General features: G+C 35.4%; 1 protein-coding gene and 1 long non-coding RNA gene across 5 annotated transcripts; one reads left to right on the top strand and one right to left on the bottom strand.

Moving 5' to 3' along the window:
* Positions 1-32,060: 32,060 nt before the first annotated feature.
* On the top strand, positions 32,061-35,022 carry LOC145051521 (uncharacterized). Of its 3 annotated transcripts, none has more exons than XR_013683674.1 (5): positions 32,061-32,309; positions 32,449-32,651; positions 32,746-32,786; positions 32,928-33,021; positions 33,906-35,022. It is a non-coding gene; the product is annotated as an uncharacterized LOC145051521 (long non-coding RNA). The 3 variants fall into 3 exon arrangements; XR_013683673.1 differs by having other exon boundaries at positions 32,061-32,651; positions 33,906-34,003; positions 34,178-35,022; XR_013683672.1 differs by having other exon boundaries at positions 32,061-32,651.
* An 8,753-nt stretch (positions 35,023-43,775) lies between these two features.
* On the bottom strand, positions 43,776-46,186 carry LOC145053888 (uncharacterized). 2 transcript variants are annotated; one of them, XM_079002012.1, is made up of 5 exons: positions 45,820-46,186; positions 45,534-45,674; positions 45,089-45,439; positions 44,770-44,883; positions 43,776-44,609 (listed from the first exon to the last, which is right to left on the bottom strand). In XM_079002012.1, the coding sequence occupies exons 1-5, from the start codon at positions 46,066-46,068 to the stop codon at positions 43,950-43,952; spliced, it is 1,515 nt and encodes a 504-aa protein (XP_078858138.1). In that variant the 5' UTR covers positions 46,069-46,186; the 3' UTR covers positions 43,776-43,949. The 2 variants fall into 2 exon arrangements, with proteins under 2 accessions (XP_078858138.1, XP_078858139.1); XM_079002013.1 differs by having other exon boundaries at positions 45,534-45,659.
* Between the last annotated feature and the right edge of the window lie 25,903 nt (positions 46,187-72,089).

Genomic DNA, 72,089 nt, shown 5'->3' with positions numbered 1-72,089 from the left:
TTTACCAATGACTATAGTAGATATGGGTATATCTGTTTGATCAAGCAAAAGTTAGAAACTTTTGAAAAGTTCAAAGAGTTCAAGAATGAAGTGGAGAATCAATTGGGCAGGAAAATCAAGATGCTTCGATCCGATTGAGGAGGAGAGTACCTAAGTCTTGAATTCCACGATTATCTCAAGGAGTGTGGAATAGTTTCACAATTGACGCCTCCTAGGACACCGCAGTTGAATGGTGTGGCAGAAAGGCGTAATCGAACCTTATTGGATATGGTTCGCTCTATGATGAGTCGTGCTTCACTATCAATCTATTTTTGGGGGTATGCCTTAGAGACTGCCGCCCATATCCTTAACCGAGTCCCTACTAAGAAGGTTGCCAAAACACCTCACGAGATGTGGACAGGGAAAGCTCCCTCGTTGGCACATATCAAGGTTTGGGGTTGCGAGGCTTTCGTAAGACGAGATACTCACGACAAGCTCGAACCTCATAGTGAGCGATGTATTTTCATCGGCTACCCGCAGAAATCCTTTAGATATCTCTTCTATAGACCGAAGGACAATGTTGTCTTTGTTTCAAGGAGAGGAGTTTTCCGAGAGCGAGAACTCATAGGCCAAGGAGACAGTGGGAGGCAAATCGAGCTTGAAGAGATTCAAGAGTCGATAGATGAAGGAACCTCTACCGCTGGCACTCAACCCGAGGAGGAAACTCCGGTTGAACCGATTGACGAATCCTTACCTCTTAGACGTTCCGATAGAGTTAGAGTTCAACCCCAGTTTTATGGTTTTCATATTACTACCGAAGGGGATACGTATATTAGTGATGGTACACTAATAAATCTTGATGAACCTAATAGCTATAAGGAAGCCATGGCAGGCCCGGAGTCTGCGAAATGGAAAGAGGCAATGGATAGAGAGATCCAATCCATGTATGATAACCAAGTTTGGAATTTGGTTGATAATGTGCTCGGACGTAAGACCGTTGGGTGAAAATGGATCTTCAAGAAGAAGACCGACGTGGATGGAAACGTACACACATATAAAGCGCGATTGGTCGCGAAGGGCTTTACTCAAACTCCAGGAGTTGACTATGATGAGACCTTCTCACCAGTTGCGAAGATAAAATCTATTAGAGCGATGCTAGCGATTGCCGCATTTCATGATTATGAGATTTGGCAGATGGATGTCAAGACTGCTTTCCTTAACGGAAATTTGGCTGAGGATGTTTACATGGCTCAGCCAGAGGGGTTTGTGGATCCGAAGCATCCGAATAGAGTGTGTAAGCTTGAGAAGTCCATTTATGGACTTAAGCAAGCGTCTCGCAGATGGAATCTTTGCTTCGATGAGAAGGTCAAAGAGTTTGGATTTGTACAAAGCGAAGATGAATCTTGTGTATATGTCAAAGCCAGTGGGAGTATAGTTAGCTTTCTCGTTCTATATGTCGATGACATATTACTCATAGGAAACGACATCCCGACTCTGCAGGAAGTTAAGTCCTGGCTCGGGAAGTGCTTCGCTATGAAAGACCTCGGAGAGGCTTCTTACATTTTGGGAATAAGGATAGTGAGAGAAAGAAGTAAGAGACTAATTGGACTTAGTCAGAACACTTACTTAGAGAAGGTACTAAAACGTTTTAGTATGGAAAACTCGAAGAAGGGATAATTACCGATACAAAGTAATGCCAAGTTGAGTAAGACTCAAAGTCCGAGTACCGAAGCTGAAATAGCAGAAATGAGCCGAGTACCATACGCTTCCGCAGTTGGCTCAATCATGTACTCTATGACTTGTACTCGCCCTGATGTAGCCTTTGCTTTGAGCATGGTTAGTAGATATCAAGGGAACCCTGGCAGAGCCCATTGGATTGCGGTGAAGAATATCCTTAAGTACCTTCAGAGGACGAAGGAATGGTTCTTAGTCCTCAGAGGGAGTGATGACTTGAAGGTGCGAGGGTATAGTGACGCCAGCTTTCAGACCGACAGGGACAAATACCGTTCGCAGTCGGGCTGGGTCTTTACCATGAATGGAGGAGCAGTGACATGGAAAAGTTCCAAACTGGAAACCGTAGCTGATTCAACGTGCGAATCAGAGTACATTGCAGCGAGCGAAGCGTCGAAGGAGGCAATATGGCTGAAGAACTTCATCGGTGATCTTGGAGTTGTACCTGCCATAAAGGAGCCCATGGAGATTTTCTGTGATAATGAAGGAGCGGTTGCCTTGACCAAGGAACCGAGGGATCATGGTAGATCAAGACATATCGACAGAAAATATCACTTTATTAGACATCATGTAGAAGAAGGAAAACTCATAGTGAAGAGGATATCATCGGAAGATAACCCAGCAGATGCGCTTACGAAGGGACTGAGTAGGGTTAAGCACTTGCAGCATGCTAGGAGTATTGGGCTGAAGGATGATATCAGCGTAGATTAGATAGTAGTAGAAACGTGTAATAGATAAATGTAATTAACATTTGATGATTAAATAAAGGAGTTTTATTTATGAGTAATGTTACTGTCTCATGTTAATTGTTTAACTATTGTTTCATTTTGCATGTTTTGACTTCCAGAATAACTGAGTTTATTAAGAATAATCGAATTATTCAAATTGTCCACAATCGTTCATATGTTGGAAGTAGATATGAATGAAGATTGTCGTGAATTGGATCGAATTATTCAAATTGTCCACAATCGTTCCAAGTGGGAGACTGTTGGAATAGTATCTAAGGCTGCAACTATATTAGGCAAGTATTTGACCCGATTGTGCATGGTCCTTTGCGGTTGCCTTCACCATAGCAACTTGATAGGATGATTTATTAAGAGAGAATAAATGTTATTAATATATTATGAGAATAATATAAAGAATAATAATATTGTTAATATAAGTCATAAATTAATTAGTATTAATTTGGTGACTTAACGAGATTAATTAAATAAGAGGGTATAAACTGTCAATTGTTTGATAGTTAAACTTTAGACTGTAAATCCTTATTGGATAGAGAATGGACGAATTCTAGAAGCTAGGGATAGCTTAAAATCGTCCAAGGTTATCTAAGGAATGGATTTGGATTGCTTTAAGGAAAGATTATCCATCTAGGGTTTAAGTTGTAACCCTTAAGGAGTCTACAAGTATAAATAGACCCTATGGCAAAGGGAAATCAGCACTTGATTGAGAATAAAGAATCCCTGGCCGAATTTCCTCCCCTCTCCTCTCTCTCAAATCATCCTCCTTGCTATTTGGTGTTTGTAAGCCATTAGAGGAGTGACAATTGTGACTCTAGAGCTCCAAGACAACAAGATCAAACAAGAGATTCAAAGGTATGATTCTAGATCTGTTTTTGTATTGTTCTTAAACCTAATTAGTCATTAAAAGTCTTGGATTCAAAGCATGTTTAATTAGAAAGCCTAGATCCAAGCATTAGGGTTTTGCATGCGCACATAGGAAAGTTCTTATGGCTAAAACCCATCAGTATATATATATATATATATATATATATATATATATATATATATATATATATATATATATCCATTTACCGTTGTCAAAATTGTTAAGTCATTTTATGAAATTACCAAACTTGACAACAAAAACCTAAAAATATATCAAAGACAAATCATATACAAAAAACATATATACCAAACACATAATACATTCATATATATACCAATCCAATTCTTTTAACTTGCAAATACGACTTTCATGTGACAACATGAATATAAAAATTTCATATAACACTTTCAATTCATATACAAATTTCATATAACAAGTTCATACATGAATTTCATATACAATTTATAATAAGACTTTTAATTCATATACAATTCATATATAGCTCGTATAACACTTTCAATTAATATACAATTTCACATAAAGCTGATAGAGAGTAACAAAATACACATGATACATTTGTGACAGAAAAATTATGCCGGAAAAACGCACCTATGGCCTGAAAATCAACTGGTGGAGTTATAGTGGTGGTGGTCGCCGGAGAACAGCTTTGTTGTGGTGATAGTGGCTGTTGTATGCTTAATCAGGCGAAGTTCAACAAATAAGTAGGGGAATCGATATCATAATAGAAAGAGAAAGAGAAAGGACGACATACTATTGCTAGATTTGCTAAAAATCAATGCGTTTGTCGCCGGAAATAGATGAAATAATTCGACGAGTTGGTGGTAGAGGCAAATTTGCAGGTGAAAAACGTCGTAATACGCCAGAGATACGATGTCTCTGTCGGACAATTCGAGAAAGAAAAACATGGATGCGACTTGTAGCTGATAGGGGACACAGCTGAATAAAAAAGGACTAACCTTTTGCGGAAACGCCTTTAGTAGTGACACCAGAGTAGTAGCAGCGACATGTTGGTGGTAAATGGATGAGCCATTGTCTCGTCATTTTTGGCCTTTGGATGAGGTCGATATTGCAGGCCTAAGATCGCTTGTCACGTGGGTCACACAGATCGAAAGCATTAGCGGCGATCTTGTCGTTGCAAAAGGTGTTGTCGCTATTACTTCCACGAGGATGAACCCAATCCACTGGATCATGTTGCAAATGTAGGGTAAAAATTGATACTAGCATGTGTTTGTTGGATCGCCGATGGGTATCTTTCGCGACCATATTTTTAACGATGACTAGAGCCTTTAGCGGAGACACCAAGCGTGTCTCGTTTGATGTCACCACTAAAGGTCTTATTGTCGCTAAAAGTGGCATCCCTATTACTCTCTTTTCTTGTAGTGCATGAAGATTTAGCGATGACTATGGCTAGGATTGTAGACCGCCAATGTGAAGAAGGATAAGAGGAAAGAAAGATTGATGTTTTGTAAAGAAAGATCCCAAATATATATATATATATATATATATATATATATATATATATATATATATATCATTATCATACATACTTATAAAAGAAGCATTTTTCCTTGATTCTTATGCATTTGAAACCCCCTAATTTGATTTCCTTGATTATTATGCATTTGAAACCTCCTAATTTAATTAATACCACTCAAAAGACTTTTTAATAATAATTATTAATTGGTTCTTTAATGTAAAACTAACATGAACAACATCAAATATAACAAGACCAAGTATAAATACAATGAATAATAGGGACATCTTTGTCATATTTTGCAAGGATTAAGGACCTTTAAAGAAGGAAAAAAGACTTTTATGTGTGTATTGCTTTTCATACAAATTTCAATATATATATATATATATATATATATATATATATATATATATATATATATATATATATATTGTTTTTACCAAGTGTTCAATGTGTGGTTGCTTCTGGTATGTCACATGTTATATTCGGAGTAAAAACTTTTGCATAAAGATGCACTTAATTCCATTCACTACAGGTACTAAATTAATATTTGACTCACACACACACAAACAAATCTTGATGAGCATTTTAAATTATTTGAATAGATTCGGTTTTCATCATCATTCCTTCAACAATGGAAATTATCTCTACCTTCATTATTTGACACTTCCATATGTATCCATGCGTGTGATGAACTTCTATTTTTCTTAAGATTTTTTTTTGTTAAAACCATTTTAATATCTAAGAATATAAAAAAAGATGGAAAACATTGAAATATTCATCCTTGGCATCACAAGGTGGATTTATTGAACCCTAAAAGATATTGGAAAATATGAAGTCATATTAGCAAATGTATTGCTACATATAAATTGTTTTACATGTCAATCGGTCTTAGTTTCCACTAAAGTCATGATTTCCTATTTGATCCTATAAAATATCACATGTGAACTAAAGGCAGGTCATGCATATTTTAATGTTGTACTGGTATTAACCGATACCAATGAGTTGACATGCTCCTTTTCAAGTCATGAGAATGTAATCCTTTTAGCTTTCATTTTTTTGTATATATACATGTAGTCTGAACCAAGCATTTGTGTGGCATGGGTGTGTTTCTATTAGTCTCTAATGGAAATTAGATGTTGGTATCCAGAACTATGCCTATGTGGTTTTAGTTTACTAATGTTGGAATATGAAAATTAATATGATGCATCGATATGCATTTAACAAATAATAAGTACATCACATTATTTACTTAATCGATATTAATGGATATGAATGTCACTCCGTGCATTTGCAGTAGCGTAATCGGGATTGAATCCGAGAAGTAGAGTTGTGTGGTGATAAACAAACATAGATTTCGTAGTATTTGTTGGATGTTTTGGCTTTGATAGAAAAGAACCCATCAAATACAAAAAAAACAACATTAATATATTTCTAAAAATGAAAACGTTGTATTTTGAATAACATGAAATAGTAGGGTAAAATATGAAAGGTATTACGATATAAATATCAATAACATATATTAATATTTATTTGTCAAAATTTTAAGTACGTAATTTTATGTTGTGCAACGCGCGGCTATTCGCCTAGTATACTTATAAAGCTAGCATTTTTCCTTGCACCACATTCATTTGAAAATCGTATTCTTTTTTTCCTTTCACCACATTCATTTGAAACTTCCATGACTTTTCAATTTCTTTCTAATAATGATTATAAGTTGGTTAATATGGTTAAATAAATATAAAAACTAAAGTGTAATCATATATAAACTAAATTTCAATACTAAAAGAATATATTTTCTTATACTTATAAACTTATGTTTTTAACTTTTAACATATTATACTTAATTTATTAGGTCTAATATGTTGTTGTATGTAAACCATTACCAATTTGAAGCTACAACTTTTGAACAATTTATATAAAATACTTAAATTACTCATTTAACTATAACCTTATAGGATCAACTTAAGTATAAATTTTAGTTTAACTTAAATAACCTAAAAAATATTTTGTAAATAGTTAAAAGTGATAAATTGTAGTGTGTTTCTAATAATGATTATAAGTTGGTTAATAAGGTTAAATGAGTATCAAACCTAAAGTGTAATCATAAATAAACTAAATTTCAATATTAAAATACTATTTTTACTTCTACTTATAAAATTATGTCTTTAACTTTTACATACTATACATAATTTATTAGATTTAATATGTTGTTGTATGTAAACCATTATCAGTTTAAAGCTATAATTTTGAACAGTTTGGACAAAATACTTAAATTGTTAATTTAAATATAACATAACAGGGTCAACTTTAATATAAATTATAGTTCCACTTAAAAAATCCAAAGAATCTTTTGTGAATAGTTAAATGTGATAAATTGTAGTGCTAAATGCAAAAACTAAATTGTAATATCAGTTTAACTCAAATATAATTTCTAAAGATATTTTTATAATCGTTAAAAGCTTTCAAATAAGTATATTAAAATAACTTACAATAAAAATAGCTGAAAATAACTATATATAAATGATTATATTGTTACCTTTAAAATAAAAAATGTTTAATGTTTTAAATATTTACAATGATAGAAATTAAAACGTTCTGCAAATAAATTTAAAAAAAATAATTAATAATAACAACAACTATAAATAGCATTAAACTATTTATTATATTTAATTTTATTCATGAGTCACCGGCGGGTAGAGGTCATTTAAAATATTGAGATTATGCAATTTTAATAGATGTATATATATATATATATATATATATATATATATATATATATATATATATATATATATATATATATATATATAAACATATAATTCAAAATAGTTAATACACTATATCAACTTAGTATACGTATTATTATATCAAATTGAACAACAGTATTGTTATATTTAAAAAAACATATATTTGTAAAGATTTCGGCTATATAGATGTTTCTGCGCAACTCGCGGGCATTCGCCTAGTGTGTATGTGTATATATATATATATATATATTATATATATATATATATATATATATATATATATATATATATATATATATATATATATATATATATATATATAAGGGTTCAATTCAGTAGAGAAAAAGGTTGAGAATGAGGAAATGAATCTGGGTTACTCATTTCTAAGCTAACGTCTAAGCGCTCCATCATACCGTGCCGACGGAACAGATCATATTCATATATGAATATGTATATTGATATGTATATTCATATAGAAATGTATATATGAATATGTGCATTCATATACGAATATGTATATTCCTATATGAATAAGTATGGAGGAAGCGATTATTCATATACTAGATGAATTCCCGCGCGCTGCGCAGCGTACGTTCAAAATATACTGTTAAAATGTTGAAAATTTTATGTTTAAAATGGTTATGTTATTGACATCATATTTTGAACAATATTATTCATTGACATCAACCCATCTTCCTCAAAATAACTCTATATAAATGATTATATTGTTACCTTTAAAATCATAAAAAAAAATTGTTTGATGTTTTAAATAATTACAATGATAGAAGTTAAAATGTTAATTAAATAAATTTAAAAAAGTTAATTAACAATAACAACAACTATAAATAACATTAAACCATATATTATATTTAATTTTATTTATGAGTAACCCGCGGGTAGAGGTCATTCAAAAGATTGAGATTATGCAGTTTTAATAGATGTATATATTATCATATAACGCTACTGCTAGTTCTTTCACATTGATGAGCCTTTGTCAAAAGGTCACTTTCGATGGGACGAACTTTAGCGAATGGATAAGATACATTCGCACAATTACTCGCTATGAGGATAAGGAGTATGTCCTCGATGAGAAGCTCGAGAAAATCAACCCTGAAATCGCTACTCTGGCTGAAATGACCACTTTTGAAACTCATGAGCGCGATGCAACGAAGGTACATTGCATCATGATAGCCACCATGAACTCCGAATTCCAAAAGTCCTATGAGGACATGTACCCGTACGAGATGCATCAAGACTTATTGGAGAGATACCACCAAAACGCGAGACAAGAGCGTTATGAGATATTCACTAACATGATTTCCGCTAAGATGGGTCATGGAGAGTCTCTTACCGTGCACCTGCAAAAGATGCAAAGGTATGTCGACCGCCTTCGCAAGTTAAATGTTGACTTCGGGGAAGACTTGGCGATCGACATGGTGCTTCACTCTTTGGCTCCGAGCTACAATCAATTTAGGATGACCTACCACATGAACAAAGAGGAGGTCACCCTAAGCAAACTCCAAAGTCTCTTGAGGGTCGCTGAGAGCAACTTCAAAGACAAGTCTGTTGCACCAACTCCCAATCTGCATGCTGCTCCTGTCTTGGCTATTGGACAAGGGAAGGGAAAGAAGAGGAAGGCTTCGTCTAAGAACTATCGCAAGGTTAAAGCCCGAGATGGTGCCTCTTCTAGTGGGACTAAAGTTGATCCTGCTAAGCCCTGCCCTAACCCGAAGGAGGCAGAGTGCCACCACTGCCACAAGATAGGACATTGGAAGAGAAGCTGCCCAGAGTACCTACAAGGCATCAAAGAAGGAAAGATCAAGCCATCTTTCGCAGGTATATACACAATTAAATCTAACGATTCTAATCATGCTATTTCTTGGGTTCTTGATACCGGTTGTGGTTATCACATTTGTTCTAATGTGCAGGGAATAAGAAGAAGTAGGGATGTGGAGCAAGGAAGGATCAATCTAATCATGGGGAACAGAAGATCGTCGCCTATACCAAGATTGGAGTGTATTCTTTAGTGCTTAGGAATAATTTATGTTTAGATTTGAACAATTATTGCTATTCGCCAGAAATGGCTAGAAACATCATTTCATTTCATGGTTTGTTTAGACAAGGTTTTAGATTTTCTTTTTATAATGAGAATAATTCTATTTTAGCTTATCTAAATGGTGTCTTTTATTTTGAAGCTATACCATGTAATGAAATATATGAAACTGTTATGATTGTTGATAACTTAGGAAATGATGTTTTGAACATAAATTCTTCCAATAGTATGGATAGAACATCCTTGTGGCATTGTCGTCTTGGACATGTCAACAAGAAACGCGTAGCCCAACTCCAAAAGGATGGAGTGTTGGAGTCATTCGACCTTAGGGAAGATGACACGTGCGAGTCTTGTTTACTTGGAAAGATGACTAAGTCACCCATCACAAGTACTTGCGAAAGGGGTGAGGGTCTGTTAGACCTAATACATACCGATGTATGTGGACCGTTTAGATCAACCACGAATGATGGGAACCGCTTCTACGTGACTTTTACCAATGACTATAGTAGATATGGGTATATCTGTTTGATCAAGCAAAAGTCAGAAACTTTTGAAAAGTTCAAAGAGTTCAAGAATGAAGTGGAGAATCAATTGGGCAGGAAAATCAAGATGCTTCAATCCGATCGAGGAGGAGAGTACCTAAGTCTTGAATTCCACGATTATCTCGAGGAGTGTGGAATAGTTTCACAATTGACGCCTCCTAGGACACCGCAGTTGAATGGTGTGGCAGAAAGGCGTAATCGAACCTTATTGGATATGGTTCGCTCTATGATGAGTCGTGCTTCACTATCAATCTCTTTTTGGGGGTATGCCTTAGAGACTGCCGCCCATATCCTTAACCGAGTCCCTACTAAGAAGGTTGCCAAAACACCTCACGAGATGTGGACAGGGAAAGCTCCCTCGTTGGCACATATCAAGGTTTGGGGTTGCGAGGCTTTCGTAAGACGAGATACTCACGACAAGCTCGAACCTCGTAGTGAGCGATGTATTTTCATCGGCTACCCGCAGAAATCCTTTGGATATCTCTTCTATAGACCGAAGGACAATGTTGTCTTTGTTTCAAGGAGAGGAGTTTTCCGAGAGCGAGAACTCATAGGCCAAGGAGACAGTGGGAGGCAAATCGAGCTTGAAGAGATTCATGAGTCGATAGATGAAGGAACCTCTACCGCTGGCACTCAACCCGAGGAGGAAACTCCGGTTGAACCGATTGACGAATCCTTACCTCTTAGACGTTCCGATAGAGTTAGAGTTCAACCCCAGTTTTATGGTTTTCATATTACTACCGAAGGGGATACGTATATTAGTGATGGTACACTAATAAATCATGATGAACCTAATAGCTATAAGGAAGCCATGGCAGGCCCGGAGTCTGCGAAATGGAAAGAGGCAATGGATAGAGAGATCCAATCCATGTATGATAACCAAGTTTGGAATTTGGTTGATAATGTGCTCGGACGTAAGACCGTTGGGTGCAAATGGATCTTCAAGAAGAAGACCGACATGGATGGAAACGTACACACATATAAAGCGCGATTGGTCGCGAAGGGCTTTACTCAAACTCCAGGAGTTGACTATGATGAGACCTTCTCACCAGTTGCGAAGATAAAATCTATTAGAGTGATGCTAGCGATTGCCGCATTTCATGATTATGAGATTTGGCAGATGGATGTCAAGACTGCTTTCCTTAACGGAAATTTGGCTGAGGATGTTTACATGGCTCAGCCAGAGGGGTTTGTGGATCCGAAGCATCCGAATAGAGTGTGTAAGCTTGAGAAGTCCATTTATGGACTTAAGCAAGCGTCTCGCAGATGGAATCTTTGCTTCGATGAGAAGGTCAAAGAGTTTGGATTTGTACAAAGCGAAGATGAATCTTGTGTATATGTCAAAGCCAGTGGGAGTATAGTTAGCTTTCTCGTTCTATATGTCGATGACATATTACTCATAGGAAACGACATCCCGACTCTGCAGGAAGTTAAGTCCTGGCTCGGGAAGTGCTTCGCTATGAAAGACCTCGGAGAGGCTTCTTACATTTTGGGAATAAGGATAGTGAGAGAAAGAAGTAAGAGACTAATTGGACTTAGTCAGAACACTTACTTAGAGAAGGTACTAAAACGTTTTAGTATGGAAAACTCGAAGAAGGGAGAATTACCGATACAAAGTAATGCCAAGTTGAGTAAGACTCAAAGTCCGAGTACCGAAGCTGAAATAGCAGAAATGAGCCGAGTACCATACGCTTCCGCAGTTGGCTCAATCATGTACTCTATGACTTGTACTCGCCCTGATGTAGCCTTTGCTTTGAGCATGGTTAGTAGATATCAAGGCAACCCTGGCAGAGCCCATTGGCTTGCGGTGAAGAATATCCTTAAGTACCTTCGGAGGACGAAGGAATGGTTCTTAGTCCTCGGAGGGAGTGATGACTTGAAGGTGCGAGGGTATAGTGACGCCAGCTTTCAGACCGACAGGGACAAATACCGTTCGCAGTCGGGCTGGGTCTTTACCATGAATGGAGGAGCAGTGACATGGAAAAGTTCCAAACTGGAAACCGTAGCTGATTCAACGTGCGAATCAGAGTACATTGCAGCGAGCGAAGCGTCGAAGGAGGCAATATGGCTGAAGAACTTCATCGGTGATCTTGGAGTTGTACCTGCCATAAAGGAGCCCATGGAGATTTTCTGTGATAATGAAGGAGCGGTTGCCTTGACCAAGGAACCGAGGGATCATGGTAGATCAAGACATATCGACAGAAAATATCACTTTATTAGACATCATGTAGAAGAAGGAAAACTCATAGTGAAGAGGATATCATCGGAAGATAACCCAGCAGATGCGCTTACGAAGGGACTGAGTAGGGTTAAGCACTTGCAGCATGCTAGGAGTATTGGGCTGAAGGATGATATCAGCGTAGATTAGATAGTAGTAGAAACGTGTAATAGATAAATGTAATTAACATTTGATGATTAAATAAAGGAGTTTTATTTATGAGTAATGTTACTGTCTCATGTTAATTGTTTAACTATTGTTTCATTTTGCATGTTTTGACTTCCAGAATAACTGAGTTTATTAAGAATAATCGAATTATTCAAATTGTCCACAATCGTTCATATGTTGGAAGTAGATATGAATGAAGATTGTCGTGAATTGGATCGAATTATTCAAATTGTCCACAATCGTTCCAAGTGGGAGACTGTTGGAATAGTATCTAAGGCTGCAACTATATTAGGCAAGTATTTGACCCGATTGTGCATGGTCCTTTGCGGTTGCCTTCACCATAGCAACTTGATAGGATGATTTATTAAGAGAGAATAAATGTTATTAATATATTATGAGAATAATATAAAGAATAATAATATTGTTAATATAAGTCATAAATTAATTAGTATTAATTTGGTGACTTAACGAGATTAATTAAATAAGAGGGTATAAACTGTCAATTGTTTGATAGTTAAACTTTAGACTGTAAATCCTTATTGGATAGAGAATGGACGAATTCTAGAAGCTAGGGATAGCTTAAAATCGTCCAAGGTTATCTAAGGAATGGATTTGGATTGCTTTAAGGAAAGATTATCCATCTAGGGTTTAAGTTGTAACCCTTAAGGAGTCTACAAGTATAAATAGACCCTATGGCAAAGGGAAATCAGCACTTGATTGAGAATAAAGAATCCCTGGCCGAATTTCCTCCCCTCTCCTCTCTCTCAAATCATCCTCCTTGCTATTTGGTGTTTGTAAGCCATTAGAGGAGTGACAATTGTGACTCTAGAGCTCCAAGACAACAAGATCAAACAAGAGATTCAAAGGTATGATTCTAGATCTGTTTTTGTATTGTTCTTAAACCTAATTAGTCATTAAAAGTCTTGGATTCAAAGCATGTTTAATTAGAAAGCCTAGATCCAAGCATTAGGGTTTTGCATGCGCACATAGGAAAGTTCTTATGGCTAAAACCCATCAGTATATATATATATATATATATATATATATATATATATATATATATATATCCATTTACCGTTGTCAAAATTGTTAAGTCATTTTATGAAATTACCAAACTTGACAACAAAAACCTAAAAATATATCAAAGACAAATCATATACAAAAAACATATATACCAAACACATAATACATTCATATATATACCAATCCAATTCTTTTAACTTGCAAATACGACTTTCATGTGACAACATGAATATAAAAATTTCATATAACACTTTCAATTCATATACAAATTTCATATAACAAGTTCATACATGAATTTCATATACAATTTATAATAAGACTTTTAATTCATATACAATTCATATATAGCTCGTATAACACTTTCAATTAATATACAATTTCACATAAAGCTGATAGAGAGTAACAAAATACACATGATACATTTGTGACAGAAAAATTATGCCGGAAAAACGCACCTATGGCCTGAAAATCAACTGGTGGAGTTATAGTGGTGGTGGTCGCCGGAGAACAGCTTTGTTGTGGTGATAGTGGCTGTTGTATGCTTAATCAGGCGAAGTTCAACAAATAAGTAGGGGAATCGATATCATAATAGAAAGAGAAAGAGAAAGGACGACATACTATTGCTAGATTTGCTAAAAATCAATGCGTTTGTCGCCGGAAATAGATGAAATAATTCGACGAGTTGGTGGTAGAGGCAAATTTGCAGGTGAAAAACGTCGTAATACGCCAGAGATACGATGTCTCTGTCGGACAATTCGAGAAAGAAAAACATGGATGCGACTTGTAGCTGATAGGGGACACAGCTGAATAAAAAAGGACTAACCTTTTGCGGAAACGCCTTTAGTAGTGACACCAGAGTAGTAGCAGCGACATGTTGGTGGTAAATGGATGAGCCATTGTCTCGTCATTTTTGGCCTTTGGATGAGGTCGATATTGCAGGCCTAAGATCGCTTGTCACGTGGGTCACACAGATCGAAAGCATTAGCGGCGATCTTGTCGTTGCAAAAGGTGTTGTCGCTATTACTTCCACGAGGATGAACCCAATCCACTGGATCATGTTGCAAATGTAGGGTAAAAATTGATACTAGCATGTGTTTGTTGGATCGCCGATGGGTATCTTTCGCGACCATATTTTTAACGATGACTAGAGCCTTTAGCGGAGACACCAAGCGTGTCTCGTTTGATGTCACCACTAAAGGTCTTATTGTCGCTAAAAGTGGCATCCCTATTACTCTCTTTTCTTGTAGTGCATGAAGATTTAGCGATGACTATGGCTAGGATTGTAGACCGCCAATGTGAAGAAGGATAAGAGGAAAGAAAGATTGATGTTTTGTAAAGAAAGATCCCAATATATATATATATATATATATATATATATATATATATATATATATATATATATATATATATATATATCATTATCATACATACTTATAAAAGAAGCATTTTTCCTTGATTCTTATGCATTTGAAACCCCCTAATTTGATTTCCTTGATTATTATGCATTTGAAACCTCCTAATTTAATTAATACCACTCAAAAGACTTTTTAATAATAATTATTAATTGGTTCTTTAATGTAAAACTAACATGAACAACATCAAATATAACAAGACCAAGTATAAATACAATGAATAATAGGGACATCTTTGTCATATTTTGCAAGGATTAAGGACCTTTAAAGAAGGAAAAAAGACTTTTATGTGTGTATTGCTTTTCATACAAATTTCAATATATATATATATATATATATATATATATATATATATATATATATATTTGTTTTTACCAAGTGTTCAATGTGTGGTTGCTTCTGGTATGTCACATGTTATATTCGGAGTAAAAACTTTTGCATAAAGATGCACTTAATTCCATTCACTACAGGTACTAAATTAATATTTGACTCACACACACACAAACAAATCTTGATGAGCATTTTAAATTATTTGAATAGATTCGGTTTTCATCATCATTCCTTCAACAATGGAAATTATCTCTACCTTCATTATTTGACACTTCCATATGTATCCATGCGTGTGATGAACTTCTATTTTTCTTAAGATTTTTTTTTGTTAAAACCATTTTAATATCTAAGAATATAAAAAAAGATGGAAAACATTGAAATATTCATCCTTGGCATCACAAGGTGGATTTATTGAACCCTAAAAGATATTGGAAAATATGAAGTCATATTAGCAAATGTATTGCTACATATAAATTGTTTTACATGTCAATCGGTCTTAGTTTCCACTAAAGTCATGATTTCCTATTTGATCCTATAAAATATCACATGTGAACTAAAGGCAGGTCATGCATATTTTAATGTTGTACTGGTATTAACCGATACCAATGAGTTGACATGCTCCTTTTCAAGTCATGAGAATGTAATCCTTTTAGCTTTCATTTTTTTGTATATATACATGTAGTCTGAACCAAGCATTTGTGTGGCATGGGTGTGTTTCTATTAGTCTCTAATGGAAATTAGATGTTGGTATCCAGAACTATGCCTATGTGGTTTTAGTTTACTAATGTTGGAATATGAAAATTAATATGATGCATCGATATGCATTTAACAAATAATAAGTACATCACATTATTTACTTAATCGATATTAATGGATATGAATGTCACTCCGTGCATTTGCAGTAGCGTAATCGGGATTGAATCCGAGAAGTAGAGTTGTGTGGTGATAAACAAACATAGATTTCGTAGTATTTGTTGGATGTTTTGGCTTTGATAGAAAAGAACCCATCAAATACAAAAAAAACAACATTAATATATTTCTAAAAATGAAAACGTTGTATTTTGAATAACATGAAATAGTAGGGTAAAATATGAAAGGTATTACGATATAAATATCAATAACATATATTAATATTTATTTGTCAAAATTTTAAGTACGTAATTTTATGTTGTGCAACGCGCGGCTATTCGCCTAGTATACTTATAAAGCTAGCATTTTTCCTTGCACCACATTCATTTGAAACTCGTATTCTTTTTTTCCTTTCACCACATTCATTTGAAACTTCCATGACTTTTCAATTTCTTTCTAATAATGATTATAAGTTGGTTAATATGGTTAAATAAATATAAAAACTAAAGTGTAATCATATATAAACTAAATTTCAATACTAAAAGAATATATTTTCTTATACTTATAAACTTATGTTTTTAACTTTTAACATATTATACTTAATTTATTAGGTCTAATATGTTGTTGTATGTAAACCATTACCAATTTGAAGCTACAACTTTTGAACAATTTATATAAAATACTTAAATTACTCATTTAACTATAACCTTATAGGATCAACTTAAGTATAAATTTTAGTTTAACTTAAATAACCTAAAAAATATTTTGTAAATAGTTAAAAGTGATAAATTGTAGTGTGTTTCTAATAATGATTATAAGTTGGTTAATAAGGTTAAATGAGTATCAAACCTAAAGTGTAATCATAAATAAACTAAATTTCAATATTAAAATACTATTTTTACTTCTACTTATAAAATTATGTCTTTAACTTTTACATACTATACATAATTTATTAGATTTAATATGTTGTTGTATGTAAACCATTATCAGTTTAAAGCTATAATTTTGAACAGTTTGGACAAAATACTTAAATTGTTAATTTAAATATAACATAACAGGGTCAACTTTAATATAAATTATAGTTCCACTTAAAAAATCCAAAGAATCTTTTGTGAATAGTTAAATGTGATAAATTGTAGTGCTAAATGCAAAAACTAAATTGTAATATCAGTTTAACTCAAATATAATTTCTAAAGATATTTTTATAATCGTTAAAAGCTTTCAAATAAGTATATTAAAATAACTTACAATAAAAATAGCTGAAAATAACTATATATAAATGATTATATTGTTACCTTTAAAATAAAAAATGTTTAATGTTTTAAATATTTACAATGATAGAAATTAAAACGTTCTGCAAATAAATTTAAAAAAAATAATTAATAATAACAACAACTATAAATAGCATTAAACTATTTATTATATTTAATTTTATTCATGAGTCACCGGCGGGTAGAGGTCATTTAAAATATTGAGATTATGCAATTTTAATAGATGTATATATATATATATATATATATATATATATATATATATATATATATATATATATATATATATATAACATATAATTCAAAATAGTTAATACACTATATCAACTTAGTATACGTATTATTATATCAAATTGAACAACAGTATTGTTATATTTAAAAAAACATATATTTGTAAAGATTTCGGCTATATAGATGTTTCTGCGCAACTCGCGGGCATTCGCCTAGTGTGTATGTGTATATATATATATATATTATATATATATATATATATATATATATATATATATATATATATATATATATATATATATATATAAGGGTTCAATTCAGTAGAGAAAAAGGTTGAGAATGAGGAAATGAATCTGGGTTACTCATTTCTAAGCTAACGTCTAAGCGCTCCATCATACCGTGCCGACGGAACAGATCATATTCATATATGAATATGTATATTGATATGTATATTCATATAGAAATGTATATATGAATATGTGCATTCATATACGAATATGTATATTCCTATATGAATAAGTATGGAGGAAGCGATTATTCATATACTAGATGAATTCCCGCGCGCTGCGCAGCGTACGTTCAAAATATACTGTTAAAATGTTGAAAATTTTATGTTTAAAATGGTTATGTTATTGACATCATATTTTGAACAATATTATTCATTGACATCAACCCATCTTCCTCAAAATAACTCTATATAAATGATTATATTGTTACCTTTAAAATCATAAAAAAAAATTGTTTGATGTTTTAAATAATTACAATGATAGAAGTTAAAATGTTAATTAAATAAATTTAAAAAAGTTAATTAACAATAACAACAACTATAAATAACATTAAACCATATATTATATTTAATTTTATTTATGAGTAACCCGCGGGTAGAGGTCATTCAAAAGATTGAGATTATGCAGTTTTAATAGATGTATATATTATCATATAACGCTACTGCTAGTTCTTTCACATTGATGAGCCTTTGTCAAAAGGTCACTTTCGATGGGACGAACTTTAGCGAATGGATAAGATACATTCGCACAATTACTCGCTATGAGGATAAGGAGTATGTCCTCGATGAGAAGCTCGAGAAAATCAACCCTGAAATCGCTACTCTGGCTGAAATGACCACTTTTGAAACTCATGAGCGCGATGCAACGAAGGTACATTGCATCATGATAGCCACCATGAACTCCGAATTCCAAAAGTCCTATGAGGACATGTACCCGTACGAGATGCATCAAGACTTATTGGAGAGATACCACCAAAACGCGAGACAAGAGCGTTATGAGATATTCACTAACATGATTTCCGCTAAGATGGGTCATGGAGAGTCTCTTACCGTGCACCTGCAAAAGATGCAAAGGTATGTCGACCGCCTTCGCAAGTTAAATGTTGACTTCGGGGAAGACTTGGCGATCGACATGGTGCTTCACTCTTTGGCTCCGAGCTACAATCAATTTAGGATGACCTACCACATGAACAAAGAGGAGGTCACCCTAAGCAAACTCCAAAGTCTCTTGAGGGTCGCTGAGAGCAACTTCAAAGACAAGTCTGTTGCACCAACTCCCAATCTGCATGCTGCTCCTGTCTTGGCTATTGGACAAGGGAAGGGAAAGAAGAGGAAGGCTTCGTCTAAGAACTATCGCAAGGTTAAAGCCCGAGATGGTGCCTCTTCTAGTGGGACTAAAGTTGATCCTGCTAAGCCCTGCCCTAACCCGAAGGAGGCAGAGTGCCACCACTGCCACAAGATAGGACATTGGAAGAGAAGCTGCCCAGAGTACCTACAAGGCATCAAAGAAGGAAAGATCAAGCCATCTTTCGCAGGTATATACACAATTAAATCTAACGATTCTAATCATGCTATTTCTTGGGTTCTTGATACCGGTTGTGGTTATCACATTTGTTCTAATGTGCAGGGAATAAGAAGAAGTAGGGATGTGGAGCAAGGAAGGATCAATCTAATCATGGGGAACAGAAGATCGTCGCCTATACCAAGATTGGAGTGTATTCTTTAGTGCTTAGGAATAATTTATGTTTAGATTTGAACAATTATTGCTATTCGCCAGAAATGGCTAGAAACATCATTTCATTTCATGGTTTGTTTAGACAAGGTTTTAGATTTTCTTTTTATAATGAGAATAATTCTATTTTAGCTTATCTAAATGGTGTCTTTTATTTTGAAGCTATACCATGTAATGAAATATATGAAACTGTTATGATTGTTGATAACTTAGGAAATGATGTTTTGAACATAAATTCTTCCAATAGTATGGATAGAACATCCTTGTGGCATTGTCGTCTTGGACATGTCAACAAGAAACGCGTAGCCCAACTCCAAAAGGATGGAGTGTTGGAGTCATTCGACCTTAGGGAAGATGACACGTGCGAGTCTTGTTTACTTGGAAAGATGACTAAGTCACCCATCACAAGTACTTGCGAAAGGGGTGAGGGTCTGTTAGACCTAATACATACCGATGTATGTGGACCGTTTAGATCAACCACGAATGATGGGAACCGCTTCTACGTGACTTTTACCAATGACTATAGTAGATATGGGTATATCTGTTTGATCAAGCAAAAGTCAGAAACTTTTGAAAAGTTCAAAGAGTTCAAGAATGAAGTGGAGAATCAATTGGGCAGGAAAATCAAGATGCTTCAATCCGATCGAGGAGGAGAGTACCTAAGTCTTGAATTCCACGATTATCTCGAGGAGTGTGGAATAGTTTCACAATTGACGCCTCCTAGGACACCGCAGTTGAATGGTGTGGCAGAAAGGCGTAATCGAACCTTATTGGATATGGTTCGCTCTATGATGAGTCGTGCTTCACTATCAATCTCTTTTTGGGGGTATGCCTTAGAGACTGCCGCCCATATCCTTAACCGAGTCCCTACTAAGAAGGTTGCCAAAACACCTCACGAGATGTGGACAGGGAAAGCTCCCTCGTTGGCACATATCAAGGTTTGGGGTTGCGAGGCTTTCGTAAGACGAGATACTCACGACAAGCTCGAACCTCGTAGTGAGCGATGTATTTTCATCGGCTACCCGCAGAAATCCTTTGGATATCTCTTCTATAGACCGAAGGACAATGTTGTCTTTGTTTCAAGGAGAGGAGTTTTCCGAGAGCGAGAACTCATAGGCCAAGGAGACAGTGGGAGGCAAATCGAGCTTGAAGAGATTCATGAGTCGATAGATGAAGGAACCTCTACCGCTGGCACTCAACCCGAGGAGGAAACTCCGGTTGAACCGATTGACGAATCCTTACCTCTTAGACGTTCCGATAGAGTTAGAGTTCAACCCCAGTTTTATGGTTTTCATATTACTACCGAAGGGGATACGTATATTAGTGATGGTACACTAATAAATCATGATGAACCTAATAGCTATAAGGAAGCCATGGCAGGCCCGGAGTCTGCGAAATGGAAAGAGGCAATGGATAGAGAGATCCAATCCATGTATGATAACCAAGTTTGGAATTTGGTTGATAATGTGCTCGGACGTAAGACCGTTGGGTGCAAATGGATCTTCAAGAAGAAGACCGACATGGATGGAAACGTACACACATATAAAGCGCGATTGGTCGCGAAGGGCTTTACTCAAACTCCAGGAGTTGACTATGATGAGACCTTCTCACCAGTTGCGAAGATAAAATCTATTAGAGTGATGCTAGCGATTGCCGCATTTCATGATTATGAGATTTGGCAGATGGATGTCAAGACTGCTTTCCTTAACGGAAATTTGGCTGAGGATGTTTACATGGCTCAGCCAGAGGGGTTTGTGGATCCGAAGCATCCGAATAGAGTGTGTAAGCTTGAGAAGTCCATTTATGGACTTAAGCAAGCGTCTCGCAGATGGAATCTTTGCTTCGATGAGAAGGTCAAAGAGTTTGGATTTGTACAAAGCGAAGATGAATCTTGTGTATATGTCAAAGCCAGTGGGAGTATAGTTAGCTTTCTCGTTCTATATGTCGATGACATATTACTCATAGGAAACGACATCCCGACTCTGCAGGAAGTTAAGTCCTGGCTCGGGAAGTGCTTCGCTATGAAAGACCTCGGAGAGGCTTCTTACATTTTGGGAATAAGGATAGTGAGAGAAAGAAGTAAGAGACTAATTGGACTTAGTCAGAACACTTACTTAGAGAAGGTACTAAAACGTTTTAGTATGGAAAACTCGAAGAAGGGAGAATTACCGATACAAAGTAATGCCAAGTTGAGTAAGACTCAAAGTCCGAGTACCGAAGCTGAAATAGCAGAAATGAGCCGAGTACCATACGCTTCCGCAGTTGGCTCAATCATGTACTCTATGACTTGTACTCGCCCTGATGTAGCCTTTGCTTTGAGCATGGTTAGTAGATATCAAGGCAACCCTGGCAGAGCCCATTGGCTTGCGGTGAAGAATATCCTTAAGTACCTTCGGAGGACGAAGGAATGGTTCTTAGTCCTCGGAGGGAGTGATGACTTGAAGGTGCGAGGGTATAGTGACGCCAGCTTTCAGACCGACAGGGACAAATACCGTTCGCAGTCGGGCTGGGTCTTTACCATGAATGGAGGAGCAGTGACATGGAAAAGTTCCAAACTGGAAACCGTAGCTGATTCAACGTGCGAATCAGAGTACATTGCAGCGAGCGAAGCGTCGAAGGAGGCAATATGGCTGAAGAACTTCATCGGTGATCTTGGAGTTGTACCTGCCATAAAGGAGCCCATGGAGATTTTCTGTGATAATGAAGGAGCGGTTGCCTTGACCAAGGAACCGAGGGATCATGGTAGATCAAGACATATCGACAGAAAATATCACTTTATTAGACATCATGTAGAAGAAGGAAAACTCATAGTGAAGAGGATATCATCGGAAGATAACCCAGCAGATGCGCTTACGAAGGGACTGAGTAGGGTTAAGCACTTGCAGCATGCTAGGAGTATTGGGCTGAAGGATGATATCAGCGTAGATTAGATAGTAGTAGAAACGTGTAATAGATAAATGTAATTAACATTTGATGATTAAATAAAGGAGTTTTATTTATGAGTAATGTTACTGTCTCATGTTAATTGTTTAACTATTGTTTCATTTTGCATGTTTTGACTTCCAGAATAATTGAGTTTATTAAGAATAATCGAATTATTCAAATTGTCCACAATCGTTCATATGTTGGAAGTAGATATGAATGAAGATTGTCGTGAATTGGATCGAATTATTCAAATTGTCCACAATCGTTCCAAGTGGGAGACTGTTGTAATAGTATCTAAGGCTGCAACTATATTAGGCAAGTATTTGACCCGATTGTGCGTGGTCCTTTTCGGTTGCCTTCACCATAGCAACTTGATAGGATGATTTATTAAGAGAGAATAAATGTTATTAATATATTATGAGAATAATATAAAGAATAATAATATTGTTAATATAAGTCATAAATTAATTAGTATTAATTTGGTGACTTAACGAGATTAATTAAATAAGAGGGTATAAACTGTCAATTGTTTGATAGTTAAACTTTAGACTGTAAATCCTTATTGGATAGAGAATGGACGAATTCTAGAAGCTAGGGATAGCTTAAAATCGTCCAAGGTTATCTAAGGAATGGATTTGGATTGCTTTAAGGAAAGATTATCCATCTAGGGTTTAAGTTGTAACCCTTAAGGAGTCTACAAGTATAAATAGACCCTATGGCAAAGGGAAATCAGCACTTGATTGAGAATAAAGAATCCCTGGCCGAATTTCCTCCCCTCTCCTCTCTCTCAAATCATCCTCCTTGCTATTTGGTGTTTGTAAGCCATTAGAGGAGTGACAATTGTGACTCTAGAGCTCCAAGACAACAAGATCAAACAAGAGATTCAAAGGTATGATTCTAGATCTGTTTTTGTATTGTTCTTAAACCTAATTAGTCATTAAAAGTCTTGGATTCAAAGCATGTTTAATTAGAAAGCCTAGATCCAAGCATTAGGGTTTTGCATGCGCACATAGGAAAGTTCTTATGGCTAAAACCCATCAGTATATATATATATATATATATATATATATATATATATATATATATATATATATATATATCCATTTACCGTTGTCAAAATTGTTAAGTCATTTTATGAAATTACCAAACTTGACAACAAAAACCTAAAAATATATCAAAGACAAATCATATACAAAAAACATATATACCAAACACATAATACATTCATATATATACCAATCCAATTCTTTTAACTTGCAAATACGACTTTCATGTGACAACATGAATATAAAAATTTCATATAACACTTTCAATTCATATACAAATTTCATATAACAAGTTCATACATGAATTTCATATACAATTTATAATAAGACTTTTAATTCATATACAATTCATATATAGCTCGTATAACACTTTCAATTAATATACAATTTCACATAAAGCTGATAGAGAGTAACAAAATACACATGATACATTTGTGACAGAAAAATTATGCCGGAAAAACGCACCTATGGCCTGAAAATCAACTGGTGGAGTTATAGTGGTGGTGGTCGCCGGAGAACAGCTTTGTTGTGGTGATAGTGGCTGTTGTATGCTTAATCAGGCGAAGTTCAACAAATAAGTAGGGGAATCGATATCATAATAGAAAGAGAAAGAGAAAGGACGACATACTATTGCTAGATTTGCTAAAAATCAATGCGTTTGTCGCCGGAAATAGATGAAATAATTCGACGAGTTGGTGGTAGAGGCAAATTTGCAGGTGAAAAACGTCGTAATACGCCAGAGATACGATGTCTCTGTCGGACAATTCGAGAAAGAAAAACATGGATGCGACTTGTAGCTGATAGGGGACACAGCTGAATAAAAAAGGACTAACCTTTTGCGGAAACGCCTTTAGTAGTGACACCAGAGTAGTAGCAGCGACATGTTGGTGGTAAATGGATGAGCCATTGTCTCGTCATTTTTGGCCTTTGGATGAGGTCGATATTGCAGGCCTAAGATCGCTTGTCACGTGGGTCACACAGATCGAAAGCATTAGCGGCGATCTTGTCGTTGCAAAAGGTGTTGTCGCTATTACTTCCACGAGGATGAACCCAATCCACTGGATCATGTTGCAAATGTAGGGTAAAAATTGATACTAGCATGTGTTTGTTGGATCGCCGATGGGTATCTTTCGCGACCATATTTTTAACGATGACTAGAGCCTTTAGCGGAGACACCAAGCGTGTCTCGTTTGATGTCACCACTAAAGGTCTTATTGTCGCTAAAAGTGGCATCCCTATTACTCTCTTTTCTTGTAGTGCATGAAGATTTAGCGATGACTATGGCTAGGATTGTAGACCGCCAATGTGAAGAAGGATAAGAGGAAAGAAAGATTGATGTTTTGTAAAGAAAGATCCCAAATATATATATATATATATATATATATATATATATATATATATATATATCATTATCATACATACTTATAAAAGAAGCATTTTTCCTTGATTCTTATGCATTTGAAACCCCCTAATTTGATTTCCTTGATTATTATGCATTTGAAACCTCCTAATTTAATTAATACCACTCAAAAGACTTTTTAATAATAATTATTAATTGGTTCTTTAATGTAAAACTAACATGAACAACATCAAATATAACAAGACCAAGTATAAATACAATGAATAATAGGGACATCTTTGTCATATTTTGCAAGGATTAAGGACCTTTAAAGAAGGAAAAAAGACTTTTATGTGTGTATTGCTTTTCATACAAATTTCAATATATATATATATATATATATATATATATATATATATATATATATATTTGTTTTTACCAAGTGTTCAATGTGTGGTTGCTTCTGGTATGTCACATGTTATATTCGGAGTAAAAACTTTTGCATAAAGATGCACTTAATTCCATTCACTACAGGTACTAAATTAATATTTGACTCACACACACACAAACAAATCTTGATGAGCATTTTAAATTATTTGAATAGATTCGGTTTTCATCATCATTCCTTCAACAATGGAAATTATCTCTACCTTCATTATTTGACACTTCCATATGTATCCATGCGTGTGATGAACTTCTATTTTTCTTAAGATTTTTTTTTGTTAAAACCATTTTAATATCTAAGAATATAAAAAAAGATGGAAAACATTGAAATATTCATCCTTGGCATCACAAGGTGGATTTATTGAACCCTAAAAGATATTGGAAAATATGAAGTCATATTAGCAAATGTATTGCTACATATAAATTGTTTTACATGTCAATCGGTCTTAGTTTCCACTAAAGTCATGATTTCCTATTTGATCCTATAAAATATCACATGTGAACTAAAGGCAGGTCATGCATATTTTAATGTTGTACTGGTATTAACCGATACCAATGAGTTGACATGCTCCTTTTCAAGTCATGAGAATGTAATCCTTTTAGCTTTCATTTTTTTGTATATATACATGTAGTCTGAACCAAGCATTTGTGTGGCATGGGTGTGTTTCTATTAGTCTCTAATGGAAATTAGATGTTGGTATCCAGAACTATGCCTATGTGGTTTTAGTTTACTAATGTTGGAATATGAAAATTAATATGATGCATCGATATGCATTTAACAAATAATAAGTACATCACATTATTTACTTAATCGATATTAATGGATATGAATGTCACTCCGTGCATTTGCAGTAGCGTAATCGGGATTGAATCCGAGAAGTAGAGTTGTGTGGTGATAAACAAACATAGATTTCGTAGTATTTGTTGGATGTTTTGGCTTTGATAGAAAAGAACCCATCAAATACAAAAAAAACAACATTAATATATTTCTAAAAATGAAAACGTTGTATTTTGAATAACATGAAATAGTAGGGTAAAATATGAAAGGTATTACGATATAAATATCAATAACATATATTAATATTTATTTGTCAAAATTTTAAGTACGTAATTTTATGTTGTGCAACGCGCGGCTATTCGCCTAGTATACTTATAAAGCTAGCATTTTTCCTTGCACCACATTCATTTGAAACTCGTATTCTTTTTTTCCTTTCACCACATTCATTTGAAACTTCCATGACTTTTCAATTTCTTTCTAATAATGATTATAAGTTGGTTAATATGGTTAAATAAATATAAAAACTAAAGTGTAATCATATATAAACTAAATTTCAATACTAAAAGAATATATTTTCTTATACTTATAAACTTATGTTTTTAACTTTTAACATATTATACTTAATTTATTAGGTCTAATATGTTGTTGTATGTAAACCATTACCAATTTGAAGCTACAACTTTTGAACAATTTATATAAAATACTTAAATTACTCATTTAACTATAACCTTATAGGATCAACTTAAGTATAAATTTTAGTTTAACTTAAATAACCTAAAAAATATTTTGTAAATAGTTAAAAGTGATAAATTGTAGTGTGTTTCTAATAATGATTATAAGTTGGTTAATAAGGTTAAATGAGTATCAAACCTAAAGTGTAATCATAAATAAACTAAATTTCAATATTAAAATACTATTTTTACTTCTACTTATAAAATTATGTCTTTAACTTTTACATACTATACATAATTTATTAGATTTAATATGTTGTTGTATGTAAACCATTATCAGTTTAAAGCTATAATTTTGAACAGTTTGGACAAAATACTTAAATTGTTAATTTAAATATAACATAACAGGGTCAACTTTAATATAAATTATAGTTCCACTTAAAAAATCCAAAGAATCTTTTGTGAATAGTTAAATGTGATAAATTGTAGTGCTAAATGCAAAAACTAAATTGTAATATCAGTTTAACTCAAATATAATTTCTAAAGATATTTTTATAATCGTTAAAAGCTTTCAAATAAGTATATTAAAATAACTTACAATAAAAATAGCTGAAAATAACTATATATAAATGATTATATTGTTACCTTTAAAATAAAAAATGTTTAATGTTTTAAATATTTACAATGATAGAAATTAAAACGTTCTGCAAATAAATTTAAAAAAATAATTAATAATAACAACAACTATAAATAGCATTAAACTATTTATTATATTTAATTTTATTCATGAGTCACCGGCGGGTAGAGGTCATTTAAAATATTGAGATTATGCAATTTTAATAGATGTATATATATATATATATATATATATATATATATATATATAAACATATAATTCAAAATAGTTAATACACTATATCAACTTAGTATACGTATTATTATATCAAATTGAACAACAGTATTGTTATATTTAAAAAAACATATATTTGTAAAGATTTCGGCTATATAGATGTTTCTGCGCAACTCGCGGGCATTCGCCTAGTGTGTATGTGTATATATATATATATATTATATATATATATATATATATATATATATATATATATATATATATATATATATATATATATAAGGGTTCAATTCAGTAGAGAAAAAGGTTGAGAATGAGGAAATGAATCTGGGTTACTCATTTCTAAGCTAACGTCTAAGCGCTCCATCATACCGTGCCGACGGAACAGATCATATTCATATATGAATATGTATATTGATATGTATATTCATATAGAAATGTATATATGAATATGTGCATTCATATACGAATATGTATATTCCTATATGAATAAGTATGGAGGAAGCGATTATTCATATACTAGATGAATTCCCGCGCGCTGCGCAGCGTACGTTCAAAATATACTGTTAAAATGTTGAAAATTTTATGTTTAAAATGGTTATGTTATTGACATCATATTTTGAACAATATTATTCATTGACATCAACCCATCTTCCTCAAAATAACTCTATATAAATGATTATATTGTTACCTTTAAAATCATAAAAAAAAAATTGTTTGATGTTTTAAATAATTACAATGATAGAAGTTAAAATGTTAATTAAATAAATTTAAAAAAGTTAATTAACAATAACAACAACTATAAATAACATTAAACCATATATTATATTTAATTTTATTTATGAGTAACCCGCGGGTAGAGGTCATTCAAAAGATTGAGATTATGCAGTTTTAATAGATGTATATATTATCATATAACGCTACTGCTAGTTCTTTCACATTGATGAGCCTTTGTCAAAAGGTCACTTTCGATGGGACGAACTTTAGCGAATGGATAAGATACATTCGCACAATTACTCGCTATGAGGATAAGGAGTATGTCCTCGATGAGAAGCTCGAGAAAATCAACCCTGAAATCGCTACTCTGGCTGAAATGACCACTTTTGAAACTCATGAGCGCGATGCAACGAAGGTACATTGCATCATGATAGCCACCATGAACTCCGAATTCCAAAAGTCCTATGAGGACATGTACCCGTACGAGATGCATCAAGACTTATTGGAGAGATACCACCAAAACGCGAGACAAGAGCGTTATGAGATATTCACTAACATGATTTCCGCTAAGATGGGTCATGGAGAGTCTCTTACCGTGCACCTGCAAAAGATGCAAAGGTATGTCGACCGCCTTCGCAAGTTAAATGTTGACTTCGGGGAAGACTTGGCGATCGACATGGTGCTTCACTCTTTGGCTCCGAGCTACAATCAATTTAGGATGACCTACCACATGAACAAAGAGGAGGTCACCCTAAGCAAACTCCAAAGTCTCTTGAGGGTCGCTGAGAGCAACTTCAAAGACAAGTCTGTTGCACCAACTCCCAATCTGCATGCTGCTCCTGTCTTGGCTATTGGACAAGGGAAGGGAAAGAAGAGGAAGGCTTCGTCTAAGAACTATCGCAAGGTTAAAGCCCGAGATGGTGCCTCTTCTAGTGGGACTAAAGTTGATCCTGCTAAGCCCTGCCCTAACCCGAAGGAGGCAGAGTGCCACCACTGCCACAAGATAGGACATTGGAAGAGAAGCTGCCCAGAGTACCTACAAGGCATCAAAGAAGGAAAGATCAAGCCATCTTTCGCAGGTATATACACAATTAAATCTAACGATTCTAATCATGCTATTTCTTGGGTTCTTGATACCGGTTGTGGTTATCACATTTGTTCTAATGTGCAGGGAATAAGAAGAAGTAGGGATGTGGAGCAAGGAAGGATCAATCTAATCATGGGGAACAGAAGATCGTCGCCTATACCAAGATTGGAGTGTATTCTTTAGTGCTTAGGAATAATTTATGTTTAGATTTGAACAATTATTGCTATTCGCCAGAAATGGCTAGAAACATCATTTCATTTCATGGTTTGTTTAGACAAGGTTTTAGATTTTCTTTTTATAATGAGAATAATTCTATTTTAGCTTATCTAAATGGTGTCTTTTATTTTGAAGCTATACCATGTAATGAAATATATGAAACTGTTATGATTGTTGATAACTTAGGAAATGATGTTTTGAACATAAATTCTTCCAATAGTATGGATAGAACATCCTTGTGGCATTGTCGTCTTGGACATGTCAACAAGAAACGCGTAGCCCAACTCCAAAAGGATGGAGTGTTGGAGTCATTCGACCTTAGGGAAGATGACACGTGCGAGTCTTGTTTACTTGGAAAGATGACTAAGTCACCCATCACAAGTACTTGCGAAAGGGGTGAGGGTCTGTTAGACCTAATACATACCGATGTATGTGGACCGTTTAGATCAACCACGAATGATGGGAACCGCTTCTACGTGACTTTTACCAATGACTATAGTAGATATGGGTATATCTGTTTGATCAAGCAAAAGTCAGAAACTTTTGAAAAGTTCAAAGAGTTCAAGAATGAAGTGGAGAATCAATTGGGCAGGAAAATCAAGATGCTTCAATCCGATCGAGGAGGAGAGTACCTAAGTCTTGAATTCCACGATTATCTCGAGGAGTGTGGAATAGTTTCACAATTGACGCCTCCTAGGACACCGCAGTTGAATGGTGTGGCAGAAAGGCGTAATCGAACCTTATTGGATATGGTTCGCTCTATGATGAGTCGTGCTTCACTATCAATCTCTTTTTGGGGGTATGCCTTAGAGACTGCCGCCCATATCCTTAACCGAGTCCCTACTAAGAAGGTTGCCAAAACACCTCACGAGATGTGGACAGGGAAAGCTCCCTCGTTGGCACATATCAAGGTTTGGGGTTGCGAGGCTTTCGTAAGACGAGATACTCACGACAAGCTCGAACCTCGTAGTGAGCGATGTATTTTCATCGGCTACCCGCAGAAATCCTTTGGATATCTCTTCTATAGACCGAAGGACAATGTTGTCTTTGTTTCAAGGAGAGGAGTTTTCCGAGAGCGAGAACTCATAGGCCAAGGAGACAGTGGGAGGCAAATCGAGCTTGAAGAGATTCATGAGTCGATAGATGAAGGAACCTCTACCGCTGGCACTCAACCCGAGGAGGAAACTCCGGTTGAACCGATTGACGAATCCTTACCTCTTAGACGTTCCGATAGAGTTAGAGTTCAACCCCAGTTTTATGGTTTTCATATTACTACCGAAGGGGATACGTATATTAGTGATGGTACACTAATAAATCTTGATGAACCTAATAGCTATAAGGAAGCCATGGCAGGCCCGGAGTCTGCGAAATGGAAAGAGGCAATGGATAGAGAGATCTAATCCATGTATGATAACCAAGTTTGGAATTTGGTTGATAATGTGCTCGGACGTAAGACCGTTGGGTGCAAATGGATCTTCAAGAAGAAGACCGACGTGGATGGAAACATACACACATATAAAGCGCGATTGGTCGCGAAGGGCTTTACTCAAACTCCAGGAGTTGACTATGATGAGACCTTCTCACCAGTTGCGAAGATAAAATCTATTAGAGTGATGCTAGCGATTGCCGCATTTCATGATTATGAGATTTGGCAGATGGATGTCAAGACTGCTTTCCTTAACGGAAATTTGGCTGAGGATGTTTACATGGCTCAGCCAGAGGGGTTTGTGGATCTGAAGCATCCGAATAGAGTGTGTAAGCTTGAGAAGTCCATTTATGGACTTAAGCAAGCGTCTCGCAGATGGAATCTTTGCTTCGATGAGATGGTCAAAGAGTTTGGATTTGTACAAAGCGAAGATGAATCTTGTGTATATGTCAAAGCCAGTGGGAGTATAGTTAGCTTTCTCGTTCTATATGTCGATGACATATTACTCATAGGAAACGACATCCCGACTCTGCAGGAAGTTAAGTCCTGGCTCGGGAAGTGCTTCGCTATGAAGGACCTCGGAGAGGCTTCTTAAATTTTGGGAATAAGGATAGTGAGAGAAAGAAGTAAGAGACTAATTGGACTTAGTCAGAACACTTACTTAGAGAAGGTACTAAAACGTTTTAGTATGGAAAACTCGAAGAAGGGAGAATTACCGATACAAAGTAATGCCAAGTTGAGTAAGACTCAAAGTCCGAGTACCGAAGCTGAAATAGCAGAAATGAGCCGAGTACCATACGCTTCCGCAGTTGGCTCAATCATGTACTCGATGACATATTACTCATAGGACCTAAAAAACTTTGTTGACTTCCAATGTCTACACTGCTCTCCTTCACCTTCATTCTCTCACTACCTGCCTCATCCGTTGTTTGCGACTTTGGGATGCTATTTTACTCCTTCAACGACATCTGCTCCGCTCCTTTTTCCCTAAATTGATTGAAAGAATGGTTGGTGCTACCATCGAACTTCTTCTACCTTTGAAACAAAAAAAAAATAAGGCCTCTTCTTCCACAATATACAGTTCACAGTCTCTCCACCGTCTCTCTACAATCATCGGCCTCCGCCACCTCCGGTGAGTTAGCTACAAAGGCAAGTCCTCAACTAATTTTCTTGGTTAGAAATTCTTAAACTTCTTCAAACTTTTAGGGTATGCGCTAATCCTTACTTTATATTTATTTGGATTTGGTTCGTTCGCGCCTCACTGTTACCAGGAATTGAAAGGGAAGGGGAAAGACGAAGTGAGAGATTGAGGGTCAGTCGAAGAACAGCTAAAAGTAGGAGGTGAGTGGTTTTCTGGATTATTCGATGCATACTATTCTTCATCATCTGCTCCACCTCTTTCTCTAACTTCTGTTTCTTTTGGAAAAAGGATCTGCATCGACTTCGATCGACTCTTTCTTTTTCCACCTACTCCGTAATTTTTCTGTCTTCTCTATTTTGTTTTTGATATTGGAACTTGCTATTCTTATCAGCTTTGCTCACCATATGCTCGATGAAATGCTTTTCAGTCATTCATAACGATTGTAAGCAACTCATGACTCTGAAATTGGTATATTTCTCATTTTTTTTTTCATTTTATAGGCTTTAGACTCCAATTAACCATACCGAACAAACGGGATATTTATTTACCCTTTTTCCTTCATTCTTCCTATTAATGGGATTTACTTAAATAGTTGTTGAAATGAAACAGGTGATAAGCAAGTCTGAATGTCGGACTAAGTAATCAATTTACCTGATCAATGGGTAACTCAATTTTTACAATTGAGTTGGTTACTCATATTGAGGTATCTTTTACCTTTGCTTTCTGATGTAAAGATGTTTATTAATGGTTTTCACAACATATTTGAATCTCTAATTGCAATTTCAAGGGCATGGTAGTTTAAATGAATATCTAAACCGAAATACTCTATCTTCTCCAAATCTTAGTGCTATGTGGGTTGTAACTACAAGCATTTAATAGGGAGAAACAAAAGTAATTGGATGAGAATTTACGATTGATTCTTCTTCTTTCCACCTAATTTTCCCTTTCTAGGTCAACTTTCTGTCATTGGGCTCATATGTTATTAAAACACAGCCCAAGTTGCCAATTCCAGCTGCTATTTATGATTTTGCCCCTGAAAATGTTTACTAGACGTAATGTTCCTCTATTAAATAAATTGTTTTACATCTTTCCTGGGTAACTTTTTGATGGCCCTTACAACTTTTGGGCAGGTTTGTTTAATGATTATTCTCTTGAAGCTCAATGGAAAATGCTAGGTAAAACTTTACATAATTACTCCTATGTCGCCTCTAATATGAATTAATGGTTGTAGCAGCAATAATCTATTAACCCAGTACTTACCTTGCAAACCTGAACCTCAAGCCATGGTTTTATATCAATAATATTATACGAAAATAAAACCAAACAGAAAAAAGATCAATATGCCCTTTATTGTTAAAAAACACCAGTTCCTGATTACAAAAAGGTTGACTTCTCATACTAAAAGAGCCTCTACAACTTTTACAAGTTAGCAATATCAGTGAATTAGATTTAGTAGTAATCTTTTGTTTTATTTTGAAGCAAATAGCACACCATAGAGGTTAGATGTATGATGATGTGGATTTATTTGTATTTTGATTTTTTTCAATATTTAAAAAATATCTTAGAAAAGTTTGATTTTTGTTTCAGCATCCACTTGTTTCTACTTTAGGAGAAAGCTAGGAGTTAGGTGCAGAAAAGAGTTTGGGCAATTAAAAGCAAAGTGGTAATATGATTCATCATCAAATGTAAGTTCTTTTCTTTTGTGTTTCATTTGTTTTATAACCATCATGTTGTATGAGTTTGTAAGTGAGTGCTTCATATGTTTACTTGAATGAGATGCTTCATTTAATCCCTTTTCATAATATGTATATTCTTATTACACATATTTTGTTTTACTATAACAATGGATATTGTTTCAGGGAAAACACATCTTGAGAAACGAAACAGGTAATCAGAACTTTTATTTGCTTATATTTTTGTTCTTAATAGTTATAATATGTGATTTAAAACTCAAAAAAGACAATCTTCTTTTCATAAGGTCAGCCATCTTGGAGTTTTTAAGCCGATACTTTCCTTCATTCATTCTTTAAATGCTTTCAAAGTTATGGGTGCTAGGAAAGGTATAGCTAATGAAAACAAAAATTTATTAAACTTATCTACCTTGTTGATTAGCATGAGTTTAAGGGATATGATCTCAAGATCATGGGAGGATGTGACAAAGCTTCGTTTTAAAATTAATATCTTAAATTCTAAAATGAAATATTTTATAGCATTAAAAAATGTTTCTTGAAAAAGGTGATAATTGAGATAACCGGTGGAGGTGCATATTATTGATGGTCTAATTGTTCTTTTTTTTTGCCGCTAATTCACACATACCTACAACGAGACTTCATTACTCTCTGATGATTGATATTTTTCGTATTGAACTCTGTTTGCAGCTTGAAGTGTCAATCATATTCCAAAGCTTATGGTTTCTGGATCATGGTTTAAGGCATTTCCAACTCCACAACTTGATCAGTTAACTATAAAAGCTACAATGAATAGTGGAATGGAATGAACCATCCCATTCCATTGTCATGTTTACTTGGCTGATGCTGAAAATAAGAATGAATTTTCATTTGTTTGTGTATTAACATATACCATCCTACTTTTATTTCCTTACATTCACTTAAATGAGTTATGATGGCTCCGCCTCTTGCAAACAGTCGAACACAAATCCAACCCCCGCAAAGCGAGGGTACTTTAGTAGTATATATTAAAGATATGAAAGTTAGGAATAGTAAATTTTCTAAGTCTTTGGCAAGATTGGTCCCTAAGGTTATGTATGGTTGCTCTTCTTTTTTTGTCACTTTTGGTCCTCCAACTTATGTTGGTTTTAAAAAACTACTTACAACATTGACCCTTCACCTTTATGCTTTTGTTCACAAACAACCCTTTCACTTTCGTTTGAATTTTTCATAACCCTCGCCTTTTGTTACATATTATTAGTATTTAGTCTTTTGGCAAAAATGGTCCCTCATTATTATTATTATTATTATTATTATTAGACAAAATTACACGATTGGTCCGTGTAGTTTACCAGATTTAACACATTGAGGACAACGATGAAAACTGAAATCATTCTTTTACTCCTAATCCTATTTTTTTTTATTAATTTGTATTTCTCTTTTTTGGTTTTAAATTAATGTTTTATTTATTAGAAAATACTCAATCAATACCATAAAACCACCCACCAACTGGCATCACCACCACCACCACCACCGCTAAAATTACATAAATGGTCCATATGGTTTACCCATTGTCACAAATTCAGTCCCTACTACCTTAAAAGACCAAATTACCCTCACATTAACGGACAAAAAACAACGGTTTATATTTTCCGGATTGTTTTTCCGGCCGCTGCCATACATGGCAATAAAGTTCAATTTGTGATACCATTTCCTTATTTTCCTTATTTATTGCAAGAAATAATGATTTAGATTTCTTTACTTATGTAATTAGATGACACTGTTTATCTTCCTTTACTAGGTTATCTCAATCCAATTCAACATGCTACTTTACTTTACAATGCAATACCTTCCGACCCCGGCAACGCCGGGGAATCTTTTCTAGTTTTAATAAAAAAGAAAATTGTTAGATTTATCTATGCCATTGAATTTTTAAAATTAAAGGTTAACATTAGTATTCGCGGTTTCTAACAATTATTGAGTTCCTATACAATCCTCTCTCTCTCTCTCTCTCTCTCTCTCTATATATATATATATATATATATATATATATATATATATATATATATATATATATATATATATATATATATATATATATATAGGAGTAGGATCAAATGAGAACACCTAAAAGGTTGAGAACGCGAGAACAGATCTAGACCATCTAATTTCTAAGATGTGTGGCTATAATTAATTGTTATTTTTCTAATTATTAATACATTTAAAATATATATTTCAAATTAAAGAAAATTATAAAGGGTATTCAGGTAAATAAACATTACCCTAATTTTGTAAACTCCTATAAGTACTCTCCGCCTCTCTATTCCGTTGACCTAATTTCATACAACATACATTCGGCATCTTCATCACATAGCCGAATCACACAACCGATCCCAGCTACTTCCGTTTTCCTTTTGCCTTGCTCGACAGATGAACCATCCACATCGAAGATGATGCTTCCTGATTTCACCCCAAATGTCGATTTTTTGTTGTTTGCTCTTTCCCCCCATTTGTGCACTGCTGATGACGACGATTAAGTCACAATGGTCGTCGGATAATTGACTCCCTTCCTTCCCCTCTTCCCTCTGTCTCTTCAACCTCTTCGAAGCAATGAAACATAATCAAGTGAGTGGATTATCGCCTAGAGTCCTTTCATTCCGAGTGAGAGTTTCACACATTGATTTTGTTTTCATGTCATTATTTGGTTTTTTTTTTTTACTTTTGTGATCTATTATGGAAATCTGTATCAATTTAATGGGAATATCTTAATTTCGCTCAGCACATATTCGATGAAATGCCCCAAAGGTATCGATCCCATGTTCAAATTTCATGTTCCAATTTTTTGAATGTTCTTGTTTACGTAATCATCATCATCATATATGAATTCAATGTCAAGAAACCTAAGCTTTGATTCATCTGAATCTGCAAACCGTTCCTATGCTGACACGGATCAACTGATCCCACAAACTTAGATCAATAAATTACCAAAGATTTTATGTGCAGACTGGCTTAGCCTAGAAGAGTTTCATGGACATAATGGTTTGGCGTTCAATGGTGGGGCTAGCGACGGATCAAATTACCAAGATACCCTATGAGTGAACTGCTATCAAATGAAGCTTCCGCAGACAACAATGAAGAAACCCAAACACCCCCTGTTGTTGTAAAAGAGTGGGAGAAAACAGAGGGGGCTGCTGCCCTTGGCTTGCCTGAAACCACCAACAAACACCTCTGGTGGGGGTGTTTTTGTTGCAGCTCGAAGACAGGCGAAAAAGAAGGGAGTGTGGGAGAAAATGGAAGAATGAAAATTTGTATTTATCTATGAATAGTAGTGTATTCATTTGTGAATAGCAGTGTATTCATGTGTGAATAACAGTGAATGAACAACAGTGCATTCATGTGTGAACAGTAGTGTATTCATTTGTGAATAACAGTGAATGAATGTATTTATTTATGATTAGAGGTATTCATGTTCTAATTCCGAATAACAGGGTACTTATTTCTTAATAGCACAATATTCATTTGTGAATAACAGTGTAAGCATGTGTTAATGAGTATATTTATTTATTATTAGAGGTATTCTTTGTATGAAGAAATGATAATTTTTACACTCTTTTTATTTTCAATTGATTAAAAAAAGAAATTGGATTACTTGTAAATTGATGTGTATTTATTTGTGATTGGAGTAGTATCAGGTGTTTTCAAAAAAAAATCATTTATGAATACAAATGTACTAATTTGGTGTTCGATTTCTATTAATTTTTTTGAACACAAAAAAAAACCCGTGAAATAGGAGAAAAAAAGTTGATTTTTGTAAGAATTGTTTTAAAATAAATTTTGGTAAAAATGTTTTTTATATTCCATTAATAAGAAAAATTAAAAATTGAATATTTATTTCTTTTTTGGTAACTGATCCTAAATTTAAGGGAATTTGATTTAATTTTAGTTTATTTTAATTTAATTAAAATATACAATTACTAGTATGCCCTTATACATTCATTGGTCTAGAATTGTTCTCGCGTTCTCAACCTTTTAGGTGTTCTCATTTGATCCTCTCCCTATATATATATATATATATATATATATATATATATATATATATATATATATATATATATATATATATATATATATATATATGATCAGGTGAGGATTCCAATTTCGGTGAGTATAAATCTGAACATTTCATCTAAAAAATGAATGGTTGTGATTTATTTAGACTTTTGTATTTCTTTGAATTAGGGGCTATTTGACTAAAGGCAGCGGACCTTTTCACAAATAGTATAACATAAACAGTTGGGTATCGAACTCAGGGAACAGATTTAATTAATTAACCTAATTACTAAAAATTAACCTAAAACAAACAAAAGTTAAAAGGGGTTTTTATCTGATTTTACAAGTTCAAACAAATTTTAACAATTAACTGATAATTTTAATCAATATTCTAAAAACATTTTTGTTTAGTTCGAATCCACTTCTCCTCTATGGTTAGCTACTAATTATGGATTATTAAAGTTGGTCACCAATTATTATTCAATTAGTAATTCAAGTCCAAATTTACTAATCTTTTTACCAATTCATGAACTACCTTGTATGATCATACATAAGCAAAACACATAATTAGTTATTAATTATAGATGGGCTATGTAAGATTTATCTAGAAAAGCATAATTATGGTCATAATTTATGTTCTCTAGCACAACTAAATTAGTTATTTTTATCACTTATCTAAGATTTGGTTGATCCGAGCTCTAGCAATTTAATAGTCACTAAACTACTAGATAACAAGTTCATGTAATTTAATGGTCATTAAGCTACACAGAACCTGAATTAAAGCAACAAAGTAACGAACTTTAACATGCTAGGTAATGATAATCAAACACATGCACAAAACCAACTTATAAAATCCATAAATTAATAAACTAAGCCATAGATTTAAGGTTTCATCTAGTTAAACGAAAGACTACTAATGTAGCCACTCATATCTGAAAGTAAACACACAAGTTCATAATAAATTGACATGATTAAATTAATGCAAACCGGATGTAGCGTTTTAATCTTCAAATTCTCGATCTTCAAACAATCCCTCATTTCAAAAGGTGTTTTTCGCACTTTTCTGACCATTAAACTCGATTATAACTCTAGAAAATCATATCCAACCATCCCAAAGTCGATATGCTAATGGATATTTATAGTTTTCAAAATTTGCATCTCACGTCGTGATCTTAGGAGAATTCGTGTTCGGTAAGGAAACTGCATTCCGTGTAGCTATCTTCTAGAAGAATCAATCTCACTTCGTGAGGTTATACTCCTCACGTCATGAGAATTGGGAATTAGCAATTGAAACAAAAACAAAAGTCATCTGAAATTTTGTCTAGTTTTCAGATCATTTTGAATCTCGTCAATCAGAGTTACAAGTCATCAGATATGGTCAAAATACTGTCGAGGGTCAAGCTGTCCAACAATATCCTTTTTGTTTCTTTTTTAGCTCCAGTCCTCCAAATATCCAAATTTTGTCGGTTTCAATCTTTTTCTTCGAGAATGTCCACTTTTTGTTGCAAAATACAATTTAAACTTTATAAGTACCAAATATCTTTGCAATTAACCAAATTATAGCTTAAAATGTATTAAAATATTGCCTAGAAATGTGTATAAATATGGCACTATCAGTGGGCAATGTTTTAATGTGATGTATTGAAATAAAGTTTTGCTTGGGGACAATCAAAATACAAGTGTGTGGTATTTTTATATTGCCATATTTATACATATATTTATTCATTATTTCAATAAATTTTAGCTACATTTTGGTTAAATATAAAGATATTTGGTACTTCTAACATATAAATACTATTTTGTAGTAAAAAAGGACATTCTCAAAGAAAAGGGACCACAACTAAACAAAGCTAGAAACTTGGAGGTTGGAGCATGCATCAATAGGAAAGAGAAGAGAAGAAAGCGAGCATATAGAGAATCCCATATCATGGTCTCTTATATGCCCCGACGTGACCATGTGTCCAACCTAGAAGCTTCTTCGGATCTGCATGGAAACTTGGCACATACGGATCATAAGCGATTCCCATTATTTGACGAGCATTGTTCCATGTTGTGGAAGTTGTAACATGGTAAGTATAAATTACGACTTTTAGGTTGAGTTATAGATACGGACAGAGAGAGAGAGAGAGAGAGAGAGAGAGAGAGGATTTAAGGAGAGCTACAAATTACTTTGACCAAAAGTAACCGTAAACCCTTCGGAACACAAAATTTGATTGGAGAACAAGTTTAACAGAGATCGAAGTGAAGAATCATTATTAATCATTCGACTTGCCTAGAGTTTATCATGTTCAATCGAGTTTTCTATTTGATTATGTGTACTTTTTCTGTAATTATAGGCTAATAACCATTTACTTTCGTTTATATTTGATGAACCTACAACTGTGTGTTAATTTCTACTTTTATGGATTATTGAAGTTGTTTTTAGCTAGTCTTTGTTAGATCGCTTCCTAGCATGTTCAAGTTTCAATCTTTATTGCCCTTCCTTTGAGTTTTGGGTACTTAAACGACCATTGATTGCCTGAAATTGTTTACCTAGTTTTTTATGATGATTAAATTGCTAGAGCTAGAGATTGACCATATCATAGTATAAGTAGTAAAGTTAGTTGCTTAATTGAGTTAGAGAGCATTATTTGATCATAATATATGCTTGATTATTTGATCATAAGTAAATAATTCTAGATCTATTCATTCACAGTCCAAATATATCTTAAAATCAATTTGGTGTACTTATCTTGCATGATCATTGAGGTTCAAGTTCATAAATTGATATATGTCAGTTAGTCTGATCATGACAACTAGTAGCTTTTAATTTGGTAACCAACTAATTAATCCATTGCTTGAAATTAACCTTAGAAAAAAGGGGGATTCGAAGCTAAACAAATGTATCTCTTTCTCTTGATTGAAAATCGTTTTTAGTTGTTTGCTTAGGTTTGAAATATTTAGTTATTTAGTTAAGTTTTTTTTGAACTTGAAAAATCAGATAAAACCCCCATTTAAAATTTGTTTCTTTAGTTTAATTATTAGCTTTGTTTGGTTAGTTAAAATTTCATTCTCTATGTTTGAATCTTACTTATTCTACTTTACTACTATGAGACCAAGTACACTGCCTATTGTATTTTAGGTGAGTTGATCAGATAAGATATAATTTTTAAAGCATTGTTTCCAAACACATCAGTATGATCCTTATTTGTATACGATTGAAGAGTGTAAGCTTAAATTTGGATGTGTTTCAGGTTATGCATACCAGGTGTTCGATGAAGTGTGTGAAATAGATGTTGTATCTTGGAATGTCATAGTAGCTTGTTTTTGTAGAGAATGACTTGTTTCTCCTTAGGTCGGAATCCGAATCAGAACAAGTGAAATTAGTGGATTGTTTTTGAGATAAATAGAGGGGTACTTCCTGTATCATCTTCCCTTCGAATTGTAGGTTTCTTGAAGGAAAATGGTGGAAAAAGACAAAGTTAGAGAGAGAGAGAGATTTCTTTATGGTGTTTAGCAACCAAAAACAGAGCAAAAAGTGTGTTTCTATGTGTATTATTCACAAGTTCATCGCATGCCCATTTTTTAAATTTTTAATGAAGACATTTCTTTATAATGTTTAGCTACTGAATCCCCTATGCTACCATGAAGAAAATTTAGTTATGTGTTTGGCATATTAGTGTGTGTATTTAAAATTTCTAGTTGTAGGTTTTTAAGAAAAAGAAGGTGACGAAGAGAGAGAGAGAGAGAGAGAGAGAGAGAGAGAGAGAGAGAGAGAGAGAGGTGTTGTACGCTTGATTTAAAATTTCTAGTTGCAGTTTTCTAAGAAGAAGAAGGTGACGAAGAGAGAGAGAGAGAGAGAGAGAGAGAGAGAGAGAGAGGTGTTGTAGGCTTGTTAGCTTGTTAGTATTTTAAAATTAATAAATATTAAAAGAATATTAAAGATAATGTAAAAACTCAATTATAAGATCAAAAAACTATTTTTAGTTTTGACATGACCAATTTCAAAATGAAAATCGGCTAAAAAACATAGTACTTTTAAATTTTCAATGGTTTAGACTTATTTCTAGAATGCAAATCATGCACATAGGCTACTTTTGTAGTTTTATTAATTTGAAATCGTTACAAAATGCATATGGTATCTCATGAGTGTTGACAAGGTGTTTTTCAATCACTAGGTTAAATCGTTGAATGTTCAAGTCAATTTTAAACAAATGTATAGTTTAAAAATAGAAGTTTAAAAAATTGTAGAAGTTAATATAAAAAATTTCTTTAATATATTAAAAATAATTATAATGTATAATCAAATTACTTGAATAACCTATAAAAAAACTTATTAAGGACAAAAAATAGGAAAATGACACAAATACACTAGAAATTTTTTAGGGTTTACTTTTATTATCGGGAAATAACCTACAACACCGGTATGAATTATGGTAAAAAGAATGTGAATTTTGTGAAAGTGGTAGATAGCTTTTATTATATGTGTAAAAATATATAATTTTTATTTATTTATAAAAAACATATATTTTTTTTTAATCTCAAGCGGTTAACCGACCGTTGCACTCTTTCCTACGTCCGTTCAATGACCGTCATTCCATCTACGACGCTCGATCACCATAGCACGCAACAGGATGGTTTTTACCCTCATAACTTGCACGGCAACTTGCACGACACGCTCAAGTAGTCATTTTTCTCTTGTACATATTCTAATTGTTGAGAAAAATATATATTGTGTGGTATTTAAACTTAATACTTTTCACAAATACAAAATATTTAAATAAGAAGTTGTTTATTGAAATTTTTGCAGATTCATCGGTTTCATGAATTGCTCATGACACATGTTGCATATTCAAGATCAAATGTTATCTTTTGCAAAATTAATCCTAGGAAATGACGAAGTTACTATGTTTCCCTGAAGAGCCAATAACGTTGATTCATTGTCACCTACGCCTTGTACAACTTCATCATCGTAGGTTTCTTTTAGGTTGTGGGAAAATTGCACCACTCCCCTCCAAAAAAACAAAATGTATCATCATGCCCTCATGTATTAAATTAATATTATCTTTACATCGATCTAATAAACCTTTTCTTCTTAACACACTAAACTTGTAAAGTAGGTAGTAGGATTCTCGTATATCTCTTTTCGAACGTTTGTATTGGGTCTTTTTGGGGAAGTAATTTTATATATGGGCGGTAGGATGCACATTCCATGTCACGTTAATTGTATTCTTGAATTGTTAATTAACAGTAGAGATCCATAATAAACTAATAAATAAGATAATTATGCATCTATAAATTATTGTATGAAAGATTATGTGTAATTCCTTATTGTTTTATTACTTATTTTTTTTTCTCTGGAAGAACCTTGCGCATGTTCACTATGATAATATTATATATGTTTCACACTACATGATTTACGTACAAAAAATTATTTTCAGTTAGTGTCAGTGGGTACCATATTAATGCACTTCATGCACTTCATTAATGACTAGTGAACTTAAAGTAATCCATTATTAGGTTCTTGATCGGTTTACAGCATTGAAGTGCTCACATGCATGGAACCACCCCACCCTTAATACACAAGACAAAGCGCTATGTAAGGGAAAAAATAAATGAAGGTTCAGAAAATTTTAAAAATTAAATCTTATATATATATATATATATATATATATATATATATATATATATATATATATATATATATATATATATATATATATATATATATATATATAATTAAGATGTTTGGTGCCAAAAATTAATTCAAGAGTAACCAATGTTTATCATATTTCTCCAAATATATAAATTACAGATTTCAAGATTCAAATCTATAACAATCTAATTAATAAGTTTAGAATAGTATACATTTCATTTTGGCTTTTAAACAAACTAAAATCGAATAAACTTATGTAGTCTCGTGATTCAATGGTAATTAACCACTTCTAGAAAGAGATTCAAGAACCCATGTTTTGCCACCAGAGCTACTACCACCACTCTCTCTATCCCTAGGACCATCAGCGTGGATGTTATTACTGATTTGGCTCTCTTTATTAATGATGGAAGAGATTGCAGCCGCTACAGCAACCCTAAATTTAGGATGAGAAGCAATAGCACTCATGTTTTCAGCCAAAATTGACTTATTGTTATTGTTGCTATCTTCTCCACCTTGCCAAACCCCATTAATCCCATCCACTTGCTTTGGCCTTGAAAAATGGCTTTCATTAATAGGGAAGCTGTTCGGCATCCAAGGAAACCCTAATTGAGACGAGGGGCTATGGTGAGGGTTTAGTGGATTGTTGGTGAGATCAAAGACAAGTCCTTTTGTAGGGTCATTAGGCGTCATATGTGCGGATGAATACGGAGAAGAATTAGAGTTCAGAATGTTTGAAGACATGTGGTAATTAGCGAAAGGCTGCTGATTCATGGCTCGAAGTTCAGATGAAATATGATTGTTTGAATCCATTAGCATGAAAGATGTTGATGCTGCAGATGTTGTTGAAGCCATTGCAGTTGCGCCAACGGGTAGTGGATGATTGTGATTTCCCTCATAAGTTGTGATTAGTATCGACATGTCTTCTAAACATCTTTGCACCTATATATTAATCATACAATTAGTAAAAACCATGAGACAATTAAAGTCTTGTAATTGATGATATTTTTATTAACCTATTTATTGGTAAAAGAAAAAAAAAAGAAGAGGAAAATATGCACATGCACGCAATCGCACAAGAAGGTATAGACTTGGGACAAACCTGTTTCCTAACTGGGCAACCAGGAGCGACTGTACAACGATAGTATGCTCGCGGACAGGGGTTTCCCTTGGCAATCTTTTGTCCGTATTTTCTCCATTGACATCCATCATTCATCTATAAATTATAACCCAATAAATTTCAGAATATAATTGATTTGTAAGTATTATATTAACTATATATGTCTAGTAAACAGTTACTATAAGTTTACAACACACTGCAGTTTGTGAGAATAAGCGATTGCAATAAATCACTGGAATATAAGAGAAACATAACAGAAATCATAATTTTGAGATAAACGTGATATACGATTCAAACTTACTGTGGCAGATTCACATCTTGCCCTCACTGAAACCCTAGCTTTTCTGTTTGGAAGTGAAGCCATCGGATTATTAGCAATATTACTAGCTTTATTTTCGCCTCCAAAATTGCCGGAATTCATCAAATTGTTTTGTTGCATCGGCATAAACTTTGTTGTGGTCTCTGATAAATCCTTATGATTTCCTTCTTGATGATCTCTTGCATGTGGGGACGTTGTAGTATTGCCTTGAATCCTCAATGATAAACCTAAATTTTCATTTTCGCTTTCTTGCAATGGTGACGATCTTGGGCTAATTTTCTTGATATCTTGATCTTTATCATGCCCGTTAAGAGAAAGAAAAGCTTTCGGATCCTGCATATATATATGGTTTAGAAAACTATATAAAATCTGAAAATATGATTCACATGGGTTCTATATGTACTTGGTAGTATTAATATTAAGCTACCTTGAATTGGCTAGAAGATTGTCGAACTACGGAAAATTTCATTTGTAGATCATAGTAATCTTTCATTGTTTGCTCTACTACTTGTCTCAACACCTTGTTCTCCTCCTTCATCCGATTCATCTCGATCTGTAATATCGATAACTTAAACAAAAAGTTACATATTAGTTTTTTTAGCAATAAAATTGGCCTGAAATGAAAAAATAATAATAATAATAATAATAATAATAGTAATAGTAAGAAGAAGGGTAAGTATATATATGTACATCAAGGTTTTGAAAGGTTGTACCTTTTCTTCATTACGATGATCAAGGTCTTGCTTTTTTGGTGCTTCAGTTGGGTCGGTGCCAGTTTGTACATCAAGTTCTGAGTGTTGTACTTGGTGCTCTGGTGATGGTACTTGTCTATCATCATCATCCTCATTAACCTGATCTTGATGATATGATTCTGATGAATCTCTAACAGGTTCTTGATCTTGAGCATCAAGCTTCAGGGTCAGATCGATTTCCATGTCAGTGTTTTCTTCTTTTCTTCCCATACTTACATAAAAGGGAACGTCTCTCTATCTCTCTCAATCTTTTATTTGTCCAGAATGCTGCTTTTGAGACACCAAAGTCAATTACCCCGTCTCAAGGGAGGAGGTATGCTTAGGCACACAAAGGACGCATCTAAGTTTTGACTTTAACTAGGTCCTCCATAATTTTTCTAAAACTATATTTTAATTGACAACTATTTTCATGTTTCCTTAAAATAATGCAAACACTTTTTTATACCAAAAATGTCCAACTTATTTCACATTTAAGGGCTTATTTAACAACTACGGTATCATTTATCATACATATACGTTACTTTGCTTGTTTTTAAAAAATAATTTATCTTTATTTTAACACAATGCCATTTTTATTAAATTCGACTACTTTTTAAGAACACTTTGACCTACTCCTTAATTTCACCCACCACTTTATCATAGAATTGATATCTAAGGCATATTCAACTTGAAGAATATTCTTGGTGCCAAGAAATCTGGAAATATGTTCACCAACGCTGTAATTATTGAGAAGGTGAGGCTATGTCCGACCACGATTGACCTCCTACATAAATAAGCTAAGGGCTAAGATTAGTGAGGATTTAGGTTATTGTTTAATTGACAGTTGAAGTTGTCGATTACTCTCCAATTGGGGGGGGGGGGGGGGGGAGGGGGATTGTTCGAGATGTGAAGTCTAATTCGAAGGATGAATGGTTATGAAGAATGCAGTCGCGGCTACACCATAGAGCAAAGTTGGTCTCAATGAAGATTGGAGATATTGGGAGGAAGTGAAGTTCAAGCAGAAGTACAGTCTCGGTAAAAAATTTCTGACATAGAATCTCTATTTTGATATTCCTAGAACCTTCAATTCGAAGCAGCAGCCAAACAATTCTAGTTTTGAGCTTCGATGTTGTTTATATAAACCTTTATGCCAACCTCTCATAAACGGTCCAACCCAAAAATTTAGGTTAATGCCTCTATAAATACATCTCATTTGTTGTAACTCTAATGTGATTACGTGACGAGAGTGGTGAGAAGCATGAGTCAATACGAAATATATAGATCTTATATATTGTTTTTTTATCTCAACATAACTTTCATCTTTATTTGTCTTGTGAACATTTCACATAGCTTGATCAGAGAGATTAAGTGAACCACGTTAAATCTCCTTGTGTTCTTGTTTAATATCCTTAATACACTCTTCTATATTTTTGTCCTTCTATTTGTCAAGGTTGCCTCTAAATATCCAATACACTACTAATAGAAAATTTCCATTTACCTACAAAAATCACCTACAGAATAAAATCCGTTGTTAATTACATACAAAATGCCTACGGAATAGCCACTAAAATATTTTCCCTAAATCACTTACAAACTACCTACATGTAGCATCCCAAAAATGAAGACAAAAATTTTCATTTTTAAATCAAGTAGAATCATTGTTTTCAGATACCATCCAAATCAAAACCATTTGTTTGCAAAACGTTGTTCTCAAATAGAAATCATATATCAGAGTGTCCCCAAATTTGTATCATCAAAACCAAGAGGATGTGAAAGATCACGCCTTCGCCTTGCCATGATCATCTGAAGTACTTGAAACAAAACACTAAATTGTAAGCATGAAGCTTAGTGGGTTTCCCCAAAATACCACCACATAGATAGTTAACGACATGAGTATTGGGTCCACAACTAACATACAAGATTACCCATGAGCCCAAAGCATGAGTCTGGCTTGCCTTCCGCCTAACAACTCATGTCTGGCTTGCCTTACTGGCCCACATCTGATGTATGGCTTGCTCCTAAGTCCACAACATAAGTTTGGCTTGCCTTACTGACCCACAACTTATGTCCGGCTTGCTCCCAGGTTTGTTGACTTCCGCATAGAGCAGGATTGCCTCAACCCAACCATTGATATGTACATATCTACATATATATTTTATATCATATCTTAATAATATTAGCTATATTTATGCTTATTATAGAACAAAAGGTACTTATTATGTTTCATATCTGTTATAAAGCATAAAATACATTCTCAGAAGCAATAAGGAAGCTGGAAGCAGGAATGAAGAGTTTAGGCAATTAGAAGACACAAAAAGAATGTTGCTTGACAACTTGACCCCTCATCAGTATTTTGGCCATATCTTATGACTCGTAACTCCGATTGACGTGATTCGAAATGATCTGAAAACTAGACACAATTTCGGATAAGTTTAATGTTTTGAGAAAATGCTGATTCTCAATAACCACGACATGGTAATACCACCACGACATGGTGAATCGAATCCCTGCGATTCTTGATGCTAGCTTGGAGAATACATGATAAACACGAAGTCCACAATGTGGTTCCTTTACCACATTATGGTGGTCAAATTTTATGTAAGTTTATATATCCGAACATTATGATGAATTAGGGGACTTGGAGGTGACTTTCTGGAGAAGTATTACGAAAAAGAACATCCGGAAAGCCCTTATAAGAGGTGGAAATAATTGGAGCTTAAGAGTTGAAGAGATCTAGAAGAAAACGTCATCAATTCATTTGGTTTGATCATGTCACTTTTCCATGAGCTTGTGTGTTTGATTTTAAATATGAGTAACTAAACTTGTTTACTTTCATTTAGTTAGATGAAACCATAATAACTATGGTTTAGTTTATTAGTTTATGGATTTATAAAAGTTGGTTTGGAGCTTGTGTTTGATTAACTTACCTGGCATGTTAAAGTGTTTCTCTTGGTTGCTTTAATTCAAGTTAAGTGTAGCTTAGTGCCATTAAATTACATGAACTTGTGTACCTAGTGATTTAGTGACCATTAAATTGCTAGAGCTAGGATTGACCACATCTCAGTTAAGTGATAAAAGTAACAATTTAACTGTGTTAGAGAACAGAATTATGACCATAATTGTGTTTAACAAATCTTACATAGCCCAATTATAATTAATAACTAATTATGTGTTTGCTTGTGTAGGACCTTACAAAGTAGTACATGAATTGGTGAAAATATTAGTAGATTTGACCAAATTTCTAATTACATATAAATTGATAACCAACTTTATCGATCCATAAATAAGATCTAACCATAAAAAAAGTGGATTGCAAACTAAACAAAGTGTTTTTAATATATTGATTACAACCGTTTTTGTTGAGTGTTTAAGTTTGTCGGACCTTGCAAGATCAAATAAAAACCTTTTTAATTATTGTTTGATTTTAGATTAATTTAGAGTGATTATTATGGTTAATCAAATCCATTTCCCGTGTTCGACCCCAACATACTTTACTACACAAAAATCTGACAATGTACACTGTCTAGGTGCATTTTAGCTTGTTAAATTCGTTAGGTTATAAATTTAAAACTAGATAAGTATATTTTTGCACACATCAACCATACTATGTCGACATATTCATAACAAATAACATATATCCAACAAACAAATAATCATATAGACTGTCAATAGACAAACATGCAGATCTATAGATAGCAACACACTATATGTCAGGACACAGATCTAACAGATCACTACAACATATCAACATCCTCTATATACCAGGATACATAACCTTGTGAGCCAGAATTGGTGCCTTCGACCTACAAGTACATTGAGGAAAACTCACCTGAATCAAAGAATTCTGAAACACTGAGATACGACCCTTTTTTAAGTACTGGTTGCACCAACGAATATGCTAATCACCAAAACCAAGTAGAATCTCAATCAATAGCCCCAAATCCTTAAGTTTGGCCCAATGTCAAACTTGTTCAAAATTTCAATGGTCAACGAAAGTCAATAGTCAACCATCCTCACGACGTGACCAACTATGATCATGTCGTGAGCAACTACATGACAACATAGTCGAGTACTACAACCCTCATGACGTGACATGAATCTCTTCATGTCGTGAGATCAGTGTGAGTGCCATTTTGATCCAAAAACTTTTTAATCCATTAAGCCACTACTCCATCTTTTTCTAGGAGGTTTCCTAACACTCCTAGGATCATAAATATCGATGCTTTAAGGTCTTATATGTCCAATACAAGACTTGAACTCAAACTAGGTCATTTATCAAGAAAATGAGTTAGGTTCTCAAGAATGGACTTAAACATCCTCCAAACTTCAGATTCATAAGATATAAGCACCAAGAGACCCCTTGGACCCATAAAGTTTCCAACTTTATGGAGTCCCAACACTCTAACTTTTAAACCATGGCTAAACATGCATAAAACCTTAGATCTAGCAACAAGGAAACAAAACTTTTGGCTCTTGGTTACTCACAATGGTCCAAAAGTGTAGCTAGAGGTTGCAAATGGAACTTCCAAGTCGAAACTATGCTTCAATGGTGATCTCTTCTTCTCCAAGCCACCAAAACTTCACAAAAGCTCAAAAATCACAATGAGAGGCTAGGGTTAGGGTTTTACTAAGCATAGGTACGAAGGAGGCTGTTTTGGAACCCTAAAATGAAGTATATGGGGTTTAAATACAAAGGAAACCCAAAAAAGATAATGGGCTGGGGCTGCTGTGTCTCTCATGTCGTGAGCCCTTATTGCTCACGTCGTGAGTAATAGAACCCATTTCAAATGAACGGTGGATACGGAAGAGAAATATCTCAAGATTTATCATGTATAAAAATATAACCATGAAGAACATATGATGAGAATTCATAGAAAGATAAGAAAGAGATGAGAGATAAAAAGAAGAACATGAAAAGAACATGGGAGAGAAGATTCTCCCTTGGTGGGGAGAGATCCCACCAATTTCTCTCTCTAGAATTACATTTTTAGAAAGTGCATACATAAAAATGACCACCTATCCCTTTATATAGGAGGGAGAGAAAATACACCAACAATACAATAAAGGAAAAAATATAACCTAACTATCACTCATTATTTATAGAGCATGTCCATGCTCTAACATTCTCTCCCTAAATGATTACAAATGATGAGGGATACAATAAGTGATACAAGGCTATAATACATTAATCCGACTAACAAGTGTGGTAATAAAATGAAACATAATGAGAACCAAATGCTGAAATTTCTCTGAATCTCTGAAGTGTCTGTGAAGTCTGAAACTGGCCATGAATCTCTAAAAAATGAAGGTCTTCGGCTTCAAAGCACCACCAATGAAGCAGGAAAGTAAGATCCAAATCTTCAAACTAGTCAAAAGTGCCATGAGCAAGAAGAAGATCACCATGAACAAGTAGAAGATCCAATAAAAGAAACACTTCGGCTTCAAAAAGTCTGAAAAACATCTCAAGTTCTCGAATCAACATACACCAAAATTCTTCAAAGAATAACCTGCTACAAATGTGAAGCATCAAAAAATGAAGTCCGGATAAAAATTAATGTGAGTCCAAATACATGGTCCAGTAATGTCAAAAATTTGATCAAAAGATCAAAAATAAGTGTCACGTCACATCGCTAAAATAATCTTCGTCTTCAAAATATTACAAATCCAAACTCGAAAAATCATAAGATCTGAACTGTATATGAACACAATATCATCCTGTGATAGAGTCCGAATAATAAATAATCTGGAACCGGGAAAACATCTAGTAATGCCAAAAATTTGATCCGTGAAGACCAAAAATAAGTGCTACATCACATCAATAAATAAGTCATCATTTTCAGAAATCTTCAAAAATCCAAACTCAAACAATCATAAAAACCAAATCCGGATGATATTCTCTCCCTATTTTTGATAACCAATGATCGGATATCAAAAATAAACAAATCATCAGGATGGAGAGTGTTGGATACCAAGAGCTAAGAAATATCTCTCTAGATGTATGAAGGGTCTCGATAAGACACGAGAAATAGAGTAAAAGAGATACTCTGCAGTCATGAGAAGATGGGTGATTTAGTTGCTGAAGCTACACGAACAAATACCATAGAAAGAAGAATCATTGTGCATGAGAAATAATCTGTTGTGCCGAAAATATACCAAAATACCCAAACTACGGTGCCGGAACTCTCGAAGTGGTCTTCAAAAGAAAATAAAGTCCACATGCTCAAGATACATGACTCGTCAACCGATGATCAAGAGCGTCAAGTCATAATATCCCATAAAGTGAAGAATGCGAAACAAGTTTGTTGATCAATCGTCGTTGCGGTGCAAGCATTACAAAGAATAATATGAAGTCCAACTGCGGTATGGAATAATCTTCCAAAATAATCGGCATGAAATGAACAAATGTGACAATCCAATGTACGGTTGTGGAAAAAATTGGTGTTAAAAAAATAATTGGTTTTTAAAAAAATAATTGGTGTTAATAAAAAAATTGGATAAAAAACTGGTATTAAAAAACTTGGCTAAATAAAAAAATTGGTATTAAAAAAATAATTAAAAAGAAATAATAATAAAAAAATGGCTGAACAGAAAAAAGGAGTTAAAAAAATTAGAGGGTTAAAAAAATAGGGGGCTAAGAAGAAGGGAGGAGGGAAGGGAAGAAAGAAGAAGGAAGGGGGAAGGAAGGAATAAGAAAGGGAAGAAGGAAGAAGAAGAGAGGGGAGGGCTGAAGGAGGAAGGGGAAAAGCTGAGAGGAGAAGGGAGGGAGGTTGCGGGCTGAGTAAGGAGATTGCGGTGGGAGGGTGCTGATGGAAGGCTGAGGACCGAAGTCAGTGAAGCCTGGTTGCGGACAGAAAAAAGGCGTAGGACTGCGGTAGTACCAGAGTGCATGGTAGCCTGCGATCCGAAGGGAGGAATTGCGGATCGCGATTGCCGTCCGATGGATGTCTGTGGCCTGAGAAGCAAGAGGTGGTCCGAACCGTAGGTAAAACCAAAGCGGCAGTAGGGAGTCCGGACTTAGGTTCGAAGGCAAGAAGCGGGTTGAGGTCTGGCTGCAGTATGCTCAGCAGGAAAAGAAAGGTTGCAGGTGTGTAGTGGCATCTGAGGCTGCGGTCTGCTCAGCAGACCTCGGTCCAATTTTTATTTTTTTTATTTATTTTTTTATTTTTTTAAAATGTTTTTTTTAATAAAAAGACGGAACAAGGAGGCTTTGGTCAAGGGAAAATGAGTGTGCAGGTGGTTTAAAGGGACAAAAGGTTGATGAGATTGGACAATGTCACATGGTTTTGTCTTTCTGAGGGAGTGAATAGTGGAGTACTCTTTATCCAAAAGAGCAAAAAAGGACATGGTGCTTTATGAAAACACATATTACATCCAAAACTCTACAAATTAAAGATTCACAACAACTTATAAGGTGAAGTATATGAACATGATACCTTTTTATGAAGATCAAAATAAGGTGCTGGAAAAATTAATCTTCACAGAGAGATGCTTTTCTCCACTTTCATCAAGAATAATAAGCCCATTAATTTTGTGTTTTTACTTCCAAGAATAAAAATTCTCTGGAGAAAAATTCTTCAACATTTTAGAGACCACAAAAATCAATTTATTCTCCTATTTTTCTTCATTTCTTCAACAAGAGAATAATAAGAACATCAAGAACATAAATTCCAACATAAAATTTGAATGAGCAGCAGCAATAAAAATTATTCTTCTAAGCTTGAATCAACCTAGAAAAATAGAAAACTCATCAAAAAAAATTTCCGGTTTGGACGAGAAAATTCTTGCAAAAACACGAAAATCTTCAAGATAATTACCGAACGGGAGTCGTTCGCTTGAACTAGTCGATTAAACCTTTCAAGGTACGACTCTGATACCAATTGATAGAAGCCATTTTAAAAAACGGTGGATGTGGAAGAGAAATATGTTGAGATTTATCATGTATAAAAATATAACCATGAAGAACATATGATGAGAATTCATAGAAAGATAAGAAAGAAAAGAGAGATAAAAATAAGAACATGAAAAGAACATGGGAGAGAAGATTCTCCCTTGGTGGGGAGAGATCCCACCAATTTCTCTCTTTAGAATTACATTTTTAGAAAGTTCATACATAAAAATGACCCCTTCTCCCTTTATATAGGAGGGAGAGAAAATACACCAATAACACAATAAAGGGAAAAATACAACCTAACTATCACTCATTATTTGTAAAGCATTTCCACGCTCCAACGAGTTCAGCATAACTCAAAATCTTTATTTAATCCCTCCTCATATCATGACCCTCCTATGGTCACATTGTGAGTCCTGGTTTTACCCAAAAACCATGCCTTTGACTCCCTGAAACCCTAAATCGATCCAGTCTGTAGATCGGGTGTTACAATTTGTAACACTCAAATCCAAGCATTTTCCTTTTAGTCCTTGAAATAAAGTTATAGTTGTGAAAGAGGTCCCGTCATATGCTGGGCGTACGTCTATGTACGGTTAGAATACATGGGCATGTTGAATCGGTAATCTGAGCCACGTATGCGGGGCATGCGAAGCGTACGTAGCCAAAAGTTAAAACTCTAATTTTAAGACATGAGCCTTATTTAAACATACTTATGACCTTTGGACACTCACCCTTATCAACCTTCACTGCTTTTCATGTCCCTTAAACCCTAGTTTGCCATTCAGAATGATTTTTGAGCTTGGAAGTAACTTTGGTGGCCTTTTTGTGTGTTTATAAGCAGAACTTGGTGTTCAAGCTTTGGATGTGGTTGAGCTTCAAGATCCTGAATCTACATCATCTTAGGAAGTGTGTGAAGGTAAAAAGCTCAAACCTTGTTGATCCTTTTGATAGTTAGAGTTATGGTTTATTTATAAGCTCATTTTGGGTCCATGTGGTCTCTTTTGAGAGTTTGAGCAACTCCAAAAGTTAGAAATGCTAGATCATAGTCCCTTTGGTGTGTCAGAAGCATAAAAATGTTATCTTGGTGGTTGTTATGAAACCATGCATGAATGTAGGTCCTTTATGTGAACTTTGATGAACAAAAATGGACGTTGGACCCCCATAAGACATGGTAAAGCATAAAGTTGCCAATGTTTTGCCCTAGGACCCCTTAATGACCGAGATCTAGAAGTTAGATTAAGTGGCTGCATGGATTAAGCACCAAATGGTGGTGCTGAGTATCTCGGTATGTTGAGCGTACCAAGGTGTACGCATCGCGTTCTACATGGCGATCAAGTACGCAAAGCGTACTGAGATTACATTGCACGTACACTCCCAGTGGGCTTTTGGACTTTTGGGTCATTGTGCCTTGGTTGGTTTTGGGCCTTGACCTGTTTAGAGTAGGTGGGCCTTTGACCTTTGCTAATGGACCTTAAGTGATGGTGTTGGGCCTTTGTGAGCCTTGGATCCTGTTATTTCGTTTAGGCCAAGAATAGTTAGGCCCGTTATAAGAAAGGCAATTGGGCCCTTATATTAGGAGTTTGGACTTAGGGTTTAGGCTCATGATTTAGGATTATGACCTAATGTTGATTAGGGCTATTTGTTTGTGATAGTGTGGGACTTTTTTGTTCTACAACCGAGCGTCTTGTGTTTCGAGAAGACTGGGGTGAGTTTTTTCACTGTATCAATGGGTCGAAGGCACCAAGGTAGTCCTGTTATTTATATTATATGATATAGATTACTTGTGTGATATGTGTATGAAAGATCAGGGATTGGCCCCTAGCACATGTACGAAAGACCAGGATCTGGCCCCTGGCAGTTGCATGAAAAACTAGGATCTGGCTCCTAGTAGTTGCGTGAAAGACCAGGATTTGGCCCCTGACAATTGTATGGAAGACCGGGATTTGGCTCTCGGAAAGAATTATATGTAAGACTATGATTTGGCCCAGAGCATTAATTTGTATGTTGGTATGTGGTACTTTGGGGAAAAATTACTAAGCGTTTTCTTACAGATTATGTTTATGGTTTAAGGTACTTCCGGTACTAAGGGGAAGGGCCCGACATGATGGCATAACATTCTTTCTCGTTATTTCCGCATTTTTGATATTGTAGTCAGATGATGTGACATTTATACATTGTGATGGTTTTGGAACAATTTTTATTCCTATAGTACTTGTTTTAAAAATGAAAAATTTTATCCTGTTTTGGGCTGTTACAAATTGGTATCAGAGCCTTGGTTTGAGGGATTCGGGCACACTCTCAGGTGTGCCAGAACTCAAACTGAGGAAATGATAATCTTTTCAAAAGAAGAAGAATTGAATTTTTCTGAAAAAGGTTTTCTTAAGTAAAAAGGGAGAGTGCAATGCGTGCGAACTGTCGAGGTGAAGTAAGTGTTTCCCAAATTACCCATGCTTATATATTACGATTAGTATGCTTAATATGTGAATTTCATGCTAGACTAGGGCTAAGGATAGCTTTAGGAATTATATCATAAAATTTCCTGATTTGTGTGATGCCTTATAGACTAGGAAAATTGGATGCCATGTATTACTTGGAATCGATGTTGACTCTGTAAGTTGCTAAGTGTATGCTTTGAAGGTTATATATGATTAGGATTACATAGCCCTAGAATGATGGATTCTTAGAGGAGAGGGCATGAATGGGAATGACGATTCGGGGAGGATAAGGAACATATGTTGAGGTCTTACTCCCAACGATACATTCAATCAGTTGATCAAGAAAAAGTTGAGCAATGTCTAGTCTTTTGTTGCACACCATGGAATACAAAATTAATTGCTAAAAAAGGTTCAATTGATCTAAGCTCCTAGTTTTGTGTCCCGGGTATTTACTAAATATCCATGATAAGTACTTCCACCCTAGACCATAACATTGATGAAGAGTGTATTTGGATGGATGACGAGTGGTGCCCTGAAGGGAAAGTTATACCCTCATGTTGCACGAATGGACTTGCATCTTTCTTTAGAAGGAATTTTAGTATAGTTTTTTGATCGAGGAAGACGAAGAGTAGTTCGAAAAGATTTTGCATTGATATTAACCATAGATTGACCATCTCTAATAGCTCCGATAAAGGTTTGTGCACTAGAATCAATAGTGTAGGGATAATAGAAGTCACATAATTGCTTAGGGTAGAATGGACATGGCAAGTCGCAAAAGGCACATCGAAGAAGGCAGGTTTTGACATAGTTGATGAAGTCTTTAATTCCTCAGCTCATTGAATGACAATGGGAGAATTAGGGGCATGAGGTCCTTTGACGATATCGACATTAGGGGAAAAATCTTACATAACCTTTTACATGATGAGAGCTTGAGGACGAAGATGATCAAGAAACCCTTTTTAGAGAGAAAAAATCAGCTGCTTGAATGAATTGTGAAAGTGACTTAGGAGAGAACTTTCCCAATTTATCTGTAATTTTTCTTCCCTTTTACGTAATCATGATTGAAAAGGTCAGCGCCGTAAAAATCATGTAACCCAAGATATTGATAAATCATTTAATCACCATCCAAAAGTTATCATTGAGATAGGGAGTTACATTAGTGATACATAGCGTTATCGACAATAGAGATCAGTGGAAGCAATCAGCGTATTGGCGTTGCAGATTGTAATCTAGTGAGTTTGTGATATCTCTTGATAGTATAGGTTTAGACAATTATTCACTGACATAGTATTGCGAGGTCTCATTAGTGTATGATTTTATATGCTGACTCATTAACCATTTTTATTAGAAGAACAAAGGGAAAGAATGAAATGGTGCGTATAATATCTACCCATTGACATAGAGTGTCGAAGTTTTATCAGTGTATGGATAATATAATGAATCGTTAACTTCTTTAATAGGAGAATTGTTGGGAAAGAATGGCTAGGAGCATTTAATATATCACGGACAATGATATACCGATCAGAACCGATTTTAGAATTCTCATCAGCGTTTAGCTTCATACGCCGTATCATAAAATTATAAAGAAGAATATATGGTGAGTATGGATTTGCACATGTGATAAGCTATGGAGTTTTAGTTTAACCATCGACACAAAATTTTCAAGCTCTCATCAGTGTATGGTACATTACGCTGAATCATAAAGCTTTAAAGAAGAATTTATAGGCAAGAAGGGGTTGGTGCGTGTGATAGCCTACGGTACATAGACTAACCAACTACACTAAGTTTCAAACTTTTATAAGTGTGTAGCATATCACAGTGAATTGTAAAGTTTTATCAAGAAGAATTGATGTGGTAATAAATGTGTCAGTCATGTTGAGGTGGAATTAACATGAATCTTAAATAGTGTTAGCTCATCAACAAGAATGGTTCCACTTCCATATATTAGAGTTGAGTTGCATTCTAGAACTTTAAAGTTCACCGTTAATTCAATTGAAATGTTTCAAGAAAAAATATTAATGGATATATGAATAAAAACAAAAGAGTTAGTCAAACAAGGAAATATTCTAAAAGCAATATTTGTGCAACTTTGTTCAATAACACGATAAAGACCCAATTCTTCAAATATTTAGAATTGAAGGGTCATAAATGAACTTCTTTATTTCGAGATATCTATCCCTCAACACTGTCTAAAAAAGAATAAGCAAAAAAATCGAAAATATCAAACTTAAACACAATTCATAGAAACTAAAGAGAGAAAATGCATTTAATCGTTGAAGTATTGCAGACTGATTCCAAGCTTCAAGTTCACCAAGAACAAGAGAATAACATGAATCAGTCTTTTTAACAAACGAGATAAAAGGATCCAAACTTTGTAACCTTTCATTTATGAGAGTCACCAAGACAAAACTCGAAGGTTCTACTCTTTGTGATCTATGATAAAAGAGATGAGGACTACCGTCTTGTTGAAGAGTTCCTTATATTTCAGATTGGAATCGGCGTAGCAGTGAAAACGTATATGGAAATTAGACGTTCTACGTTACTTAGCTTCATTTCATCGCATTTCAACAATGATAGGCTATCCAATAAGGAAGAGGTATATGCCCAAAATAACACATTTTGACACAGTTCTCTTCTATCCGACCACGTTGATAGGATGCTTTGTGTCAACCAACTTGAGCATCAGTGTCAGGGAGAGAGTCATTGGCGCTGAAGAAAAGATGTAGAGCCAACTTTAACTAGCTCTACTCAGAAGATGCTGCACCAAAGGATGGACATGCTGATCTTTTACAGAGAAACAAATCAGTTAAGATCAATGTTGAGATGAAGACAGAAGATCATGAATTATAGAAGGTGAGAAAGAAGAACACACATTGGCAATGTTAATAGCAAAATGTATAATGTATACTTCTTTTGTAAAATAAAAGTTAAAAACAATTTTTGAAGCGAAAGTAAAATCAAAGCATATAAATGTTGTTGTCCTTGATTGTAGTGCACAATTTTGTTCTTCGAGTCAATAACCTTCCTTTCATTGCAATCAAAGAGAACTTTGTAACCAGGACACAAAGTTTACTGATGTAGATAAGATTGCCTTTTAGGCCCGTGACATAGAATTTTTTTTTTCAGTTTGAACACTCTGCACTCAAATGGTCCAACGCCCATGACTACTCATTCACTATTGTCACCAAAAAAATACAGTCACTCCATCTTTCTCCATAAAATTTGTTAAGAGGGCCTTGTGACCGGTTTTGTGTCTAGAGCACCCACTGTCAAGGAAACAGGTATGTTCTAGATTCTAACTCGACTTTTGGACAGCTTGAGAGGTATTAGTGTCACACCCTTTGAGATCACAATAAGGGGAATCATTAATAAGAGACATAATATGTTTAACATTTAGCACCTCATCTTCGGATATTTCCTCTTCTTACTGAAGGGATTTAGGTAAAACAAATAAACTTAAAAACCTTAAGTTCACATGCAACCAAAAAGGATCTATGTTTTCAATATTGAGCCAATAACTATGAAAATCAAAAAGAAGCCCGAAGAACCCTAGGTATTTTTTGAAAAGAATAAATTATGGTTTAGGATTGCATACCTTCATTGTTATTTTAGTAAATAATATTGATTCCTTCTTGAAGATTTGTTGGACGCAAGCACCACAAGTGTCATGCCTCTAGTGGAATCACACACAAACTAGTAAGAGAATGATTTAGGAGAGAGGAATATTTCTTTATGGAAAAGAGTGGCCAAAATTTGTTGGCCTTAGGGTCCTTTATATAGTGGTACAACAAAACCTTGGATACCTAATTGGAATATAATAATAATATTTCAAATTGGTAATTATCCAACTGCTTATTTATCCACACGGGTTAATTTATAAACCCTAGATTATCCCCTCTAAAACTGGCCACCACCTTTGTGGAAGCTTCCGGAGCCTTTTGTTCAATTATTGAATAATTTCACGTTAGACCCTATAGTTTTAGTTTAATATACTAATCCCAAAATTAATTCTTATTAATTTATGATTAATTATTAATTAAATAATACTATTTCTAATTAATACATTGTTTTCATAATACATTAATAAACTTTTTATATTAATTTATTAAACACATAGTAAATTAATCTCTCTCTCTAAAAGTCAACCTGTCCAATTGTTAGGTTTGAGGGCAACCCAAAATGACTGTACTACTATCAATTCAAGTATATACAAATTATAGATTATGGCTTAGACACCTAATCCAATAGTCTCCCACTTGGATAAGTATGTAACTGTAACTGCTAGTATAACTTCTGAATTGATCAAAAAGTTATAGCTTCTAAACCCAGACAGTTATGCATCTTAAGATAAGTGATCATATAATCCTTTGTTCTGAAAGACATCATTGAAACATGATACATGGAATAGAATCAATCTCATTTTCCAAGACTTTATTTCCCAATTTCAGATTTGTGATGACATAGGACATCTAATCGAACACACCAATTTAGTCCTAGTTGGTACCAACACTATAAATCAATACCAAATCACTGAGGGGCCCAAAGATATCATTTTTCCTGTTAGGGAAAAAGGAACAAATAAAATTTGACTCATATGCTTGTATCCTTTATCATGCACGACAATACGTTTTATAACATCAAGTTACTGTTGTGTTTACGCATTACCAATGTACAACCAACTTGTAAATTACAACTCATATGTCTACATTTTAATATCATAAGATATTATTGTCTCATAATTACTTGTGATAGATTCCATGAAGTAATTCTCTGAGCGTGGGTTTATCAAAATGTAAATCTCCATTTCTGTGTACTCATGAGCATTGCAGCAAAACTATTGCTATGTCTACTTCCCTTAGATAGTTTAAAATCTAGTTCATGACAATATTAATTCACTACTGTTAGGTCCAGTATTGTGTTGTGTCTATTGGGCTCGTTAGCAATCCATGTTTTGTCTTCGGTATGGGCCTGTCCATCCATGAGTTTAGTGGGGTTTAATATAAATAGATGCTTGCATGCATCTTAGAACGTAATGATTAGAAACGATTAGATAAGTATTTTCAAGCATATCATCGTTCTTATTTTGTAACCCTAGAATCCTCTACATCGGAAGTTCTTAGTCGAGCTCTGTTGAGGATTGAGTAATCAAATCATTCGACACATTGAGATCCATACTTGTGTTTTGTTTCACTGTTTTTACGTTCTTTATTTACCTGTTACAAAGATCTAATCGATCAAAGAGTTTTTATAACTCATCAATTGGTATCAGAGCAGGAGGCTGTGTAATCGATACACATCTTTTCTGTGAAAGAGTTTACGATGAGGGTTATTCCGCATTAACTGATATTTATTGAGCCGTCATTCCATAATTGACGTAACTCAGCATTTATTTGTTTTGCCCTAATATTACGTATTACAAGTCTGATCTTTCAAACAGGTTAAACGATCAAGCATGGATGAGTCTCAATCTAATCCTGTCAACATCTCAAACAACATTGGTTCAACGACGAAGATTCCTATTCTTTACAACCAAGATTATGAAGTCTGGGCGCATCATTTTGAAGATTATGTCATCGGATCTGAAGATAATGGATATCTTATTTGGGAAGCAACCATGTCTGGACCATTCACTCACTCAGGAACATCAAAGATCATCAAAACTCAGAAAGAATACAATGATCTGTTAAAAGATGTAAAAGATGTTGCTCAAGATGAAAAGGAAAAGTTTCAGTGCAATATCAAAGCTTTGAGACTGATCCGATTCGCTCTTCAATCTGATACATTTAGGTTGGTGAGTTCCTGCAGTACCGCCAAAGAAATCTGGGATAGGTTGCGAGAGCTTTATTCAATAGATGAAGATTTGGAGCATTCCATTCAGACGTTGCTGTTGTCTGAGTTTGGTGAATTTAAGCAGAATTCTGATGAAACTGTCACTCAGACATTCGATCGCTTCAATCATCTTCTTAGCAAGATGATCAAACATGATATAAAAAGGAAGCTGATTGAACAGAAGGTCACCTTTTTGAATGGCCTAAGACCCGAATGGAGAGTTGTTGTGTCTACAGTCAAAGCTCATGAGCAGTTCAAGTCTTATTCGCTGGCAAAGCTGGTGGGAATCTTGAAATCCCAAGAAAAGATTGTCATGCAAGAGAAGAATGTGGTTTCAAGTTTGGGGTCCTTGGCCCTCTTGTCTAAAAGCAAAAATGTGGTAGAAGATGAAGATCTAAACCTAGAAGACTATGATCTTACTTCTGAAGATTATGCAATGATGGTGTCTAATCCAAAGAGGTTCATCAAGAAAAGGTTACCTACCAATAAGAACCGAAATTGGCAGGGAATCTATAGTTCTGAAAAGGTTAGGGAGGAGCCACAGACAGAAGAACCAAAGAAAGAGGCGAAGGCTGAAGGAGATTCTGGCGTCAACTACTACTACTGTGGAGGAAAGAACCATTATGCCAAAGACTGCGTTCTGAAGAAAATGGCAGAAAAGGATGAGGAGAAAGATGAAGAGGCTATGTTGATGAAAAAGCTGGAAGAGATCAAGAGGAAGAAAGCTGCTACTAACCCTTCTATGAATGCTCTTATTGTACAGGGTTCGACAGAGGATGACGAGTTCGGTGGCGTGCAGGTGTGGTCAACCAACTTAGAGGATGATGAAGTCAGGAAGCCATCTCATGGAAAGGCATATGTTGTGAGAGGTGACGAAAATAGTGGGAAGTGTTTGATGGTGACTGATGTATCTCACATGAGGGGATACAATACAGACGGTAGGAATGAGGACACCAAGGAGCGAGAGGACTTATGCTTCACAGCAAAACCTCTCAGTGTGCAGATCAATGAGCTTGATGAATTGATCAAGAAGGTACAATCTCTTTTTGTTTCATTCAAAGTCCCACAAAAATCATATGAAAAAGAATTAAATAGCTTAAATTCAAGAATTTCAAATCTGGATAGTTGTTTAACTCAAACAAGGGTCACCAATTCTAACCTAACCGACCAAATAAGCAGGGTGTCATCCAAGAGTGAGGAACGAAGGATGTGGATAGAGCTGAAACAGTCAGAGCTGATTAAGTCTAAGGACGAAAACATTTATTTACAAAGAGACAATTTAAAACTTTTAAAACACAGAAATGTTTTTTGTTTAATTGCTAAACGTCTTTATGCTAACATCACTCAACTGCATCTAAACTGTGAAATAGGGCAGAAAATTCATCGCATGATTTTGCCCTTCCTTGAATTTAAGGAGGATGAAATCGATGTTGAGGCATATAACTGCGAAAGTGTTGTTTCGTCTGATGATGTAAATCTCACTTATATGTATGGTTTGGACAAAATCGAATATTTTATAAAGTCCAAGGACCATAAGGACATGTTGAAAAACCTTTTGGATGAAAATGATAAGCTGAAACTAAGGACCGAAACTATACGAAAATTTGACTCATTGAATGCCAATTTAAGTTCAGAAAATAAAATTGATGTTGAAAACGCGTCTGAACTTAATGAGGATGATGATATGAGTGTAATTTCTGTAGAGGATGAAGTCAACTGTTCAGAGTTTGTCAAGAGCGAACCCGAAAACCACAAAAATCTTATTTCTGAAAATTCTGTGGAGTTTGCTCGATTGTCCCAAAATAAGTGCCCAATTCTAGAAGAAAAAGCTGTTGTGTACCAAAAGGTGAGAACAACACCTAACCAGGTATATAAGGTCACAGGAGTAACCGAACTTCAAACAGCCGAACTCACTGGCATAGTGAACGAAGATAATGCAGATGACTGTGATGAGTTTTTCTGGTCTGCTCCTATAGATAATGCCGACGAAACTATTGGTCTGTCAGAGCGGACATCCTGGAAAACCAAAGGCAAATATGTGCCAGAGCCACTAAACAAGCCTAACAACTTCGATGTGCCAAGCACTAGTGGTACAAAAGAAGTTCCTGTAGAAGAAGTCACTTCCACAAGCGAAACATCATCAGTGAAAAGTGAACCGGCTGACAAGAAGCAGAAGCAAAGGGCTAACATTCACAAACAGCCAAAACAAGTGAAGGATCAAAAGCAACAAAGGAATCTGAGATACAAAAAGAATCTCTCAGAGCGAAAGCAGTTTTGGCAATCTCAAAATGCCCATTTCTCTTATCATAACAAAAATTCAAAGTCAGAGAAAAGTGTTGTCAGGCCGCAAGAGGGCAACAACAACCGAAAGGACAAGTTCGGTTCAGAGAGCACAAGAAACTGAAAGCATAGGTTCGGTTCCGAAAGCAAAAGCTACCAAAGTTCAAGGTTCGGTCCCTCTAATGATCAAAAACAAAAGGGTCAGTTAGAACCTCACGTCAGGAAACATTCTCAATCCAAATTCTCTCATTCTAATTCTGTTCCTGCTCTAAGTTCAAATTCTTCGAAGGATTTGAAAGGAAAATCGAAGGTTTCCACAGTCAAGAATGACCGAAAGCAGTCCAAGGCCCAAACGCCAAAACCTGAAACCAAAACGATTGTAACTAATCCTAACAAAATCAAAGTATACACCATTAAGAAGAAAGATGAAACAACATTAATAAAAAGAACATATCTTGTTGATGTTTCTCTTACTATTCCTGTTCCTGTGAAAGGCTCACGTGGACCCAAGAAACTTTGGGTTCCTAAATCTGCTTAATTTTTGCAGGTTATTAGTGACAAGCAGTTCGACGAAGAATGGTATATTGACAGTGGCTGCTCACGTCACATGACAGGAAGGAAGGAAGAGCTAAGGGAATTTTGATCTCTTCAGAATGGTGGGAATGTCAAGTTCGGGAACAACTCATATGGAATGATAAAGGGATATGGGATGATAACCAATGGAGATTTCACTATAAGAAAGGTGGCGTATGTTGAAGAGCTACAACATAACCTCATCAGTGTATCTCAACTTGTTGGAGGTACCGATCTTAAAGTTTCATTTGACGATGAGGGTTCGAAAATCATAGAAAAGAAAACAAAAAGCGTGATTCTCAAATCAGAACGCAAAGGCGAAATGTTTCCTCTCAATCTCAAACCTATCAAAGGAAATCCAGCTATCTGTCTGTTATCCAAAGCTCATTCTGATGAAAGCTGGTTGTGGCACCGAAGGCTCTCCCATCTCAACTTCAAGGATATCAACAAGCTTGTCACTGGAGGTCATGTTCGGGGTCTTCCATTGCTCAAGTTTGATCGAGAACATTTGTGTGCTGCATGTGAAATGGGGAAGCAGAGTCGTCAAAGTCACCCATCCATTATAAACACTAAAGTTTTCGAACCACTTGAGTTACTTCACATTGACTTATGTGGTCCATCATCTATCGAAAGCATTGGCGGTAGCAAGTATATTCTTGTTATTGTTGATGACTTTTCATGTTTTACATGGGTGTTCTTTCTGAAGCACAAATCTGAGGCCACTCTCAAGCTAAAGATGTTTATTAAGCAGGTTGAAGTGCAACTGAGAAAAGTCGTTCGCAACATCAGGAGCGACAATGGACTGGAATTCAAAAACAAAGAATTTGAAGACTTTTTTGCAGAAAAAGGAACCAGTCACAACTTCTCAGCCCCCTACACCCCTCAACAGAACAGTATTGTCGAAAGACGAAACCGTTCCTTGTGTGAGGCGGCCCGAACAATGCTAAGTTTCTCTTCTCTACCTTTATATTTCTGGGCTGATGCTATTGCTGCAACATGTTTTACGCAGAACAGGTCCTATCTCAACAAGCGGTTTTCTCTTACTCCTTATGAGATCATCAACAACAGGAAGCCGAACGTTAAATTCTTCCATGTATTCAGCTCACGATGCTTCATCTTCAACTCTAAAGAACATCGTAACAAGTTCAACGTTAAAGCTGATGAAGGAATTTTTCTGGGATACTCACTCACTTCAAAAGCATACCGGGTTTTAACTAAGCGTTCGAGGAAGATCGAAGAAATGTATTATGTGACTTTCGATGACAGCTATGTCAAGAAGCTAAAGGCCACTAAAGATGCAATTGGAGAGATTTTCACTCAAACAGGTCAAGTCACAGCCTCAATTGCTAATTTGTTTGAACAGTTTGTAGAACTATTCGATGAACCGGAGAAAGCTGATCTCTCGGAAGCCAAGGCAGCAGACAACAAAGTCGACCATCTGAAGCAAATCGTCGAAGATGCCGCCAAACGAATGGGTGAAGGAGAACATATTCCAAATGAACCTCCAAAGCATGGTGCTTCAGTTGAGGGGGAGAATCCACCTTCTTCAAAACAACCAAGCTCACAAATTGAGGGGGAGATTTCCATTCCAGTTCCACCCGAAAGCTCAGTTCCACCCGAAAGCTCAACTGCACCCGAAAGCTCAACACCACCCGAAAGTCCTGTAGCACCAGAAAGTCCAGCTACACCGGAAAGCTCATCAGTCGAGGGGGAGAATGACGATGTGTTCTACGACGATGATAGCCAATCTGAATTAGAAGAAATGGTGAATGCTGAATTGGATCCATCCTATGATCCAAATCACCCTCCTCTTGTTAAGTGGACCAGAGATCATCCTGTTTCACAGGTAGTGGGTAATGTCTCTGAAAAGGTCCTGACCCGATCTCAACTGAAGGCGAAGCAAACTTCTCTGTTCTCCAAAGTAGAGTTCTGTATGTACAATTCTTTCGTCTCAAAAGTTGAACCAAAGACAGTTAATACTGCTCTTGATCACTCTGACCGGGTTCAAGCTATGCAAGACGAACTCAACGAGTTCGAAAGAAACAAGGTTTGGCGCCTCATTCCAACTCCTAAAGACGCCTCAGTTGTTGGTCTCAAATGGGTATTCCGAAATAAAATGGAAAAGGAAGGCAATGTGATTCGAAACAACGCTCGTCTCGTGGTGAAAGGATACTGCCAGGAGGGAGGAATTGACTATGAGGAAACTTTTGCTCCGGTAGCGAGGCTAGAATCTGTTCGAATATTTCTGGCCTATGCTGCACATAAGAGCTTTGAGGTCTACCAAATGGACGTGAAATGCACGTTTCTGAATGGAGAACTTGAAGAAACCGTTTATGTGGAGCAACCTCCTAGGTTTGTCAATGAAAAGTACCCCAATCACTGCTATATTCTGGATAAAGCGGTTTACGGTCTGAAACAAGCACCTAGGGCATGGTATGAAACACTAACCAAGTTTTTAAAGATGTCAAAATTCAAACAAGGATCGGTTGACCCAACCTTCTTTCGTAAGAAGGAAGGTAACCACCTTATGATTGTTCAAATCTATGTCGATGATATCATCTTTGGCTCAACAAATCCTAGCTTAACAGCTGAATTCAGAAAGCTGATGGCGACTAAATTTGAAATGAGCTCAATGGGCCCGATTAACTTTTTCCTTGGTTTAAATATTAGACAGGGACGCGAAGGCATCTTTATCAACCAGGAAGCTTACACCAAGACTCTTCTTGCTAAATTTGGCATGATGGGAGACTCAAAAGTTAAAGTTCCAATGGCATTCGACACTAAGCTTACACCATCCTTGGATAAACCGGCAGTGATATTACATTATATCGTCAGATGATTGGTTCTTTAATGTACCTTACCGCTAGCAGACCTGATATAATGTTTTCTGTTTGTTACTGTGCTAGATTTCAGGCAAATCCTCGTAAACCCCATATGCTTGCAGTGAAGAACATACTCAGGTATCTGAAACGAACCACCTCTCTCGGTTTATGGTATCCATCAAACTCAGGCTTCTTCGTTCAAGCCTACTCAGATGCAGACCTTGGAGGTTGTGGTTTAGACAGGAAAAGCACCACTAGAGGCTGCCAATTCCTAGACAGGAAGTTGGTTAGCTGGCAATCAAAGAAACAGACATGTGTATCTCTGTCTACAACCGAAGCAGAGTACATCGCAGCTGCCTCCTGTACATCTCAAGTGATTTGGATCCAAAGCCAACTTCGGGACTATGGACTCAATATGAAAAAGACCCCCCCAAAATTGTGACTCAAAAAGTGCAATTAGGATCTGTCATAACCCAGTGCAACATTCCAAGACCAAGCATATAGCACTGAGGTATCACTTCATAAAGGATCATGTGGAAGATGGGAATGTCAAAATTCACTTTGTTCGAACCACTGATCAACTGGCCGACATCTTCACCAAAGCTCTTCCTGAAGCATCTTTTAACAAAATTCTACAAGGGCTAGGAATGATGGAATCGGAGTCAGTACCAAAGATTACTTCTCAAGATTAAAAGTTGGAAGCGAAATAGACCGAACGTTCGGGTTCGCATCTCATGTGTGCCGAAATGAACCGAACGCGTTCGGATCTTGTTTTGGTATACCGAAATGAACCGAACGCTCGGGTTCGGTCGTATCATCTGATCGTCGCTTATCACTCAAAGGTAGTTTCTTTGGTTGTAATCCTTTTTGTATTATTCTCTCAACTTCATTTCTCTTCTTTTCAAACTTCTGTTCTTTTTCAAACTTATTTTTTTATCAACCGAAATAGACCGAACGCTCGGGTTTGGTTCCAAATTTTTTTTAACCGAAATAGACCGAACGCTCGGGTTCGGTTCCAAATTTTTTTGTATTTCCATTTTTTTTAAGTTTTTTTTTTAATCCAAAAATTCCAATTTTTTTTTGTTTTTCCATTTTTTTAAAGTTTTTTTTACTCTTTTTTTTCTTTTCGTTACATCAAAAAACTCCAAAAATATTTTTTTCGTTACTTCAATTCACTAGTTAAGTGTCCCTAGAAGCATGCTGTTGTATGTGTCCAAAGCCTCACCTGATTCTGAATAATAGCCTTACTGACTTGGCACAAACAAACCTTGTCTTCCTAATTAGGCTTTCATATTTATTCTAATCATGAGCTACCTAACTATCTTCTCACCTGAGATAAGAGTTTTCTGCTTGGTCCCTATTTTAACAGCAGAGGTACTTTGGTTTCTTTACACCATCTACACTACTTTTCTTCATCTTATTCGCTTCACAAACGTAACCCTTGAGACTCTCAAAAATTACCACCGAGGTTTATGGTTACACAATTTCTGTGTTCATGATCTTAGCCTCGTGTCACTACGTGCTAAGTGAAACCCACAATTCAATTCCTACTAAGCATTGACGGTGAACAATGAATTTGCTCTAGCTTTCACTAATGAATTGACGGACTTATCCATGGGGATACAAAGTAAAATCTCTAATTTCCTTTTGAGTGATTTCTATGAAATTGTTAAAACCAATCACATTTCTTCCCTTGGAATCCAGTTTTAATTTTTTTTTGAGATTTTACATACATTATTTTACCTTTCCACTTAAATTATCTCCAACCTACTTGTTCAACAGACTACACTGGTCTCACAAGTACTTTGTTCGATTTCTGTTTTATATCAAGATCAGGAATTCTGAATTGAAGCGAAAGCCACCCAAATAAGCCTAATTAAAAGAAGCCTTTCAACACTTCTTAATAAGTGTCTGATCGTTATTCAACGGGAAACCACACACACACTTTAAGGTCTCTCTTGACTTTGAAGGAAGAGATTCGTGCCCGGGATCCATTGTTTCGTGTCTCTATTGACATCACATAATCCCTGAAATGTGTTGCTTTATTTCTTTTTCTTATACACACTAAGCACGAAAATCTTTTTGATTTTCCAAAATTCTGATTTCATTTGTTACAAGGCATTTTAATGGGATTGGTAGTTATAAACGGGTTGTGGTTAATATTAATCCACGTGGGTAATTTTGCTTTAAAGATGCCGTTAAAAAGATAAGATGATAAAATGCTGACTCAGGCGGGATTCAAATCAATTTGAATTCAAACGGCGCTAGAAGGCCAGGCATGCGAATTGGAAACGTTTCATCTAAAAATGGTGCCTGATGGGAACGCGTGTAAATCGGTACTGACACTCTCTCTCATGCGTAATCATCCGCAATACCAACTGTCACGCATCAATCGCCTCCGAAAAACTTTTCGTATTTCACTCGAAGATTTGGGAAAGATTCTTCTCTCTCCTCTACCCACAGTATAAAAGCTAACGTAAACCTTTGTTTACCTCTTTTCTGCACCCATATTTCCAGAGAGCAAGAAAACCCTCAAACACTATACTGTTCATCATCTCTCCCATCTTCTTCACAACAATGGCGGATTCTTCATCAGTTCACGCTACTTCACACATCTTGCCGATTCGTCCCCAGCAGAGTTTGATTATCGATCTTACTCCTCAGGTGTACGACTCTTTCATGTTCACGATTATCGAGTGTCTCAAGTACTCGCCGATTGCTCCTACTCTTACCAAGGTTGAAGCAGTTCCTATGGAGTTCTTATCTCAGATCTTCGCCACTGCTCATTACGACAAGGCAGTCGATAGGATTTTCTTCGACGTGCTCGATCACAAGGCGTCAATCTCTAAACAATGTTTCTGCTTGATTTTGGGGTTTGCACCTGATTCAACTAGGGTTAACCCTGAATCGATTCCGGTGGGTCACCTGTTTTCAATGTTCTACAACATGGGGTACACCGAGGTGCTGACTACGGTCACGAAATTCAAGAAATCATGCCTGCCTCCTCAGTGGAATGGGTTATTTACGGTACTGTTCAAGGGGCTGTCTGAACGCAGTGCTGGATCGGACAGGGCAAGTCGTCTTTTTCTCTCGATTCTGTACATGATCTACAATGGAATCAATATGGACTACGGACCGGTCCTTTGGTAACAAATTATTCAGAGTCTCTCTTCAACTTCTCGGCACTCTGAAATTTCATACGCCCGTTTTTGGACTCTTGTTACCAAATGGGTGATGGACAAATACCACGTCCCCATTGTTGCTGGTTCTCCAATGTCTTCGATTGGTACTTTCCATACCACGAAGATCATTGTCTCCGACGCCTCAAAATTTCCCTTCAACGGTTCAATCCCTGAATCGATGTACGATGATGTTCCTGCTGACAGCCGGATTATAACAACATACAAGGAGTTCCAACGCTCTGGTCCGAGAGAGCTTACACCTGAGATGCTCAAGTCAATTCACGATGCTGACAAGCCTGCCCCAAGAGGAAAGAAGACTGATAAGGGCAAGCAGGTTGTAAAGGGAGCGAAAGGCCCATCTTCCAAGAAGAGAAAAACCACCAAGGCTGTCCAATCCCCTCCGATGAAGAAGAGAAAAACCCAACCAAGGCGAAAGCTGATTATCGCTTCTTCCTTAAGCGAATCTGGGGGAGAGGGTTCTGATTCTGACGGATCTCCACGTGGTAACACTCCACCACGTTTGCCTACACCAGAGATTCACATTTCCACTTCTCTAATTTCTTCTCCACCAATTATAATTCCTATTTCCATTCCCCCCATAACCTCCACCACTCAAATAGCATCCACCTCCATCCCAGTACCCCCACCCATCTTTACAGAAGCAACAACAACAACTACAGGAGTAAGAACCAATGTATATGATACGGGGGTTCATACTGATGCACCCAAATCCACCTCAGCACCCGAACCCACACCAACAACCGAACATACCACCCAACCCGAACCTACTACAACTACCGAGCCTCCACCCTCACCACCATCCTCACCTCAGGCAGCAGAGGACGAAGAACCATTCCTCGGCGGAGAGGACATGACCTTCGATTCGGTCTACTATAGTCCGTTTCAAATTCAGAGTGACGACGATGACGATGCTCCTATCAAAAAGAAGCATCTCAAAGAGCTTCACGATAAAATCGATTCGCTCATCGCCTCATCTTCTACATCCCAATCCTCCATCTCTGAAGTCTTGCTAGACTCCGCCACTTCCGCTATTGATGCCTCAACCAAAGTCTGTGAGGCAGCGACCGAAAAAGTCGATAAACTATTTACTGATGCTTCTTCTTTATTACAATCTTTACAGGAATCTGCTGAAGCCACCAAAACATCGCTGGAACCAATTGTCAACCAGCTGGCTACACCAGTTGCATCAGAGCTGAAGTCGTTCGCTTCTCTTCGTCAAACT

Source organism: Lactuca serriola, chromosome 5 (assembly GCF_051521515.1).
Source record: "Lactuca serriola cultivar US96UC23 chromosome 5, Lser_US96UC23_V15, whole genome shotgun sequence".
Classification (NCBI taxonomy): domain Eukaryota; kingdom Viridiplantae; phylum Streptophyta; class Magnoliopsida; order Asterales; family Asteraceae; genus Lactuca; species Lactuca serriola.
The sequence above is the reverse complement of the archived record's forward strand: the minus strand, read 5'-3'. Positions and strand labels throughout refer to the sequence as shown.

Excerpts from the sequence above, each read along its gene's own strand:
- LOC145053888 (XM_079002012.1), bottom strand. The coding sequence starts at position 46,068 with ATGGGAAGAAAAGAAGAAAACACTGACATGGAAATCGATCTGACCCTG. Across the intron at positions 45,440-45,533 it reads AATCTTCTAGCCAATTCAAG|GATCCGAAAGCTTTTCTTTC; the intron begins GTAGCTTAATAT and ends ATATATATGCAG. Across the intron at positions 44,884-45,088 it reads CAAGATGTGAATCTGCCACA|ATGAATGATGGATGTCAATG; the intron begins GTAAGTTTGAAT and ends TATAATTTATAG.